This window comes from Convolutriloba macropyga, chromosome 2 (assembly GCF_964194025.1).
Source record: "Convolutriloba macropyga chromosome 2, txConMacr16.3, whole genome shotgun sequence".
NCBI classification, from domain to species: domain Eukaryota; kingdom Metazoa; phylum Xenacoelomorpha; order Acoela; family Convolutidae; genus Convolutriloba; species Convolutriloba macropyga.
Genome location: NC_134469.1, coordinates 5,039,472 through 5,092,103, shown reverse-complemented (window position 1 = coordinate 5,092,103; position 52,632 = coordinate 5,039,472). Strand labels below are relative to the sequence as shown.

General features: G+C 34.3%; 2 protein-coding genes across 2 annotated transcripts; both read right to left on the bottom strand.

Moving 5' to 3' along the window:
- Positions 1-5,772: 5,772 nt before the first annotated feature.
- Positions 5,773-27,893, bottom strand: LOC142335076 (uncharacterized). The gene is made up of 3 exons (XM_075383415.1): positions 27,724-27,893; positions 9,222-9,464; positions 5,773-5,969 (listed from the first exon to the last, which is right to left on the bottom strand). The coding sequence occupies exons 1-3, from the start codon at positions 27,864-27,866 to the stop codon at positions 5,882-5,884; spliced, it is 474 nt and encodes a 157-aa protein (XP_075239530.1). The 5' UTR covers positions 27,867-27,893; the 3' UTR covers positions 5,773-5,881.
- Positions 27,894-28,853: 960 nt separating this feature from the next.
- Positions 28,854-31,994, bottom strand: LOC142355249 (uncharacterized). The gene is made up of 3 exons (XM_075407472.1): positions 31,813-31,994; positions 30,765-30,807; positions 28,854-29,213 (listed from the first exon to the last, which is right to left on the bottom strand). The coding sequence occupies exons 1-3, from the start codon at positions 31,992-31,994 to the stop codon at positions 28,854-28,856; spliced, it is 585 nt and encodes a 194-aa protein (XP_075263587.1).
- Positions 31,995-52,632: the final 20,638 nt, after the last annotated feature.

Below are 52,632 nucleotides of genomic sequence, written 5' to 3'. Positions count from 1 at the left end.
ATATATATATATATGATATATATATATATATATAATATATATATATATATATATATATATTATATATATATATATATATATATATATATATATATATATATATATATATATATATATATATATATATATATTATATATATATATATATATATATATATATATATATATATATATATATATATATATATATATATATATATATATATATATATATATATATATATATATATATATATATATATATTATATATATATATATATAATATATATATATATATATATATATATATATTATATATATATATTATAATATATATATATATATATATATATATATATATATATATATATATATATATATATATATATATATATATATATATATATATATATATATTATATATATATATAATATATTTATATATATACAAGTAAAAATCAGATAAAGCTGCTCATCTGCTTGAATCTTTTTTGTTAGGGCCTGAAGATCGTTGTTTTTGCATTGTTTCGCTTCAACAAAGTTCAAATCTCTCATTACAAAAATTCCTACACCACTACCTCTTTTTCATTCTCCCACAATTGCATAGTTGTTGGTAATCTTTTAGTAAGAATTGTTAGGTTTCGTATTGGTTCCCTTGCCACGTTTCTGTCAAGCAAAGGTCAATAGGTTTAGATTTTAATGTTTCTAAATGAATATTTAGCAGATCAACTTTTTTCAGAAGGGAACGTATGTTCTGTAGAATAATATTTTGCTTATTTAAATATCTGTCTGTATACATTCGTTGAGAAAGTGAAAATGAAACAAATAAATAATTACTGCTGCTGGGCCAGATTTCCCTTTGCTGTAGTTTTTTGTCAAAAGATGTCTTCGGGTTGTGATAGGTCCCACTTTACCTTTTTTAAACTTTTCCCCCTCCCTTTTTTTATTTTTGTAAATAGGTTTCCCGCTGAAAAAAAGGTTTTTCGCGGATATCGCAAATAGACAGTGCAATAGCTGAAATGTTTCCCATATTCTTTGCCTTTGTCAGTCGCGTGTTTCGTGGCTTGGCAGAGATCGCGGAAATCGCAAGCAGAGGATAACTCAGCCATAAAAAAAATTAGGCAGGATAAGAGGAAAGAAACAATGACACGGTTTTTGGCTTATATATGGTTTAGAATAGAAAAAAAAATGGAAAAAAAACACATCCCTGATGGACTCATTGAACATCTTTTCCGTCATTGTGACGATAAGTATTACAAATTAAAACTTAAGCAGCCAAAGCAAACATAAAGAATTCAATCTGGTCTCAAACTTGTTTTTAATTGTTTAGTTTTTCAGTTATTGTTATCGACAAATTGTTTTTCGGGCTGAGACGTGATGCTGTCCTCTGATCGCTTGTCGGGCCTTTGATATTTGCAGTGTTGTTTTCATTTAATTGCCTTCACTTTGTAAAGATCCTCCAACTTGTTAACCCTCATGAAATTTGGTTTGTTTATGCCGTTTTCAACCAGCACTGTCACTACACAATTGTGTATTCACACAATCATGCTGCGTTTCTTCGCTTCTTTAGCTATAATGGTCTCAGTCTTTTGGAGGGGTTGATATAGATGTTTCTTCCATATTAATGGGATTGTTTTTCTTTTGGAGCTGCCATCTTTTGAGTCGACGTTGTTTTTGTCATCAAAATTAAGGAATTTACAGATTAGCGACGGCAATTGCATCGCATTTCCAGTATTAGTTCACATATGGCACGCCTTTGGGTCCTCAAAGGAAATATGAATTTTCAATTGCTGTGAAAAAATTTCATTGCTTCTGAAGTCACATCGTTACATTTTCTCGCATTGGATGGTGGGTTTACTAAACAAATTAGAATTCTTCCTTATTTAACCCTCTTGAGCACGCAATCGGTCGTTCAAGTTTTTTTAACTTCTGAAGGTTATCGATTTTTCTGACAGTTTTTGCGAAAGGTTTTCAACTTTTTTGGCGCGGAAACTTTTGTATTTACCTCGTCTTTTGTGTACTTTCTATTCACAGAGCCTGAATAGCCTGGGTTTGAACTTGCATCATTCAACAAATTAAATTCATCAAATGATGATAAAATGATAATAAATGCTGTACGAAATAACAGAATAACGAGAACAAAGAATTGAATATAATGTTCTTATGCTTTAAAGATGTCAATATTAAGACACAGTTGCATCGCAGAAAAAATCGAACAATTTAGCTGAAGGTCAACGACCGCTTTCAATGCTCGCTTACACGTCGTTTAGCTAAGGACTTGTGTGTTAAATTTGGTTTGATTTCAGAAAAGAGAAAAACTCCGATCATAAGCACACAACAATGAGCAAAAATCTGACATATGTCTACTAAAACTTTAAACTTTTGATCAAAACGGGCAACCGGACCCAAAGGAAACTGTTTTTCGAGGTAATTTCTATCAATTGCCGCTAATAATTGATTTCATTGTGTAAGATAGACCTTTTAGTCGATCATGTGGAAAGGCTACGCTTTTCCTGTACTTTTCTGTTAGTTCGGTTCAAAGTTTAGGTGGGTTGATAAATTTTGTTCAAGTAGTTGTAGTTCGAGTTGAGACTAAAATGAGAGCTATCGGAATGTATTTGCCCGCTACTTTGAGTTAAAAGCAAACAACAATCAAAAATATGATTAGAACGGCATAAGTTTGGGATAAATGCAGCAAGCTGTTTTCACAGAATGAAAAAACAATCGCAAAAATTTTCACAAAATGGAAAAATTATCACAAAAAGAAAAAAAACATCACAAAAAACATCAAATTTTGTTGAATGTAATTAATCATTGTTTTGAATGTGTTGGTTAACCTGAGCATAATTCGATATCTTTATGAATCAGTTTTCACAGTTCAATTCAAAGCTCAATGAAAACAGTGTTTTGTCGTCACTCGCTTTGAGTCAACTCGAAATACATACAAAAGTTAACTTTGAGAACGGTTAGCAGTCAAATTATAATTTAGAGCAGAAAAGTGGTCTGATGTGTATGATGTCATACACTATGGTACGAAAAAGCTACGTACAGCATAAATTCTGTTCTTAAAGCATTATTCGTGCTTCATAGGCATGAATTGAGCTAAGGTGTGAATAAAAGTGTGAAATTTCGACATTTTAAGAGAAGTTTCACTCTTATTTTCTCCGCTTAAGCAGAAAAGATTGTTAAGCAGCTTTCTTTGTTCTTTCGCCAAGTTGTTACGCTATGAGACGTCAAATTTTCATGGTCGATTAAAGAACAAAAACTCAATATAAAGTCAAGATCTAGTGCATAGCATGCATACAAAAGTTATCTGAAAAACAACAGTGTCGAGGCCAAAAAAAATCGAGCAAAAGGTCACCGAAATTGTCAAAAAAATCTACTTAATTAAGCTAACGATGTTTAAAAGATCCCAAAATCTCTCTGGAACGTATCGGAGTTACCCATAATTTTTTTTTTGCACTTTCCAGAGCTACAGTTTGATGAGTTGTCAAAAAATGGAGTTTTTTTCCAAGAAACGTTGCAAGAAACGTCAGTTTGAAGGAAAAAAGCAAATGTTTTCGTTCAAATATGGTGTTTCAATATGCTCAAACGGCCTTCCTCTTACCGGCAAATTGTTGTTTGTACTGATGAAACAAGGATGCACATATCCAGTGACGGAACTCTCCGAGTTTTTCGAAGAAATGGAACGAGATTTCTAAGAAAAACACAAAAACTTTGAGTTCGGACAAACGATCACTTGTGTTTTGGGGTGCAATACAATCAAGCGGAACAAAAATGCTTGTTAAGTATCCAAACAAGCTAAACAATGCCGGTTATTTAGAAAATTTGCAAAATTTAGAAAAAAATATGTTTTCAGGACATCATTTTTCAACAAGATAATGCTCCTTTGCATTAATTGAAGATTATCGGCAATTTTTTCCGAGAGAAGGAGCGGAAGGTGCTGGAATGGGCGGCATATAGTCCAGATCTAAATTCAATCGAAAGTTTTTGGGCGGTTTTCAAGCAGCGATTACGAAAACAGTCAGTTTTTTGGGAACATTTAGAAGAAAAAGTGTCCGAAATTTAGATAGAAATTGACCCAGATGTCATTAGAAACCTGTATGAAAACTGTACAAATTGTCTGCTGGACGTTAAAAAATCTAGAGGTGTAGTGTCGCGTTATTAGAGAACGAATTGGAACTCAAAATGTTGTATTATCTGGTGTTTGTAATGCTTTTTAAAAAATCTTCAGGTGAACGTAGCTTTTTGGTAGGATAGTGTATGTCATCATACACATCAGACCAATTTTCTGCTCTAATTTTAATAATAAAAATGTAGAAAACCGAACATACCAAACATTTCTTGCGTCGTTTTTGTTCGGTCTTCTCAACAATGGATAAAAACTTCACCTGATCAAGTATTAACATCTGCAATGAGAATTCGTTGTTTGAATGCCGGGCATAATTTAGCCTTTGAATAGGCCGTTGCAACATAGTCACGTATTCTATAATATTCTTCAGTGGCATTTTCTTGCCCGTGAAATGAAACATGAGGGTCACCGTATACTTCCAGAATGTCCGATTTTTCCTCATAATCGCAAATTTCGCTTACAAGTATGTACATAAAGGCACCAACTGAAGTTCAGTAGGCAAATTGCAGACCTAAGCCGGGTATGGGAGCTGTAACTAATCAATTTTTTTATTGTGCTAGAGTCATCAACGGAAATGTTACTTTTTCTATCAGGGATGTCTGAAGCAATGGCAAGTCAACAAATTTTTTGATAGCCTGATTCTCATGATTTTTCGCCCTAATGAAGGCTGGCATCCCGGAGCTTGGTGGCAGAGTAAATCAGCGCTGAATCAATGCAGAGACATTCTGTTTTTTTAGGATGGCCAGTACTCTGTTCATATCCCAATTTACGCGGCCAGTCTTGATTTTTGAGTTAAAATTACTGCATGAAAAATAAAATGCTCAGCTTAACTCCTGCCAACAAGGTTTGATTTATATGCGATTCGAACCTCCGCGTGGGTACTTGTAACAATTTATTTGCATATCAAGCCGTAACCACTAAGCTAAATGGGCTTTGTAGTACTTGCCTACAAACTAGCTTATGTATAAATAGTATGTATACTACAATAGTAAATACCAATTATAAGCTACAAAAGTATGACATTATTCTGTTCACTTAATTTTGGGGTATGAGTATTTTTCAGACTATACAGGATAAACTTAGCCTGGGCGAACTCTATGACCTCAATGTAATCATAATGCAGAAAAACTGCACCTAAAATGTTCTGGATATGCAATGTTTTAGAACTGAATTACGTTTTGACTCTTGAATTATGCTGGTTCAGCGCTGAAATGCCCTGAGACTCAAGTCCGGGGCTGGAAGAATGGCGGCCCCTGTAGAGACCTTCGAATGCTGGGTCTGGCGTTATAGACTGGACTGCGATACTGTTAAATAAATCACTTGACGCTGAGTATGTGAACCCATCTACGAAGCTCTATGTTGATCTTGAGATTGTCTGATTTCGAAGCCTGAGCAAAAAACGATTCCTCGTATCTGTTTTTGAATAGTGTTTGAAACAACATTGTTTGACTTTCTCTAAAGCCAACGTCCTATCACGCTTATCACATCACACGAACCCTACAATAAGTTTACTATCAGTGTTGCTTCATCAGGTACAAAAAATGACATATTCTTCAAAAAAAAAATTCAAATTAGAAAAAAAATATCTTTTATATAATTTCTCTGTATTTTTATGAAATCAGCGCCTTTAGTCATTACCCAAAACCAATTCGACACTCAATCACGACAAAAAATGTCACAGTGTTGATCAGAGATGCATTTATCCACTTCTTCTGACCTTTGATGTTTTTCTTCCGATCTTATGAGGTAATTTCCTTGCCAACATTTGTTTATCTTGAGGAGGAACAAAATCGTAGCCGCTTGCAGAATGAATAAGCAGAACTTCTAGATCTTTGCAATGTTTGTACAGTCGGCAGCCTTTTCATGGTTGAGGTGAGTGTCTTAGAATTTTCACTTAATCGATTTAACACCACCCCACCCCACCCCACCACACCCCACCCCCCCCCCCCCAACTTACCTCACCAATTTACTTGCTAGATAACGTGAGAGTAGTGTAATATTGCATTCAACTCCTATCAAAATCGCACACTATGTTTTCTTAATTCCCTTTTCAACTACCTTTGCATTTGAGCTTTGCTCTTAATGTCGGCTGAAATCGTAAATAAATTTGTCGCATATGTATTACAAAAAGTTAGCAGGCATCTATCTAACTATTGATCCAGCGCGTGTGCCGGGGCTCTGTTGGCTATGACATAACACTTGGGTGACAAGAAAAATTTTTAAAAAAATCAATTTACAAACCGCTGAAGTCTCCGACCGAAATTCGATATGTCCAGACCGAAATGAACGCTTGAGAAGGAATATGAGCGCAAGTCTAAACATAGGTAGTTTCTGTCTGGGACGGTCCTGACATGGATAATTTTCTTCTGGGATGGTCTGGACATATCGATTTTTGGTCTAGGACCTCAGCCTGGGTAAGCTGGCAGTAATCGCAGAAAAAAAGCGCCCCTAGCACGATGCCAGCCCAAACATTCATTACGCATTAATTGACCCTCAAGCAATTTTTGTGCTCTACGGGGGTTTTGAAATCTACTTGCTATCTTTCAAAAGAACAATTCGCGCGGGATTTACTTACATTTTGAGCCGGACATTTTAAAATCCAGCTTTGCAATTTTTTAAAAAAAATAGTGTAGTTAAATTTCACAAGGTAAGCAGAGTTCACGAGCATGAAAATTGAACAACTTATATGGACAAAACTTAATCCAAAAACAAACTTTAAGTTATTGTATGACAAGAATAATTTCACAAACTTCCCTCATTAAACGGCTTAAACTGGCTTTTTGTTCACGAAACACAAAAATCACAGTGATTACGTATATCATACTAATTTATATACTAATATTGCTATAATCATTCTAATAACACTACTAAGTTAAACCAGACGGGAAACAAATCAAAAAGAATATGAAGATTTGGATCAAAATTATATAGAAGCAGTGAAGCAAAACAATGATGTAAAAATGAAGCGTATAAAATTAATGGCAAAAAATGAAGCCGAACAAAATACATTGAAGTGAAAATCAAGCAGTTTAAAATTTTATTAAAAAAAAGGAAACAAAATTACTGAATAGTCAGCGTTTTGGTTGTATTTCTTCTTCGGCAAAGATTTTTTTGCTTGGCCGGTTTTCAGAAAGTTTTAATGGAAGCAGCTTTAACTGGCCAAGCAAAACCGGTTTTGCTTGGCCGGTTTTGCTTGGCCAGTTAAAGCTGCTTCCATGCTTTCAGACGCATCACTGGGAATGGAAGAACTCTCTGTGGAATTGGGCAAATTCTGTTTCTGCAACATGTTTGTGTCAATTTCTTTCGAATGATCTCTGTCATTCTTCATTTTTCTTCAAATAAAAATAAATAGCCAAAGACTGAGAAATATTTGTGACAAAATGCTTTCAACCAATCTCAGTTATGGAAAAGTGGAAGTAAGACTGATAGAAATGATTGTTGATGTTTTTTTGCATAAAATTGATCCATAATTTCCGATAATTTTGAACAGCTGCGCCATAAGTTTCAAAAAATGAGTCTGTCAATGTTCCTCAATAGTTGAGGGACAATTGTGAAACAATCACTCGGAGGGATATTCAATGAACTGCTATCGTTAATGAACTGTATTGACTGTTGCATTTTGTTTATTTGCATTGAGAGCAGTTTAATGAGGAGAATATATGAAATGCATAAAAAAAGACAACAAGAAATAGAATTTAAAAATTCAATTGTAGAGTCAAAAGAATTAAACAGCCGCTGAGTGATATTTGTGAAAATAATCAAATTTATGAAGCTCAACAAATTGAAATTCTTTTCCTGTTAATTCTAATAATGTTGTCACATCCAAAATTTTGGAGTGCAGTCAAGATAAAAGTGATGTTGCTTACTTTCCAATGTTGTTCGTACATTTGTTCGATTGATCCAGAAACATTGAAACTGCATTTTTCATAGCTTTTTTCAAATTAATTTTTTTCAAAAGTATTTCAAATTTTGAAAGGTCAACTTCCTCCCAATATTTTTAAATTATTGATTTTTAAAAACTTTACTAGCTGTCAATAGAAAAGAAGAATAGGAATGGAATGTGAGCTACAATTACACTAAGCATGAAATTTAATTACAAAACTTTTGAAATTTTGTTACCAAACATGAATTTTAATGAATTTAATTTTCAAAAATTTGCTGACATGAAAGCTGTAAAAATTAAAGGCATGAACATTAATTACACCAAGCGTGAACTTCAATTACTTTAAGTGTGGATTTCAAATTAAAAGCGGTCGGAATCTAATTATCCTAAGATTTTAAAAGTACTTGCTTTGAGAGTGTGAAATCTACTTGCCACTTTTCGTAAGTGCTTTAAAAATTTTATTTAATGTGAACTCTGCTTACGGTTTCTCAGATATAAGTTTCAAAGTTCAAACAAAGAAATTTAAAGTAGACTTTGTACACAAGTGGCAATCAAGAATACATATACAAGGGTTGTTTGTGAATTCAACTTACAAATGAATGCAAAGTTGCTCACCAATTTTACGGTCATATAAAGCGTAACGTTATTTTAGCGTTTTAATCACAATCAACTATTAATTAGTTTAATTAGAGTTCGTGAGTCCAAAAATATATAATTAAGCTGACAACTATTGTTAGAATTTGTTTTGAAAAATTGACAAGTTTGTAAATATTTGAAAATTTTCTCTTGTCAAAATCGAACTTGCAATAACTTGTAAAAAAAACTTTATCAAAAATGCAAAGAATGCAAATTTGTCCAGTCGAGCTGTTTGGCCATTTTACTAGGCATGACTCACAGATTGTTGGATTTAAGTAAAAAATACATTTGAATGTAAGAGATATCTTTCACCATAAAACACCAATCTCTAACAATACAAGACTAAAGAAATCGGAGTTCTCAGCAAAAACTTTTTTTTCAACGAATTAAGAGAGAAATTTTTGCACAAATACAAAAAAGGAAATTTTTGTAGAATTAAAAAAAAATTAGATGGTTCTTGAGCAGTTTCCGCCTAAACTTCATTTGTTTTAACAACCGTTAGAAGAGCTATCAGTAGAATTTTGAGCTATCTAATAGGAAATGGTTCATAGGAAAAAAACTACAGCTATTGGTCCGAAACAATCAATCACCTCATCCTCCGTGTTGTAGCAAAAACATCTTTGTAATCTTCCAGTTCGGACAACTTCATATCAATGATCTCAAAATAGCGTTTAACATCGGCTTCTTTGTCATTTGGATTTCTGATTATTCTGTCAAAGAAGGAACCGTGACGATATATTGTGGCAGCATGAAGAGCGTAAATTTGGCTTCTGAAGTATGGCAAATGTGACTCACGCGATTCATCAGAACTGCTTTGAATTGCAGTGAGCGGGCTAAAAAATATTATGGATATATTCCGTTTGTGCCAACCCGGTTACTGTGTGCATTGTGCATACTATTGCGCCTGCTGCTAGACGCACGTGCCATAATTTTACATAAAAATTTACGGATCTTTTCCGTTTGTGCCCCCCCCACTACGTTATGCACCCCCCAAGTTACCCAGCACGTGCTGTTACATGTTATATCATTATATAAAAATATGGCAAATAATAAGCACCCACTAAGCGGGGGGGGGGGGGGTAAGAACGGAAAAGGATCCCAATTTACTGTAAAATGACACGTGCTTTGTTACTGAGATTATCATAATCAGGGAACAGGTATCATCGATAAGAAAATGGGTTGAATTTATGTATGAATGGGTTGAATTTATGTATGATCTATTCTTGAGCGTACATCTTACATAATTTTGCGTTGAAATTATTGTTGGTTTTATATAACTTTGCTTTGTATTTAGAGTAAATCTTACAAAATTTTGCATTGCATTTAGCGTAAATCTTAAATAATTTTGTGTCGAATTTAGCGTAAATCTTACATAATTTTGCGTTAAATTTAACGCTGATCTCATATAAGTTAGCGATGAATTTAGCGCAGATCTTACAAAATTTTGCGTTGAATTTGGCTTCAGATCTTTAATGTTTTTGCGTTGAATCATAAACATTTCTGCGCAAAAAAAGGTTTGTTTTCGGAAATGGAGCTTATTGTTCCGACCCCTGTTGTGGGGGGAGGAACTACGTACTCAAATGGGTTTTTTTACGACTCGAAGAGGAGTATTGAGATTCTAGAGGGTTTTTTTAGCAGAAAGCAAGTTTGTTCATGACTTGAATTTTGACTTCTTTCTATTCGAGCTTTTACCTCCGTTTTTGATTGTTGACTTCTGTTTTCGAACATTGGAATTTAACGGTAGCTTGGTTTGTAAAAGAGAGTAATTAGGAACTGCAGGTTATGTTCAAGGTGAAGAGGTCATTTTGAGATTTTTTGTTTCTATATCAGTCACCCCTAATTATCTAAACTACACCTCACAACCCCCCAACCACCTATCTACCCCCCCCCCCACACACACACACCTACCTACTCCAACCCCTCCACCGCCCCCGCACCCCCCCCCCCCCCCAGCACCACCTACCTGCCCCCACCACCACCTACCTGCCCCCACCTACCAATCATCCCCACCACCACCACGAGCAGCACCTACCCACACCCCTCAAATGAAAAAAAATTTAGCTGTTTTTATGTTATATTGGTCTACTATTTTTGTTATTTCTAGTTTTTTTTTCGATATTCTGATTTTGTCCAAGTCAGAGTAGAGATTATTTTGCACGACGATTCGAGTATAATGTAAAATGAATTGGGGTTAAATGGAGAGATGGAAACACTGACGAGAACAACGAACGCCCTCAAAATCCGTAAAGTTGGAGCTGAAATAACTGTTCAAGACCTAAATTAGTCGAGTTTTTTTAATTTAAGAAAGACACAAACGTTAAAAGTCCGACAATTCTAACAACAGTGTCTTTCCTAATTGTAAAAAGATTGAGCCTTTTTTAGTTTGGTGGCAAGAGTAGAATGTCGTTGACAGAATTGAAAAGCATAGTTACGCAGGGTAATAAAGTAATCAGATTTGGCGAAGATCCGATTTCACAGAAAAAAAAGAATATAGAAAAACTTTTCGGCTCGCGGCTATTTTAATGGCTGTGTTTTTCAGCACATTCATTTTCTCTTATCTTGCTTCCTATTCAATCACGCGGCCTCAACTACATTTTTTTCACAATTTTGAGCAACTAATTTTAAGGTTTGATATAGTAATACAATCTTCATTTGAATCTCTATCTAGTTACAACATTGTGAATTTTGACTAAAAATTAAATTTAAATGCTCAAAACTTTGCGAGATCTAACGAAGTCAAATTTTGACGTCAAAAAATACCTAATTGTCTCAAAACGACTAGTGTTTTTTTAAAATCAAATGATAACTAGTATTGTTTTGTTTTTCGTTATAATTTTTATTTCGTAGTGTTGAAAATGGCTCAAAAAATGGGATGATAAACGTATGTGGTCAACTGTTGTAGGGTGAAAACAGATGAAGTTAAAATATGGGGGGGGGGTAAATTAAATTGAGGTGAAACGGTTAGATGAAACCACTGACGATAACAATAAAAGCGCTCATTCTCCGGAATTTTGAAGCCAAAACAATTGCGTCAGGCATAGTTTTGCAAGCTTTTCAAAATTTAGAAAAAACTCAACGTTGAAATGCCCGGCTATTAATATGACTGTGTATTCCCTAACATTTAAATAACAGATTCCTTTTTAGTTTAGTTTAAAGAGCAGATAATTGTTGACAAAATTGAAGAGCTTTGTTGTGCAGGGTATAAAATGACCCTACCTGTCGAACAACCGACTTCTTAGAAAAAAAAGGCTCTTTTTGTAGCTATGCGGTGGTTTGGTTTTTTTACAACTCGAAGAGAAGTATTGAGATTCTATAGGTGTTTTTACGACTCGAAGAGGAGTTTTGATATTCTACAGGATTTTTTAGCAGAAAGCAAGTTTGTTCATGACTTGAAATTTGACATCATTCTGATTGAGCAATTACCTCCGTTTTTGATTGTTGACTTCTGTTTTCGAACATTGGACTTTAACAGTAGCTTCGTTTGTAGTGTAGATTAATTAGGAACTGCTGGTAATGTTCAAGGTGAAGAGGTCATTTCGAGATTTTTTGTTCCTATATAAGTCAGCCCTGTCGTTTCCGGTATTCTACCGGCTATGTTTTTTTTTGTTCAGTAAATTTTGACCGATCGATATATTCATCGTAGAGAAATGTTAGTGGTATCATTAAAAAGCTCACCCAGCTTAGATTTGGAAAATAAAAAGATTTTTTTGAATATCGTAATTTTCGATGAGTTATCGAGGTTTAAAGTTTTGTTTGAACACGAGATCTTTGCATGATTTTGTTCACTTATAGTGTAACTTTAGTGTAAATTTAGATCTTTTCTATTAAAAATATTAATTCAAAATTATATTTCAGGCTACAATATGCAACAATTTTGTCTTACTAATAAACGAAAGACGATAAAAAGGCTAGTTCTGGTCTGATAACAATATTTACTATCAAAAAAATTCGAATTCAATTCAAGTGCTGTTATTTTTAGAAAAATTTTCCTATCTTTTTTGTTTTTTAGTCACTGTGAGACTACTCACTTTTCAGATCGAGGTTCAATTAATAACAAAAAACATGTACAGTCAAATGATGCCCAATGATAAAAAAATTCGTTTTCAAGGAACCACTCATGTTTTTTTTGCTTCGACTCTGAGTTTTCGTAATTTTAATTGAAATTTTGACTTTCATTTTTAGGTTTTAGAAAAATTTTGGAGTCCAATGGCATAAAATCATTGACTAAAAGGGCAATAGGTTTCGTATTGAGCATTAAGTGAACCTATTTAGAGCTTTAAATGGACAACTAATGGCTGTTAAGACATTGAAAACAAATTTTCGGAATTTTTTTCAACCTTAAACAATCATAAACTTATCTTCGTGATTTGTAAGTCAGCCTCAATAATTACAGTACCACCTTCCTTCCTAATGGAACCGAAATTAATCCTGTCAGCAGTATTGTCTTCTAGCTATTGGTCATTTGACTCCAAAGCCATAAGATTTCACGAAATTTTTTACAAATTTTTGGATGTTTTCGTATTATTGGTTCTTTTTGAATTTTTATTACATTATATAAGTATTGATAGCCCCAACTTGCATAAAAAAGTCTTTCTTGGACCATAGATAAAATTTTCAGAGAAAAAAATTATGGTTTAATTGGCTTCGACACTTTCCTCTCTTACTTTTCTACTGATTTTTTGGTCTTTGCCAATATATTTTGTTGTTTTGATTGGGACTTATTGGGATTTCTTATTGATTAGATACGCTTGACAAACATCTTTGTCTTCCCATCGAGGCGTAACTCATCGTATTTATTGACATCTGTTGAAAGCTATTGAGTTTAATGGCTGTCAAGACATTTGAAAATATTTTTTCGAAAATCTTTCTGAACATTAATCAATCGCAAATTTTTCTTCGGGAGCTGTAAATCAGTATCAGTGATGTCGAGTCTCTTTTTTTTCTATTTCAGCCACAATTTGTCTAGTTAGCGAATTTATCTTCTAACTATTGGTTGGTTTTATGACTTCCATGCACGAGTTTTCATAATTTTTTAAATTTTGCATATTTTTTGTAATCCTGGTTCCTTGTTGAATTTTATCACCTTATTTTAATATTGATAGCTCTTGTAGATTTAGAAAAGACGGTCAGTGGAACATAGATAATGTTTTCAGAGAAAAGCCTATGGTTTAAATGACCCCGACATTTTCTTCTTGCTCTTTTCTCTTGATTTTTTGGATTTTGACTGTATTTGTTGTTTTTTTTACAGTCAGTGATTTGCTGGAATGTCTGTTTGATAACTTTTAGATGAAAAATTTTTTTGTCACCCCATCGAGGCATAGTCTAGCGTATTTTTTGGCTTCCGTTGAAATCTATTGAATTTGATGGTGTTGATACTACGGGTTTTCTCAAAAATTTCCTGGTTTTAAGGTATTTGTTCGTATTTGTTGATTTTTTGAAGTCAAATATTTAACAAAAGAAGAATCTCATTGCTGCTAAAAATTCAATTGAAATAGAAAATATTTTCTGAAACTTTTAGTTTATTTATGGCTTTTCACTCGACACTTTTCTCGCTCATTTTTTTTCATTTGCTGTTTTTGCCTGTTTTTTTATTCTTTATGTAGCCGTAAAATGCTGACCTATCTCATAGGCTTGTAAATAAACAATGAATTAATTTTGTTACTTGAAGCAGTCTAAATTTGTTACTAATTTTGTTACTCGATAGCGAATAGTCATGAAGTTCTTGATATTATACTTTTTCGAAATTTTTTCATTTTTTTTTAGTTTTTGTTTTTCTTTTCGTCAACTTGTAATTTATTCTCATCATCAAGATGTTCCATAAAATTCCTTGTATTTCAAAAACTAAAATGTTTACTGATATTATGACGTAACTGATGTTTTGTTTGTTGGACAATATGCGTTTTTAAAAAAAAAGAGTTGTGTGAGTAATGTATTTTTTTCTTTTTCTCTTCCGCGTAATAACAGATCCCAATCGCGTAATACCAGATCCTAATGATTTTCAATTGTGGCCCAATTGAACTTATCTTTTTCAGTATAATTTCAGCTGAATTAGTATAAATAAAAAATGAAAAAAATATTTTATTCAGATAATAGCTAATGATTTTGATGGCTTCGAAAATTTGTGTTTTCGCAAATTGTTTGTAATTTTTTTACATTTCCTGTATCTTTATTCCGCTTCCATGGCTTAGACTAACCAAAGAAAGGTCCAATTGCTTTCATTTTGACTTATTATTTTTACCCAGAATTATTTTGTAATAAGCTAATGATTTTAAAGACTTTTGAAAATATTTTGTTTAAAAACAATGATCGATTTTTGAATTTTGCATCATTATTTCTTCTCTTTGACGACTTGTTACCTAGTCTCAATATAGAAAGTCTTCATCTGCTGTATAGTTAAGAGATAGTAACTTTGTTATGGTTTTATCTGATTGCACTTTGACAGTGTTACTAGGTGCTTTTAAGTTTAGATATTGAGTTTTTAACTTGAAATGTTTGTTTTTGCTTGTTTTGTAGTTTGTTTTTTTTCTCGTAGTCTTTTTAAGGGCAGAACTCGTGAGTGTTGTAATGGGGCATGGCATTAAGTAATCCAATAGATATTTAGGTTTTGTAACAATTTTTTTTATTTCGAACATCTGTTTTTGTTATCTCTTCATTTGGTTGACATTTAAGTCAAAAATGTAGATGAGCTCGGGTCGGAACACCATGTGCTAACTCACATTAACGAGCCTCCTTGTTTGATTTATAATCAAATTCGATAAGTCAAGTTTTCGACTAATTGATGCATTTTGGTATAGGGTAGGTTTTTGTTCTTTTGTTTATTGAAATATGTACTAATTGCGACGCAAAATTCCAGTTGCTCTACTCTAAACAAGTTGGTGTTTGAAATTAATAACATTAGACTTTTTGCGTCGTGCACGTTCCCGGCTATTGTTATTGTTTTTATGATTATTATTATTGTTATTATTTTTATTATTTTTTATTATTTTAAAGACGACACTGCAAACAACAACCAACTGGTAACAAACAAACAACCAATCAACATTGACTCTGACACACCATCCGGAGTTTGCCAACTGGTAGAGCAACCAACAAGAGACTTAAACAAAAACATTAAAACAGATAACCAAGATAAGCACAAAGACATGCCGGAAGAACGCGACAACATCGACGAACCCGTCGAAATAGTACACATGGAAGAAGACAACTGCGACTCCGCGACAGTTAGCTCGATATCGTCTCTGAATACGGAAGAAACGGCCGCCCTCGATAAACTCTTTGACTAAAACCAAAGAATAGCAGAGAGGGGAGTGTGGTGGAGGATTCCACCTAAAGCAACCAAGCATACCAACTACTATTATAAACACTGTTTAGCTATTTACATATTTATTTATATCTTGTTACCTCCAACCGGAGATCATACTTCTTTAGTTTCATATTGCTACTTGATGCCTGTTAACACCTCACCATTTGGAGAGGACTTGTAAATCTTGAGTGTTAGCGTTGTTAGCCGTTAAACACAGTACCAACTGGTACTTAGTCATTGACCGATAGGTGTCAAAACACACAATCGCAGATCTGCCTGAACGCGATAAAAAACAGTTCAAGATTCTCTCTTGCACTTTTTACTTCTAAACTTTCTCTACACAACAATTATTATTATTATTATTATTATTATTATTATTATTATTATTATTATTATTATTATTATTATTATTATTATTATTATTATTATTTTTATTATTATTATTATTATTATTATTATTATTATTATTATTATTATTATTATTATTATTATTATTATTATTATTATTATTATTATTATTATTATTATTATTATTATTAGTATTATTATTATTATTATTATTATTATTATTATTATTATTACTATTATTATTATTATTATTATTATTATTATTATTATTATTATTATTATTATTATTATTATTATTATTAATATTATTATTATTATTATTATTATTATTATTTTTATTATTATTATTATTATTATTATTATTATTATTATTTTTATTATTGTTATTATTATTATTATTATTATTATTATTATTATTATTATTATTATTATTATTATTATTAATATTATTATTATTATTATTATTATTATTATTATTATTATTATTATTATTATTACTATTATTATTATTATTATTATTATTATTATTACTATTATTATTATTATTATTTTTATTATTATTATAATTATTATTATTATTATTATTATTATTATTATCATTATTATTATTATTATTATTATTATTATTTTTATTATTATTATTATTATTATTATTACTAATTATTATTATTATTATTATTATTATTAATATTATTATTATTATTATTATTATTATTATTATTATTATTATTATTATTATTATTATTATTATTATTATTATTATTATTATTATTATTATTATTATTATTATTATTATTATTATTATTATTATTATTATTATTATTATTATTATTATTATTATTACTATTATTATTATTATTGTTATTATTATTATTATTATTATTATTATTATTATTATTATTATTATTATTATTATTATTATTATTATTATTATTATTATTATTATTATTATTATTATTATTATTATTATTATTATTATTATTATTATTATTATTATTATTATTATTATTATTATTATTATTATTATTATTATTTTTATTATTATTATTATTATTACTGTTGTTATTATTGTGGTGAGTAATAAAACGTGATTACGAAATAATCATTAAATTCCCCTTGGAACGAGAGATGCTTTATTTAACACATGAAAAGGCAATACTGCACTTAACCATTGTTGTGCGTTCGCACTTTAGAGCTAGAACAGACAGATATCTGTCACTGCATCGTTAACACTTTCATCACGTACAGGGATGCTTATTCACGAACATAAAGTTTAACCAAAGAAATGTAGCTCCGCTATAATCATGAACTATAGTTTATAGGAAATATATATATGAATGTGTATAGTTTATCAGTGTTTATATATAATAGTTTATTTATCTTGGGTACAAGTTTCTTCTCCATCTGGAGATGGTTGCCACTGTACCAAACTCCCCCAGCCGCCGCGAAGATTTTCATTCATGAAATTCTTCCTCGTAGAAGTCGCCCGGTTTGATATCGGATATGGAATTCTTCCCCGGGGACGCTGTTGCCGAAAGTGTTCCTCGTTTTGTTCATTGTGTGAACTTCTTTTGGTTTGTCCTCTTTAACTTGTACATTCTCTGTTGCTGTCTTGGAACGTGATGTTGGTATTATATTCTTTGATTTCTTAAACGTATTTGTTCCACTTGGTTCCGGCTTTTGGATCCTTAGTTGAGTCCGATATTGTGATGACCTCGACAATTGGTGACTTTAGTATCTCTTCTTCGTTTATTATTATGAAAGATCCATTTAGTTGTTTCTCCATATGGATTCTTGATTGGTTGAGTGCTGCTGCTCTGGATTTAGCTAGGAACGTATCGCTAGGGTTCTGTTTAAGTTTTCGTTTTATGGGTTTTTTCTGTTGTGTGTTTTTTGAAGGCATAATATGTTTACTACGTCTGCGTGGGGATACTTGTTTGTTGCCCTGCGGTTGGCCTGGTTGTTGTTTCTTGACGTTTACTTGGCGTTTTTGTTGGTTCTCCATTTCTGTTGCTCTGCTCGTTGGTTTTTCTTAGCAATGAATACAATTTGCTCATGACTGTACAAATTGTCTTCTCCGTCTGGAGTTCTTGATTCTGAAGTGCTTGGTCCTTGAAGTAATTGTTGTTGCTTTTGTTTTGCTTGTCTCTTTTCCTCTAAACAGAATTGTTTTTATTGTACTCCCTCAGTGACTTACATGCTACCATATGAATTAATATTTTGGTGGTGGTGGTTGTTTTTGTTGTGGGGGAAGTGGTTGAGTGACTATTGCTAGGTCGTTTTTCCTAATGACTGTTTTTTTCTATTGTTAGTGTCGAGTGTGATTGTGTTTGGTGAGTAGTTTGTGATTGTGCCATTTTCTATTTTGTTCCATTGTGGTCTTAGCGTTCCGCGTGGTTCAGGTGCTTTTCGTGCTATTGTTTTTCGTGCTATTTGTTTTCTACCATATATTACTGTTGATGCTTTATCTCCGAATGTGATTTCAAGTTTTGATGATATAATCTTACCCGGAGTGCGCGTGGGGCTAAGCAGCGGCGCATTCTCGGAGTCGTCGCTTCCGGAGGCGATGTTAAGTCCACGTCGTGACTGTTTCTTGGCTGTTTCTCTGTATTGGATGTTCAGCTCTGGTTCTGAGTCCTGATCCATGTCCCAGATGGCCGCCGGTGATAGGACTGGTTGCTTGGGTAATTTTCGATCTGAAGCCAAAATTTTGATTTGTTTTTATGATAGGTTTTGTTTGTTTGGTTTTGATACTATATTTGATAACTTCAAAAGGTGTAATTTTTGTTATTCTCTTTGGAATGAGTCTGATGTTTTGAATTATGTTTGATACGATAGTTGATATATCTTCGGATGACCATAGTGGGTCTATTGACATTACACCTAACTTGCGTTTTATGGTTTGAATTAGTCGTTCAACCAAACCCGTTGCTCTGTGGTCTCCAGCTGGAGCTAAAATTAATTTAATGTTATTGTCTTTACAATGTACATTAAAGTCTCTAGATTTGAAAGCTTGTGCTTGATCGCGTCTTTGTGAGCGGAGAATGCCATGAAATTTACAATATTCTTCTAGATACTCGCTTGCGGTTGATGCGTCGCAGTTTTGTATACTTGTGCCGTGGGGAATCTAGAGTATCTATCCACTGATATTAGTATATAGTAATTTTCAGAGTGATTTCTGAACGGGATCGGACCAGAAAAATCCATTTGGAGTTCTTCGTTTGGTTCTAACAATGGGGGAAGTTTGCCTAAGTTTTGTTTTAGTATTAAAGGTTTTAAATTTTTACCTTGCTTAGTACATTCCTCGCAGGCTTTGGCTTTTGATGTTACACTGCGATGGATGCAGGGGAACCAAATTAAGTTTCCTAAACTCAGCATGCCGGCTTGGCCGGGATGTGTTTGATGGATTGCGTCAATTACGAATTTTTTTAGATTTCGTGGAATTACTAGTTTGTTATCGTAGAGCATGCAGCCGGATTCTGTGATTGCTAGATCCTTGCGGAGTGAGTAGAAGTATTTGTTTGGTTTCTTTAGTGATTCCCAGTCTTTGTCTTTGATCATCTTGATAATGGGTGTAAGTGTGCGATCTTTTCTAGTCGCTTCCGCCAGGAACTCCTCCCCGAAAACTCTTGCTAGTTGCTTGCGATAGTTTGGCATTCTTTCACTGTTGGAACTGAGGGGGAATATTTGTGCATGCAGGTCGGGTTGAATTGGTTCACGTCCTTTTCCGATGTTGTCGTTGTCTTCCGTCTGTGTACTAATAGTTACTAGAGGTGGTCTTGTTGGTTGATTTTCCATTGTTTGTAAATTTGTCTTTTTCTTGTAAGGTCCTCTGTATCGTCTAACTATTGTTCTATTTGAGGTTTATATTTGCGGTTTATTACGAGTAATAACGTTTATGAATTGATTTGGATTAAGTCTATTTGTAGGATTTTTTGTAAAGTTTGATAAAGAGTTGTATATAGAACTTGTAGGATTAATTAGTGATTGAACGGAATTTGATTTATACGTTTTGAAATTAAATGTGTTTAAATGCAGCGACTGATTTCTATGGCGAGAATGGAAAAAAGCGTGTGTGTTTGTTTTCTTGCGTTGAAATTGTTTGGTCTATAATTAGCATTGCTCTGATTACTGCGCAACGTGTTTTTAATTAGTGTGAAATTAAAATCGTTTATTTGGTTCATTACGAAGTGTGTGTCCTCTTCGGATGGGGGATTTGCAATTCCATTTGGATTGCGACTAAAGTAATCTGCAAATCCCATTTGTATTCAAGGAATGTGTTCTATATTAAACTTAAATCGTAATAATCTATCGACCCACCGTGTTAACCTACTTTGGTAGGTTTTGTTTCCTTTATTCTCTTTTAGTGCTGTTAATAACGCTTGATGATCCGTTTGGAGTGTGAACTCCGAACCTTGGAGATAGTGTTTAAAGTGTTCCAAAGACCATACTACCGCTAGTAGTTCCAATTCATTTGTACTATATCGTTGTTCTACAGGGTTTAAGAATCTACTTGCGAATGCAATAGTACGCCAAACGTTTTCTGTTTTTTTTTTGCTCTAAGGTTAGCATCGTAGTGTTTGTTTTCTACGATGTTTGCGATTTTAATTTGATGTTTGAAAATGTTTTTGAGTGTTTATCTTCCCATTTTAGTTTATTGGATGATGTGTCTTTTCCTTTTTTAGTAATGGGCGTAACGGTTCTGATGTTTCGGCCAAGTTTGGGATGAATTTAGTGAGGGGGTGTATGCTTCCCATAAAAGATCTCAATTGTTTTAGTGTCTTAGGTGGTTCGAGTTTTAGTAGTGCTTCGGTTTTTGTGATTTATGGTGTTACTCCATGTGGAGTTATTTTAGTACCGAGCCATTCGATTATTGGTTTGGCAAAATTCGCATTTTTGTAAGCTAATAACTAGACCTTCTTTGTTTAATCTGTCTAGTATTATGTCTAGGCTTTCTTCGTTTTCTTTTAGTTTCCCTTTTAATGCGATTAGAATGACGTCTAGAAATGCAAAGTAGTTTTTTCATCCTTCTAGAGTTTTGTCTATTGTTTTATGGAATGTTGCCGGCATATCGGTTAGTCCGTAAAATCCATTGATGAATCGATATGTTCCGGTTGCTTTACCTCCAAGTTTGTTAAAATTACAGTGTTCTGGTATGCTGTTGTCCAGTGGTATTTGACTATATGCATACTTGAGGTCTATTTTGCTCAACCAGGGTCCTTCATTCTTTTTGTTTGATGCGATTTGCATTGCAAGGGAGTCTGTGAGATGGTCGATGCTTTGCATTTGATATTTGTTTTTGTGGATTGCTTTGTTTAGTTCTTTCGAATCTAGTGCTATTTTTATTGATTTGTCTTTTTTAACCGTTATTACAACCGGGCTAATAAATAAAGCCTCCGGGCATTTCTCCGAGCGGATAATTTTGTTGTCATCAATTAATTTTTGTAATTCGTGTTCTACTTTTTCGATTAGGTGTAAGGGTACTCGTCTTCCTTTGTGTTGAGTTGGTGTTTCTTTTTCATAATTGATTTCGCAATATGGTTTTTGCTTGTGCCTAATCGTGTAAAGAGGTGAGGGTATTTTTTAGAAATCCATTTTGTAATGTTTTTTTCAATGATGTTTTCGTTAATATTAAATACTTTCTTACCTTCTGATTGTTGTTGGGTCATTGTTTGTCCGAGTTTAGTCAGTACGTCTCTGCCCATGAGATTTTGTGATCTGTGTTTTACCACCAGAATATTGCAGTTCCTAATATAGGAATGTCTTGATTGTTAAAACATTTGAATTTCATCTGTCCTTTGTATGGTTCTAGTATCATGTGTTTGTTGTTTTGTAATAATTCACTTGCTGTAGTGATGTCTACGAAGCTACGTGTTGATCCGGTGTCTTTGTTATTATTCTTGTGTTTGTTGTTTTGTTGTTTTGTAATAATTCATTTGCTGTAGTGATGTCTACGAAGCTACGTGTTGATCCGGTGTCTTTGTTATTATTCTTGATAGTTGTTTGTATGATGATTTCTCCCTGTTGAGTTGTGTTGTTGAGATCGTGGTTTTTTTATTTCCTTGAATTCTTTTTCTATGTAGTTTATGTTGTTCCAATCTTCCATAAGTTCTGTAATGTACTTGGTAGGTTCTAGGTCAATTGTTTCGTTTTCTTCTTACTCTTCCAGTGGTGGTGCTTTTATTTTTTCTTCTTCTTCGTTGATGTTCTTAACGTTTCTTGTTTTTTGGGTTTGTCTTTGAAACTGTCCTCTATTTTTTGGAAGTGGTGGAATTTGTGATCTACACATTCTGGCAAAATGTCTTGGTTTTTTGCATATGTTGCATTGTGACCTTTTTGCTGGGCAGTTGTTGTTATGATTGGGTGTGAATGATCCTCCGCATCTCCAGCATTGTGGATATTGCTTTGCGTTAGGTGTGGGTAGTATTGCTCCTGTTGTTTTGCGAGCTGACATGTGTGCTACCGTTGTGTTCCACTTGGAGTTGTTTCATCTAAGTATTTCTTTTTGGTTTTGTTGTCCAAGTTCTCTTGCTAATGCGTAATTTAGTGCTTGTGCAGTTTTTCTCATCTCCGAAAGGAGTTCCATTTGTATTGCTGTGTTGTTCATTTTGCCTATAAAGAAGTCTTTTACTAGATCTTGTTCGACTGCTCCAAATGCTGCCTTAGCTCCTAGTTCTCTTAGTCTGCTGTAGAATGTTTCTAATGATTCATGAGGTTCTTGTCTTGCGTTTATGATCTGGAATCTGTCGTATTTCGTGTTTCTGGGTTTAGTGAATGTGATTGATAGTTCGTGTGCGAATTCGTATGTGCTGCATGTATCGAATTTCGTGTGGGGATTGTTTTGATGGTACTGTCGGGTTCCTTCCTGTCCAATTGATAAGTAAAAAAGACTTTTGATTTTTGTATCGACTTCGTCCACAGGATATCTGTCAACGTACGGTCCTCTGAATTCTATTGTTTTACATTCATTCTCCCAGTCGATCTTTCTTCTTTGGTTCCTAATTCCTCGTTTTCTTGCTTCTTCTTCTGTTTTGTTTGCTCTTGGGTCTTCTAGGCTTGGGGTAGTAGGATAGAACAAGTCAGCTGGGGTTGGTTTTGTCCTCAACAATTTTTCTACCTTTAGATTCTCCTTTGCCATTACTGCTAGTTTAAATGTTGAGAACCATTGTGCCCATTCCTGGTTTGGGTTCGCTCCTGCCTCCCAAAAAAAGGGAACTCCTATTGGAGATTTTAATGCTGACTGCGCCATGTAGTGAGTAATAAAACGTGATTACGAAATAATCGTTACATTCCACTTGGAACGAGAGATGCTTTATTTAACACATGAAAAGGCAATACTGCACTTAACCATTGTTGTGCGTTCGCACTTTAGAGCTAGAACAGACAGATACTTGTCACTGCATCGTTAACACTTTCATCACGTACAGCGATGTTTATTCACGAACATAAAGTTTAATCAAAGTAATGTAGCTCTGCAATAATCATGAGCTATAGTTTATAGGAAAAATATATATGAATTTGTATAGTTTATCAGTGTTTATAAATAATACTTTATATATCTTGGTTACAAGTTTCTTCTCCATCTGGAGACGGGTGCCACGGTTCCACAATTATTATTATTATTATTATTATTATTATTATTATTATTATTATTATTATTATTATTATTATTATTATTATTATTATTATTATTATTATTATTATTATTATTATTATTATTATTATTATTATTATTATTATTATTATTATTATTATTATTATTATTATTATTATTATTATTATTATTATTATTATTATTATTATTATTATTATTATTATTATTATTATTATTATTATTATTATTATTATTATTATTATTATTATTATTATTATTATTATTATTATTATTATTATTATTATTATTATTATTATTAATACTATTATTATTATTATTAATATTATTATTATTATTATTATTATTATTATTATTATTATCATTATTATTATTATTATTATTATTATTATTATTATTATTATTATTTTTATTATTATTATTATTATTATTATTATTATTATTATTATTATTATTATTTTTATTATTTTTGTTATTATTATTATTATTATTATTATTTTTATCATTATTATTTCTATTATTATTTTTATTATTATTATTATTATTATTATTATTATTATTAATATTAATTTAAGATCTGAAGCCAAATTCAACACAAAATTATGTAAGATCTGCGCTAAATTCATCGCTAACTTATATGAGATCAGCGTTAAATTGAACGTGTAATTATGTTTAAAGATTTACGCTAAATGCAAAGCAAAGTTATATAAGACCAACATTAATTTCCACGCAAAATTAATTCCAACTGGTTCAGAGTAGAACAACTGCGTCGCAAATAGTACATATTATAATAAACAAAAGAACAAAATCCTTCCCAATACCAAAATGTATCAATTAGTCGAAAGTTTATTTATCGAATATGATTATAAATCAAATAAGCTCCATTTCCGGAAACATTTTTTGCTATTTTTCGAGACAAAATTCCGAGACAAAATATCTTCATAATCCGCAACTTGTTGTCTATGAAGTATATAAAGTATATAAATTATGTTATCTATATTATTTCTTTTTTTCGTATTATGTTACACCTGCTGGTTTGTTTGATCGGAACCAAGCCTGAAAAGACATTCTTGAGATAGATGTATCCCCGAAGTTTCTGTAACTACCCGACGGCAAAGTGGCAAATTTTAATAGGAAAAACCGAGAATGGTGAATTTCCCAAGTTTCCCCTGAGGACTTAGTGGTAAACATACTGCACTGGGCCTGCATTTTTAAAAAAGGCTTCCTTTCATTTCAATCCAATTGACTGATTGATTGTTAACGGTTCCACCTCCCCCCCCCCCCCCCCCCCAGTTCCTTAACCAGTTATATTTTAACGTCGTATCATTTCCCCACTCTATCATGCTACAGCGAAAATAAGGGAAGGGGAACTAGCATGTTTCGTTATATTTTAGCTGATGACTCAATCCCATGCTTCGGTGCGATAGTTTTTAATCATATCCCGCTGGCTGTTGGGTCATAGTCACAAACCGAGAGGCATGGTCAAATAGTTGTGTTGCCGATGTTATCAGTACCAATTACATACAAGGCTAAATTTGGTGTGATATCATAGGGGGCTGAATAAATAGGCAAAAAAACGGGACACATTTGTGAACGAAAATCCAATTTTTTCTGTTAATGTCACAACTTAGCTACGCTATTTATATCAGTCAGTTTACACATCCCATAATGCTTAAATTTAATTGTCACGACAATTTGCTTTCTGTTTGATAATAAGTATGGTTTACTCTTTATAAGTTGAAGCGTCTTTAGCACAAAGTGCTGACATATTTGAGGAAAATGCACATTTTAAAAAGCTAAAATCCCGGAAAAAAATTAAAACTTTTAAAATTTAGTTCGAAATTTTTGCTATTCTGCAGTTCTCACATGGTAAAAAGCATTGACACCTAATGTTCCGCACAATTTATCCACATTTTTAGCTCAATTGTCTAACGACTGACGAAGAGAACAGTAAGTTTAAAAAAATTCGAAAAAGAAATTGAGCAAAAAGTACGATAAAAAAGAGCGATCTATCTTTTGAACATATAATGCTGCATGAGAGGACCCATAAGAATTAGCACTATTGAGCCTACGAGACATCACACACAGCGAAACAAAATAAATATAGCAAAAAAATCATTGAAAATTTTCTTTCTGAAATCATTCAGTTACAAAAGCAAAATATCATTCAGTGAAACGTTTACCTATGAATTAACTAGTTGGTTGCTAGAAAACAATTGGAACCCGTCCGTAATTAAACTAGGTAAAAAATCGACGAAAACATGTATCAAAAGTAAAATATCAAAAAAATCAATTGAAACCTTTGAAATCAAACAAACAATAAAGAACAATGTAATTCTTGAGAAAAAATTATTCATTTTCATCGAATCCATGAGCTATCAACTGAAAGCAATAAAAAATTAATTTTATTTCCATAAGAGGCAATAGTTTATTTGTATTATGTCAAATCACAGCAAAATAAGTCGAATGGCTGCAAAAGTTTTTTTTAAAATTTGAGAAAAAACGGTGTAGCAGCCATCGAAACCATAAACTATTCACCGGAAACTTATACATGTTTACAAAAATGATGGTACGTTTTCCAACAAGAAAAAGAAATTGCTGTTGATGCAATGATGTGATAAAACTAAGTATAAGTCAAGTTTTAATTCAAATTTTAGCACATATATTCAAAAAATAATGTTTTTTATGAATATTCGTTTTGTCACATCATTGCATCAACAGCAATTTTTTTAAATGGAAAACGTCATTCTGGTCTGCATGTTTAAGCATAAATATAAAGACAAATGCAGGCAAAACTCAAAGCTTCAGTAAGCGTTTGAAAAACTTTAAACTTAAAGTTTGAAAATTGTACGCCCTAAAAATCATTCTCTGTAAACATAATACGTTTTCATTAGGCTTAATAATTGCAGAAGTTTGATAAGGAAATTGACTTGTCCGTAATTGGCATAAGAAAAACAAAAATTTATGAAAAGTTTCTTGAAAGAATTGCGCTATAGTAGAATCTGATCTCATTTGCTGGTAAAATTTCGCAATCAGGCCAGTTTAGTTTTTGTTGTTGTTTGAAGTTCAAAACACAAAAAATTATTCCAAATCACAGCAGCGAAAATTTTTGTAGAGAAAATCTGAATACACCAAAAAATATATACTTAAATTATTTATTGTACTATTTCATATCTTGGACAAAAGGGGCTTCTTTAAATTTAAAAGGGTTGTACTGGTTTCTTTTTCTACCCGTCTACGCTTAAATATAAAGACCAGTCTGGAATGGAAAAGGAGGAAAACGACTAAAAAAAATCCATTTTCAACGCTACTTGAGAAAAAGTTTCTTTATCAATGAACTGAGCTGTTATATTTATTTAATATAATTATCACAATATGCTTACATTGGTTAAACCAAATTAATTTTTTCCAAAGACCTAAATAGTTTCTTCCCGGTGATATGTTTATCTTTTGATCAGAACAATTATTTTCATGATTATTTCAATTATGAGTTTCAACTATTGCTATTTTTAAACTCAAAACACCTTTGTCGATTAATTTTGAGAGCTCGCACATAGTCTGCAGTCTAACATGACATCTTTCGTACTAATTGATTTAAAAATAAACACAAACAAATTTTAAAGACAAGTAGCAGAAAAACCTAGCTAAGCCAAGGAAAACCTTAGAAAAACAAGTAGCTAAGACTGGTTATTGACAATAGACGATGAAGTCCGGATAACAGACAGTGAAGTCTGTCATAAGGGTCACAAACTTTTCAGAAAACTTTTTCCCTCAGGACCAGTTGCATGTTTTTAATAAGAAATTGTACGAGTTTTTGAAAACAACTTACGAGTTATGTGCAAAAGTTACTACTCCTAAAAAGTGAATGTTTTCAATCCCAGGTCCTGTTTTGACAATTACGGGGGATCCCTTCGCTTCTTCAAGTTCCCCACAAATAGCCACTTGATCTGTAGAGCAGGGTCTCAGCTCCATGTAAGCCTTTTTTCTGTACTTCACTGGATATTTCTCAAAATTTGCCTTGTCATGTCCTGATTCCGGATCAGTTTCAAAAAATTCCTTAATTTTCTCCTTCTTAATTTTTGTTGTTTTTGCACTTCCTGGCTGTTACTATTGCTCAGATTGAAACCCAGATCAAAATTCAGCTGATGTCTTTCAGCCGCTTTTCTTTAATCGACAAATCTATGAGAAATTAGGTGTTGAAATTGTGAAAAGTTCGGAGAAAAATCTCAAGAATAATTAATTAGTTACAAAAGGTAAGTTTTTTTCATGCACTGAATTTCTAACATAACCTGTCGGAGATCTTTTTTAAGCAGCCAAAATACGCAAGAACCTTATTTACAACAATTATATCAAATTTTTAATTCATATAATTTTACAGCCTACAACTCGAGACTGGAATTTTATACTTTACTCTCGGCAAAAGAGAAAACGCTTTTACGCTTTTGTAAAGATATGGATATTATCAAACTAAGCACAAACCAACCTCTATCAAACAGCCCACGCAAAAATTGTTCAATATTAAATCTCATCAACTTTCTCAATCTCTGAACGTGAAATAATTTTTTCAAAGGAATTAGTTTTGTTTTTCCCTATTTACATTCTATTGAACTATGGCTAAGTGTGCTAGGAAAATTGGTCGACAGGGCGTTTAGCCGACAAGGAAAAATGAGAAATTTAGCCGACAGTTTTATCATAATTGGTGATAAAAGTCCATAACTGGTCCATAAATCAGTAGTTCGGTTGTGATAGATTCATATCAAGTCCCACGGGCCGCTGAGGCATGGCCATGACCCGCGAGGCATGGCCAAATGCGGTAAAATACGATCCGACCATGGATAGACCTTCGTTACTCTAGTTGATAAAAAAAACTGCGATATATTTGTCCGCTTACGAAATAGTGTTTTAAATTAGCCAATCACAGCTTTAGAATAAGTTTTATTGCTCATTTTACTTAAATTGTCAGTTAAATTTCTTATTTTTTGGTTGTAGGCTGAACGCCCTGTCGGCCAATGCGGCGGCCACCATGGCTAAGACTATATCACAAAAAAATCCAATTTTTCCTCTTTTTTCAAAGAAAATGATCCCTGAATGACGCTGTGTCGAGGTTGAACCGGGTATCGGTATGACCTCACAAAACGTCTCACTCGTGATCTGCTGATGATAAACAATTCTATCTTCCTTAATATCATCATCATCATTATCAACTTCTGCACACAGACTTGATCGAATGACTTTGCGTTCTACAGTTGCTGTTTGCCCCGTTCCAAAAAGATAATGCCGATAGTCGGTTTCCGGTATAGTCAGAACATGACCTCCATCCTAGTTGACATCGCAAATATTATTTGTTGTTCCGACCCCACTTGTGGGGGGGGAGGAATTATAAACTAAATTGAGTTTTTTTATTCAGACAATTTTGACCGATCGATATATTTATCGTAGAGAGTTGTGGGTGATATCATTAGAAAGCACATATCTCCTAGAATATGGAATAATAGAGATTTTTTCGAATTTCATTTTTTACAGGGAGTTATCGAGGTTTAAACATTTGTTTGAACACGTGATGTTTGGCATAATTTTGTTCACTTTTTTGTTCAAATTAATATTTTTTCTGTAAAACTATCAATTCAAAATTACAAATTACGCTACAAATGAAACAATCTTGTGTTTCTAACAGACGAAAGGCCATAAAACGGGTAGTTTTTGTCTCATAGGGAAGTTTATTATAAAAAAAAAGATTACTATTTGAGAGGTGATACTTAAAAAGAAGACTTTCATATTTTTTTTCAAGTCACCTAGAGACTAGTCACTTTTTAAATCCAGGTTCTGTTCATGAACAGCCTCATTTGCAATCAAATGATGCTCAATGAACAAATATTTCGTTTTCAAGGAATCGCTCATTTTTTTATGGCTCCGACTCTAAGTTTTCGTAATTTTTATTAAAATTTTGATATTTTTTTGAGAATTAAATAAAAATTTTGTAGTTCTATGACAAAAAACCGTTGATTAAAAGTGCTATAGGCTTCCTAAGAAGCAGTATTCAAACCTATTTATTAATTTGAGCGGTCAGATTATGGTTGTTAAGACTTTAAATATAATTTTGCGAAAAAAAATTATTTGAACATTAACCGATTTGAAACTTGTTTTCAAAATTTTAGATCAATTTGAAATCTTATCACATTATCTTATGATTGCCAGTTCCCATTGGCATAGAGAAGACTTTCAATACATCATAGATAAAGTTTGCAGAGAAAAACGCATGGTTTTAATGGCTTCGACACTGTCTTCTCGCACTTTTCTTCTGATTTTTTGGTTTTTTCAGTTTGCTGTTTTCGCCTGTTTATTCATTCTTTATGTAGTCGTTAAGAGCTAAGAGGTCTAGTGAGCCTCTAACTGAGTGTTTACTCAATGCAGTAGGTTTATGGCAAATAACTATAAAGTTTACGATTTTATTTTGTTTTCAAACATTTTTAAACTTTTTAGTTTTGTTGTTATAGTTGTCAATCTTTGTTTTTTCTCAAAAAGAACCTGAGTCGGGCACGGTCTTTTTTTATGGGTCGATTAAGAGATGCATGGTTTAACAACTTGAGTTTAGCTTGGTCTTTTCATGGATATTGTAAGATTATTTTCATCAAATAACTTGAGTCGGTGACGGTCTTTTCATGGGCCGGGCAAGAACGTTTTCATAAACTGACTTGAGTCGAGCATGGACCGTTCATGATTCGGGACTGAGCCTGGAAAACTGTTCATAAATCGAGTCTTAAACCTGATTAACAAAACGAAACAGTTCCACGTCTTTTCTTACCACCTTGGTTGACCAATCTATAATCGGTGCAACATTTCTTTTTTAAGGTACAAGATTGAGATGTCAACCATAGGATGGTCCAGTCTCAGCAACATAATTCCCAAAGCGTATCTGAAACAAAAATACGACAATTAAACTGAATATGTCGGACTGACTTTCAGGCCGCTACTTTTTGTTCACCAATTTCATAAATTTTAGTCAAATAATATCATTAAATTCTCGATTTTAATTAAACAAAAACCTAATGTCCGCAAAAGTTACAGATTCGGGTCATAAAAAATCGTACGCTCTGATTTTAAACAATGGCTGGAACTTGTCTCAACAACACACGAACATCAGAAAACTCAATTTCTATTTCTGACGTAAAAGGTACTGGTACATTGACTTAAGTAGTTGGTTTTTCATTAAATAAAAAAAAATCAAAACACCGGGAAAATATATGAGTTAATAAACTGAATCCCCATCAAATTCCCATCAATCGCAATCAACAAAAAAGTTACACGTATAAATTTGAAATTAAGCAAAAAAATTAATATTTGCTCACATTTGTCAACGAATCAGAAGAAAATTTTCAATAAAATTAAACATTTATCACGAAATCTCTACAAGAAAGACGTTTCAGGATCCTGTCAATAGAATTGTATCATAACTTTTGACTGAATTAAACAACAAAAGCTCAAAAATTTGTAAGGAAAATGACGAATGAAAAGGCGAATTCTTAAGTTTCTATCCAAACATACCGACAATTTTTCACGACTAGAATTCAAACACATTAATGATAACCTTCGTTTAAAACAGAACATGTCACTTATATAGTTTCGATGCGGTGAAAATTGCGGTGAAACTCAATGGTTGATGTGCAAAAAAATACGATAAAAAATGCACTTATTTCAGGAATTCACTGCAATTTCTACAACGGATAAACACCTGCATACACTATCTGAAATTTTTGCAAGAATTTTGTGTGAATAGCGAGGGAAAAATTCAAAACAATTCTGAAGTTTGTCCGGGCGAAACCTCAAACTGGAATGCTTATAAAATTTCGAAGCATATCTCTCTAGCAGAGGCATTTTTTTTCTAAGCAAATTAATAATCTTAGAAAAAAGAGCAACTTACTTTGCACGAAAGGACGTTTCCTTCTGCAGAAATTTCTTATACACAGACTGCACCACAGGCATTGCTCGTCTTGTTTCTGAGGCAGCTAGCCGGTCTCTTACAAACTTGGCCACAATGTGTACGTTCAAACAAGCATCACGCAATAGATTTTCCATAACTGCTCCTGATGAGAAAAGAATCATAGTCATAGATATGGAATTAGTTAAATAATTGAACAAATAAATAAATAAATAAATGTGTGTATATAAGTGAAACCCGAAATAAGAACTGGAAGACAAATTTGTACTTGTACTCAACTTTTTTTTAATTGACAGGTTATGAGAGCCTCCGATTTGGCGAACCTCCGATTTCTCAGGAAAAAAAAAGATTTTAGAAAAACTTTTTGGCTCGCGGCTATTTTAACGGCTGTGTTTTTTAACACATACATTTTCTATAATCTTACTTCCTATTCAATCACACGGCCTCACCTTCATTTTTTCACAATTTTGAGCAACTAATTTTAATGTTTGATATATTAATACAATCTTCATTTGAATCTCTATCTAGTTATAACATTATGAATCTTGACTAAAACTGAAATTTCAATGCTCAAAACTTTGCGAGACCTAACGAGGCAAAATTTTGACGTCAAAAAATACCTAATTGTCTCAAAACGACGAGTGTTTTATAAAATCAAACGATAACTAGTATTGTTTTGTTTTTCGTTAAAAATATATTAAATTGATTCGTATTAAGGTTTCAATTTTATTTTGTAGTGTTGAAAATTGTAACCAAAATGGCTCAAAATGATGGGATGAAAAACTTATTTGGTCAACTATTGTAGGGTGAAAACAGATGAAGTTAAAATGTGGGGGGGGGGGGTAAAATGATTTGAGGTGAAATGGTTAGAGGAAACCACTGACGACAACAATAAAAGTGCTCATTCTTCGGAATTTTGAAGCCAAAATAATTGCGTCAGACATAATTTTGAAAGCTTTCTAAAATTTAGAAAAAACACAACGTTGAAATGGCCGGCTATTATAATGACTGTGTATTCCCTAAAATTAGAAAAAAAATCCCTTTTTAGTTTAATTTAAAGAGCAGATAATTGTTGACGAAATTGAGGAGCATTGTTGTGCATGGTATAAAGTGACCCTACCTGCTGAACAACCGACTTCTTAGAGAAAAAAGGATGTTACTTACCCTTAATTTTGCGCGTTTTATTTTAATTTAAGAATGACACATTCGTTAAAAGAGCCTTTCATTCTAACGACAATGTCTTTCCATTTTTAAAAAGTTATATCCCTTTTCAGCTTGGTTTAAAGTGTAGAAGGAAGTTGTTGATAGAATTAGAGAGAATAGTTGAGCAGGGTAATAAAGTGATCAGACTTGCTCAATATCCGATTTTTTAGAACAAGAAAAATTTTGTTAAGCGGCCATTGGATAGCGGCCACTGGATATCGGCCAGTGAATAGCGGCCATTTTAACGGCTTTTTTCCTCAGTTTGAAAAACTCGCCATATTAGGTTTGACACAGGTATTTTGATTTCAATCTTACGTATATTCTGGGGCAATCGTTGTTCTCGCAATTGGCTCCAAGACACTTTTTCACCTCAATCGTTTAACCCCTATTAACACCACGATTTTTGAACCTTACTTTTTTGAGGGCATAAATTTTCCATCCCAATTTGTTCAACCTTCACACTAAGTAATTTTAATTCTGAAAAATAACGGAAAAACGTTGAAACTAATCCAAGCAGGTATCAACACTGTAAGAAAAAATTGAATCCTTTTAAAAGATCAATTTGATATAATTTAGAAAAAACACATAACTACAATGATAATCGTTTACTAACAATTAGTTTCTTTCTGACTACTAAATACTATTTGGCGTCACAATTTTGAGTTGTGAGACGTTGCAAAGTGCCAAGAGCAAAAAAATTAGTTATTCCTGAGATTTTCAACGTTATGACTACAAATACATTCAAATGAAGAAATAAATAAGATGTAAAGTCTAGCAAACAATTGAACAACGTGTATTTATAATTTTCGCTAGGAAAATAATTTTGAGGACACACGGGGTGAGATGTTGGAAGCACAATCAAATTTGGTCATCTGTGATTGTGTATCCTCCCAGATGTCATTTACTTTTTCTGGGAATACTTTTTGATGCCCTATATCGGTTCATAACCACGCTACTTTCAATCACGAGACCACATAACTGAATCATTGTCCAGATACGTCTAATTAAATCTCACTGTTTTCAAATTTAGCTAGCTTGAGTCATCAGCTCGTTATTTTAAATCATTAGTCCACGGAAAGTCGATTCCACGGAATATACGATTCATAGTCCCACTGTATTAAAAAAATTATACATTTTTTTTCAAACCTGAAGTCTGGGCTAACTGAGGAAGATAACTCAGATAACTTATAGGCGCATATAGATTATCAGCTTCCAAGCAACACTACAAAAAGTTCAATCTTCTTGAATAGATCGATAAAATCAGTCTTAAGGTTTTGTGATTATGTATTCAGTTTGGTTTTTTTTCAGTATTCAAACTTTTTTGACAGATTATAAAAAAATTTAAAAAAAAATAGTTAACAGTTCTTTTTTATTTGAAGTTCAATCCGTTATCATTGAAAATGTGTATCCCAGCTTCGTCAGACACCAAAAACATTTTCAGCAAGTGTTATCTTTGTCTGATCAGTTTCCCGCATTCGGGATTGTCCAATAATAGTCGCTCATTCGTCCAATTTCTGCACCGTTGGATCATCATTTTCTTAGAAAGAACATTTTTGAATACTTTTGAGCTATTTTGCACATACGCTCAAAATTTTGAATTATGTCTTCTTCTTGTCTGAGCACTTGATCGTTGGACATAGCTCGCAGTTTGGATTAGTCGCTCTTTTGTTCCATAGTCACGTAATTTCGAATGGTCCGGCAGGGTTGAAACATACACGCGTTTTGTCGGGTTATGTTGTTGAATTTTGCATTAATTCGAGATAACTCAAGTAATGACCAAAATTTTGACGGAAGCGTTTGGCCAGAGCAAATTGATTTCCGGATCAGTTGGTTCAATTTCTACCCCCTCATTACGGGCATGCAATTGAATTGGAGGTAGGAATATAGAAAAAAGATAACAAAACAAATAAAGATTTACGTAGAAGAAAAATGAGTTGACACAGAAATGTAGAAAACATAGAACAAACTACAATAATATCAATTACAAAAAAAATGAATTTTCATCTTGTACCATCTTTTGTTCATTATAGTTTCCTTTCAGGAAGAACTTCATTCCGGTGGATAATTTCTACGCTTTCTAAACAAAGAAGAAATGTTTTCTCCTATAGTAGATTCTTAGAAAATTGTTGAAATAAATTAAGTGCCTTACTCAACAACTTCGTCAAAAACAATTACTTCAATAAGACGCAAACAAACTTGACCAATGATGGAAAAACAGTCGTAGTTCAGTTCAGCAAAAACAGCTTTAGAAAAGCATCTGCAAAACATCTGCAAAACATCCGCAAAATCATCTGCAGCCAACTAAAATGTGACTTGAAAGACAAAAAAGAATGACCAACTCTTTCCCAGTTTATGTGAAAAACAAGTGCTGGTGAATCACAGTGGTCACTTCGAGAAAAAGATAATAACTATTATGTGATTGTGGTACAATAGTACATTTTTAGTTTGAGTTTATTATTTGGTGTAACTAACTTGGTTCATTTTCTGTTTAACTTAATTTAGTTCATTTTATCTACTTTTAATTTGTTCATCCATTTAGTTTAATTTTGAAGATCAAATCTTATGATTTCAAACTTGTAAATTTGTTTACATCCTGTGCATGATGTTTTGTCTGTTCACCTTGTCTCGTGATTTAAGTTGCCGCATTTAGTAATGTTATCTTATGAACAAATTGTTAAGCAGTTTTGTTAATTTTGTCTAATTTCATTCTTCTCAATTTCGTAATTCAAAATAGTTGACTCTCTCTCTCTCTTAACTAGAATCTGATTCGCCAAAGTCTAAATTCAGACGCATCAAAAATTTGGTATCTTTCGCTGAGCGAAATACTCTACAAATAATTGAACGCGAATTCGCTCCGCCAATTCAACATAAATACTGTAACTCAAATAGTCAATTCTAAATAACAAAATAAAGCATTAAACCGCTCCGCCAATTCACCCTTAAATTGGCCAAAGTAACGAAAGCTAATTGGCACCACGAAACAACTCAAACCTACAGATTGTAAATCTGTACGACATGGCGCAGCCAGCTCGAGAATCGAGAAAAACACCGTTGTCGATAGAGCCATTTTGGGAACAACCAACTTCAGACCCACCAATCAGATGGGAGAAATGGAGAATTCAACTAAAACTAGCGATGCTCGCTCGCGAGAATATCACTATAGACACATTGCTACAACCCAAACCATCGACAGTTCGTCTGCCAGTGGAACCGAAGTACGAGATGCCGATTGACGACACAACCGAGGAAGCAGAGAGAGAGAGCGTAGAATAAGAAACAACCAGCTGAAGTTGCAATGGGAACTAAAATGTCAAAAGATAACAGAAGCGGGAATACTATGCGGGGAGCGTCCATGGAATTTGTGTGATCAGAAATGCGTATCTCTATTGTACCTAAGTATTGGTACTGAAGGAAGACGACTACTAACACAAAAATTCCCGCACGACAATATTTACGATTTGACTACCCTCAAACTCTGGGAAATGATGGAGATTGCCTTTATCCGCCCAAGAAACATCACATTTGATCGATTTGTGTTTTTCTCTCGGAAGCAAAAGAAGGGCGAAACTGTAGAGCAATTCTACAGCATCTTGAAAGAACTGGCTGAAAATTGCGACTTTGAAAACCGCGAAGAACTCATCATCAGGGACATTTTCATCACTAACATGCTGGATGATGACATTCAGCGAGAGCTTCTACGGGACACAGTTGAACCAGAGAGGGCACTCAGCATTGCAGTCAACATGGAAATGGGTAATCAGAATCAGCAAAGAATTTCATCTAATAACGGAGCAACTGGCAGTACGGTGAACGCAATACAACAATTCGATCGATTTCGCGGCGCGGGAGTACGAGGAACTCAGTCAAGCAGAACAGTCACAAACCGTGCATCCGTTGGACAATGCCGTGGTTGTGGTCAAGTCTGAACACCTACACATCGTCAGGTTTGCCCCGCAATGGGTAAGAAATGTAACCACTGTGGTTTGCAAAACCATTTCGCTAAGGTATGTCGTCGAAGACTTAATACTACAAGAAACACTCAACAAACCAATCGCATTAACACTGTAGATACGGCAGAAACATCTAATCAGAACTCTAGTCAGGAAAGTCTGAACGTCAATTATATCAATTATAATGAGCAAATCAACTCAGACTATGATTCTTCGGATGATAATTACGTTGCCACAGTTGAAAATATGAGTTCACCAAATGTGACACTGAAAAATTTATCATTAACAATCGGAAACACAAACTGTGATTTACTTCTAGACTCCGGTAGTGGTTGTACCATTATTAATATGTCGCTTGCAAGAGAAATAATGTTCAATTGTGCTCAATCACAATGGTCGGAGAAAAGACCATTGGAATTGAAGTCTTTTTCTAACGATATCGTTCAACCCCTTGGCACATTGAAAACGCCGGTAAAATGTAATGATTGGAGCATTCAGAAAGCAAAAATAACAGTTGTAGCCGATGGATTTCGACCAATATTAGGACCAGACCTTTTTGATCAGTTAGGCATCACAATTTCTCAGAAGCCTTGTCCGCAATTAGAAGTTAATAATATAGATCCACCTTGGGCAATCAAGAAATCAATAGCAAAGGAATTTCCTGATTTGATATCCCGAATTGGAAAATCAAAAAGTCACACGGTCAATTCGAAATTTCACAAAAATTATCGAGTAATACATCAAAAAGGACGAAAAGTACCCATACACCTCCACCCGAAAGTGAAAATTGAATTAGAAAAACTGTTAAGTGAAGGACATATCGAAAAGTTAAACAACTGTTCTGATCAATTTTTCATATCTCCGATTGTCATTACGGTAAAAAAGGACAAGTCAATCAAAATAGCACTCGATTCAAAAATTCTAAACAAAGCTATTCATAAAAACAAGTATCAAATGCCCAATAGAGATTCGCTAATTCTAACAATTTCGCAAACACTGTCAACGGCGCCGCAGGAGACTGCTTATTTCACAACTCTTGATTTGCAATACGATTATAGTCAACTAAAGCTACACAGCGATACGGCCCGCCATTGTAACTTTAATATTGTTAGTGGAGATATGACTGGCACATATCGATTTAAAACTGGATTTTGCGGCTTAACGGACATGCCAGCTGAGTTCCAAAAAGCTATTGATTGTAGTCTGGCCGGTTTGGAAAATACTTTCTGTTTCTTAGATGATATTTTGATCGTTAGTAGAGGTGGGATCGAAAAACATCTCGACTTAGTACGAAAATGTCTAATAAAACTGGATCAGGAAAACTTACGCATAAATCTTGCAAAATGTCACTTCGCGAAAGAGACGATTGAATGGCTCGGTCATAATTTTACACAATCTGGTGTAACCCCACTTTCAAGTAAAACAGATGCCATTGGAAAATTATAGGCACCTACTAATCTTAAAAAACTTCGCACTTTTATGGGTTCTGTACACCATCTAGGAAAATTTATCCAGAATTTGTCACAATTATGTTACCCCCTACGACCATTGCTTAAGAAAAATTCGAAATTTCTTTGGACGGAAGAGCACGATAAACAGTTTTCTTTAATAAAAGAACAAATTACGGAAATCACTGAAAATAAACATTTCAATCCGGAATTAGAAACACGAATTAAATGTGACGCCTCGCGTAAAGGATTGGGATGTGCATTGGAACAACGAACACCTAATTGGTGGCATACAGTAGCATTCGCGTTGCGATTTTTGAACTCTGTTGAAGACAGATATAGTATAAACGAACTAGAACTTCTGGGTGTTGTTTGGTCCGTGGAACATTTTAAGTATTATTTATACGGCAAACCTTTTACTGTGATAACTGATCATAGAGCACTTCTCTCAATTATGAGAGAAAATCGATCTAACAAATCATATAATAGTAGACTGACACGTTGGGTAGATCGTTTATTACCATTTGACTTCTCGATTGATCACCTTCCGGGCACAAAAATGGGATTAGTGGATTATATATCTCGCGACCCGCACCAACAAGCTGCTAATATAACCACATAAGACGAGCAATTTATTGTAGCTAAATTGGATGTAATTAAACGTAGTGCGAAACGCTTCTTATTAAATGCCGAAAATTACGTCGATTTCGTAGCGCGAAATCAATCTACAAAATGCGTCGTAAATAATCCAAATTCCACTAATAACTTATGTAGTGATTTCGCACCGCGAAATCCAGAACATTCAACAAGCACGCAAATTGACAACTCAATTAGCGAATTAACGATAAATAATTTAAGTTCCATCCCCAAAATCGAGACAACTAACATTCCTCACTCGCTTTTTGCCTTAAACTGACCCACCGAACAGTCACTCTCTAATTTAAATCACTTTCAACGAATTGCAACGAAATTCAAGAACGTTTACATGATGTCTCAATCACCTTCTGATGATTAAACGCTGATGACAGTTAAACAATCGACCCCATCGAGAGTACGATTTGCAGAGGAGGGACCTTCTACAGTCCAAGCGGCACCCGCGACCCCCATAACACCAACTACTGATACAACAGCCACTTCGCCGTCAGTTGACGATTTGTACCTGGACTCATTCAACTTCCCGCTCTCCAAAATCTTCTAGAGCTCTCTAATGTCCAGCCTGACAACCAAGGACGCGATCTTGAAAGCATTTTGACGGACAATGAAGATAGATGTAGACAAATATCACCCTACATTCATTCCTTCTGGAAGGACTTGCATGTGAAGAATGGGTGTGTCTGCATAGACGACAGAATTGCTCTTCCCCATGCGATCAAGGATGCTTATGTAGACGCAATCCACGCAACTCATCCTGGCACATGGGGAATGACTGATATGGCAACACACGCGTGGTGGCCATATATGCACAGGGACATAGCAACCAAAACAGCAAAGTGCAACCCCTGTGTCAAGATTGGTAAAAATTTAAAACCTATTATACCAGCAAATAAATGGGCACCATTAAAGTTATGTAAAGTTCCTAATGAAGAAATTCAAATTGATTTTGGAGGACCCATCTATAATGACAAAAAATCAAGAGATTTATTTTCTTGCATGTATTGATTGATTTTCGAAATTCCCAACAGCAGAAGTATTTGATAGAGCTAATGGAGATAATATTTTAAAGTTTCTTCAAGAATATGTTTTGCTACACGGTATACCCCGCGCAATTAGATTGGATCAAGCTAGATGTCAAACGGGGCATCAAATTAAAACATTTTGTAATCAAAATAACATATAGCTAATCGAGGCGCCAATACACGACCACAGAGCTATTGGTTTGGTTGAAAGACTCATTCAAACAATCAAGAATCGCTTAGCTCGTATTAAAACGGCGGCGCAAAATCAATTTAATATGAAAGCATCAATAAAATCAATAATTTATCAGTTACGAATATGTCGTCAAAGGACTATTGGGATATCACCATTTGAGGCACATTTTGGCAGAAAAGCGAATACACCATTAAGCAATATAACAACTAAACCTGATTCAAAAAGTTTAACTTACAAAAACATTCTTAACAAATATTTAGATTTGGAGACTGTCAGATGGGACCAGCTTATCACAGACGACAATTGGGACAAGGATGAGCGAAGTGACATTGAAATGGAGGTGAACAAGGACAAACTGGGCAAAGAGGCGATGAAAAGACAAAAGGAGGACCCGAACAAGGAATCGAGATTAATTTCTCATGCAGATGTCGGCCAATCGATACCCAGAACAGAAACATCACTGGAGGTAAAATTGTCTAAAAAGAGACCACGAACAAAAAGATCAAAGAAAAGTCTCTACGGCTTATATGACCTTCTAGCACCAGGATCGTCAGTAATTGAAACAAATGAAAACACTTCAGTAATTAAAGAACCGGGCAAGAGAGAGGTAACAATCAGTAAATCCGATCTCGCAAAGTTTGGGACGAAGGCGGAACGAAACACAGATCTGCAGGTTTACGCAGACAGACGCCCAAAGCTTCCCAGGGGCAAAACAACTGAGGACATAAACCATCTCACAACAACTCATAAACCATCATGCAAAGGAATCCAGGAAAAAGCTAGAAGGTGGAAAAAGAATGAAACATCGAAAAGTGGCAGATTACGTCAGTACAGTTTCGTCAATTCACTCCAATGTTACACGTGCCCTTCGAGTAAGAATGCCAACTAAGCCTAAGAAACAACAGTCAACGGCGCCGCCAATTCAAACTACAGAATCAAATAACGATCTCGCGGTGCCAATGGGATTACCAACTTCAAGTATTGTTATCGTGGAGCCACCAAGCAGACCAAAAAGAAAAGCAGCTACAAAAGCATCAGTAGCGCTACTTCCCTCAAAAAGAAAACGCTCCGCAATATCGACCACAGAATCGGACGAATCTGTGACTCCAATTCAATCTTGCCCTCCCACAACCCCAAGTACTGCAGCAATTGGAAAACAGAGAAGACGACAAAACATTAAGAAACAACAAATTGAAAATAAGTCTATAATCTCGGCCATACAAACTGCTGCAGCACAGTCTAATCAAGAGGAGTCAACCTTTACAGTCGGCCCATGCTCTCCAACAACCTCATATCCAACGCAATTCTACGTCTCTCCCAATTACGAGGAACCAGAGTTGTCTATGACAGTTGGCGAAGCGGAGAGATATTACGAAAGTGAAAGTGATTAATGTGTAAAACTGTTCATTCAAAACTCTGATTAAAACATTACAGTACTAATTATTTTAACAAGTAAATAAGACTTTTAATTTTCTGATAAATAACATGTTATTTATTTTCGCCAAGGGGGAAAAGTGGTACAATAGTACATTTTTAGTTTGAGTTTATTATTTGGTGTAACTAATTTGGTTCATTTTCTGTTTAACTTAATTTAGTTCATTTTATCTACTTTTAATTTGTTCATCCGTTTAGTTTAATTTTGAAGATCAGATCTTATGATTTCATACTTGTAAATTTGTTTACCTCCTGTGCATGATCTTTTGTCTGTTCACCTTGTCTCGTGATTGTAAGTTGCCGCATTTAGTAATGTTACCTTATGAACAAATTGTTAAGCAGTTTTTGTTAATTTTGTCTAATTTCATTCTTCTCAATTTCGTAATTCAAAATAGTTGACTCTCTCTCTTAACTAGAATCTGATTCGCCAAAGTCTAAATTCAGACGCATCAAAAATTTGGTATCTTTCGCTGAGCGAAATACTCTACAAATAATTGAACGCGAATTCGCTCGGCCAATTCAACATAAATACTGTAACTCAAATAGTCACTTCTAAATAACAAAATAAAGCATTAAACCGCTCCGCCAATTCCCCCTTAAATTGGCCAAAGTAAAGAAAGCTAATTGGCACCACGAAACAACTCAAACCTACAGATTGTAAATCTGTACGACAGTGATACAACTAATTTTTGTCTGTTATGACTCCTGCGTTTTGTATGGTCCTCACTTGCAAAATGTATGTGCTACCATATGACACGTTATAATGGAAAATCTGAAACGCGGGCTTGGGGGCGCAAAAATAATTTGCGCATTAAGATGCGGGGGCTCGAAGCAGATGGAGTCCCAATTTTTATCCTTGTTGAGCTGTGTTGGTAATTCCAATTTTCCAGGTCATTTCGGTAACAAGGTGATTTTTTTCTGAACCTTTGGGGGGATTTTTGAACATTCATTTCAGAGAATTTGGAATTTGCCTTCTTTTAGTTGTCCAAAAAGCCGTAGCTGAGCAGAACTATAATTGACTGAATTTTTATTTTACAACCACTTGGCAATCGAATTTTTGATGCGTCTGAATTTAGACTTTGGCGGATCGAAATCTAGTTAAGAGAGAGAGTCAACTATTTTTAATTACGAAATTGTGAAGAATGAAATTAGGCAAGATTAACAAACTGCTTCACAAATTGTTCACAAGATAACATTACTAAATGGCGGCAACTGACAATCACGAGACAAGGTGAACAGACAAAAGATCATGCTTAGGATATAAACAAATTAACAAGTATGAAATCATCGTATTTGATCTTCAAAATTAAACTGAATAAATGAACAAATTAAAATAAGGAAATTGAACTAAATTAAGTCAAACAGAAATTGAACTAAATTGGTTGCACCGAATTAAGGAACTCAAACTAAAAATGTACTATTGTACCACATTTCCCCCTTGGCGGAAATAAATAACATGTTATTTATCAGAAAATTAGTAAGAAATATGTACTTGTTAAATAATTAATACTGTAATGTTTGAGACAGAGTTTTGAATGGACAGTTTTACTCATTAATCGCTTTCGCTTTCATAATACCTTTCCGCCTCGCCAACTGTCATAGATAACTCGGGTTCCTCATAATTCGGAGAGACGTAGAATTGCGTGGGGTAGGAAGTTGTTGGGGAGCATGAGCCAACTGTGAAGTTTGACTCCTCTTGATTGGATTGCGCTGCAGCCGTTTGTATTGCAGAAATTATGGACTTGTTTTCGATTTGTTGTTTTTTAATGTTTTGCCGTCTCTTCTGTTTTCCAATTGCTGAAGTACTTGGTGTTGTGGGAGGGCATGATTGAATTGGAATCACAGACTCATCCGATTCTGTTGTTGAAGTGGCAGAGCGTTTTCTCTTTGAAGGAATTAGCGCTGCGGATGCTTTCGTGGCTGCTTTTCTTTTCGGTCTGCTTGGTGGCTCCGCGATAATGATGCTTGATATCGGTAGTTGCATTGGCATTGCGGGATCGTTATTTGACTCCGTGGTTTGATTTCGCGGCGCCGTAGTCTGTTGTATCTTTGGCTTGGTCGGCATTCTTACTCTGAGGGCGTGTTACATTAGAGTGAATGGACGACACTGTGCTGACGTCATCTGCCACTTTTCTGTGTTTCATTTTCTTTCCACTTTCCAACTTTTTTCTTAGTTCTTTAGCATGGTGATGAATTATTTCCTCCGTTGTTTTTCCCGTGGGGATTTTCGGGCGTCTATTTGCATATATTTGCAAATCTGTTTCTCGTTCCGCCTTTGTGCCGAACTTTGCGAGGTCAGAATTTCGTATAGTAACCTCTCTCTTGCCCGGTTCTTTGATTACTAATGTGTTTTCGGTTGTTTTAATAACTGACGATCCTGGTGCAAGTACGTCGTATAGACCGTCGAGACTTTTCTTTGATCGTTTTATTTGTGGTTTTTTCTTTGCCAATTTGAGCTCCAGTGACGATTCTGTCCTTGGTATCGGTTGACCAACATCGGGATGAGAAAGTAATCTCGATTCTTTATTTGGGTCGTCTCTCTGTCTTTTCATTGCCTCTTTGCCCAGTTTGTCCTTGTTTATTTCCATTTCTATGTCGCTTCGCTCATCATTGTCCCATTTGTCGTCTGTGATGAGTTGGTCCCTTTTGACAGTCTCCAAATCTAAATATTTGTTAAGAATATTTTTGTAAGTTAAACTTTTTGAATCTGGATTAGTCGTTATATTGCTTAATGGTGTATTCGCTTTTCTGCCAAAATGTGCCTCAAAAGGTGATATTCCAATAGTCTTTTGACGACATATTCGTAACTGATAAATTATTGAATTTATGGATGCTTTCATGTTAAATTGATTTTGCGCCGCCGTTTTAATACAGGCTAAGCGATTCTTGATTGTTTGAATGAGTCTTTCAACCAAACCAATAGCTCTGTGGTCGTGTATTGGCGCCTCGATTAGCTGTATATTATTTTGATTACAGAATGTTTTAATTCGATGCCCCGTTTGACATCTAGCTTGATCCAATCTAATCGCGCGGGGTATACCGTGTAGCAAAACATATTCTTGAAGAAACTTTAAAATATTATCTGCATTGGCTCTATCAAATACCTTTGCTGTTGGAAATTTCGAAAATCGATCAATACATGCAAGAAAATAAATCTCTTGATTTTTCTCATTATAAATGGGTCCTCCAAAATCAATTTGAATCTCCTCATTAGGAACTTTACATAGCTTTAATGGTGCCCATTTTTTTGCTGGTATAATAGGTTTTAAATTTTTACCAATTTTGACACATGGGTTGCACTTTGCTGTTTTGGTGGCAATATCCCTGTGCATGTATGGCCACCACGCGTGTGTCGCCATATCCGTCATTCCCCATGTGCCAGGGTGAGTTGCGTGGATTGCATCTACATACGCATCCTTGATAGCATATGGGAGTGCAATTCTGTCGTCTATGCAAACACACCCATTCTTCACGTGTAAGTCCTTCCAGAAGAAATGAATGTAGGGTGAGATTTGTCTGCATCTGTCTTCATTGGACGTCAAAATGCAGTCGCGAATCTCTTTCAAGATCGCGTCCTTTGTTGTCAGGCTGGCCATGAGAGAGCTTGAGAAGATTTTTGAAAGCGCGAAATTGAAGGAATCCATGTACAAGTCGTCTACCGAAGGCGAAGTGGCTGTTGTATCTGTAGTAGGTGTAATGGGGGTCACAGGTGCCGCTTGAACAGTAGAAGGCCCCGCCTCTGCAAATCGGACTCTCGAAGGGGTCGATTGTTTTACAGTCATCAGTGTGTCGTCGTCAGAAGGTGATTGAGACATCATATATACGTTCTTGAATTTTGTTGCGATGCGTTGAAATTGATTTAGATTAGAGTGTGACTGTTCGGTGGGTCGGTTTAAGGCAAAAAGCGAGTGAGGAATGTTAGTTGTTTCGATTTTGGGGATGGAATTTAAATTATTTATCTTTAATTTGCTAATTGAGTCGTCAATTTGCGTGCTTGTAGAATGTTCTGGATTTCGCGGGCGAAATCACCACATAAGTTATTAGTGGAATTTGGATTATTTACGACGCAATTTGTAGATTGATTTCGCGCTGCGAAATCGACGTAATTTTCAGCATTTAATAAGAAGCGTTTCGCGCTACGCTTAGTTATATCCAATTTAGCTACAATAAATTGTTCGTCGTATGTGGATATATTAGCAGCTTGTTGATGCGGGTCGCGAGATATATAATCCTTTAATCCCATTTTTGTGCCCGGAAGGTGATCAATCGAAAATTCAAATGGTATTAAACGATCTACCCATCGCGTCAGTCTACTATTATATGATTTATTGGATCTGTTTTCTCTCATAATAGAGAGAAGGGCTCTATGATCAATTATCACAGTAAAGGGTTTGCCGTATAAGTAATACTTAAAGTGTTCCACTGACCAAACAACACCCAGAAGTTCTAGTTCGTTTATGCTATATCTGTCTTCAACAGAGTTCAAAATCGCGACGCGAATGCTACAGTATGCCACCCATTAGGTGTTCGTTGCTCCAATGCACATCCCAATCCCTTACGCGAGGCGTCACATTTAATTCGCGTTTCCAAATCCGGGTTGAAATGTTTATTTTCAGTTGTTTCCGTAATTTGTTCTTTTATTAAAGAAAACTGTTTATCGTGCTCTTCCGTCCAGAGAAATTTCGAATTTTTCTTAGGCAATGGTCGGAGGGGGTAACATAATTGTGACAAATTCGGAATAAATTTTCCAAGATGGTGTACAGATCCCATAAAAGATCAAAGTTTTTTAAGATTAGTAGGTGCCGATAATTTTCCGATTGCATCTGTTTTACCTGAAAGTGGGGTTACACCAGACTGCGTAATATTATGACCGAGCCATTCAATCGTCTCTTTTGCGAAATGGCATTTTGCCAGATTTATGCGTAAATTTTCCTGATCCAGTTTTATTAGACATTTTCGTACTAAATGAAGAATTTTTTCGATTCCACCTCTACTAACGATCAAAATGTCATCTAGGAAACAGAAAGTATTTTCTAAACCGGCTAGGGTACAATCAATAGCTTTTTGGAACTCCGCCGGCATGTCTGTCAGCCCGTAAAATCCAGTTTTAAATCGATATGTGCCAGTCATATCACCACTGACTATATTGAAGTTACAATGGCGGGCCGTATCCTGTGTAGCTTTAATTGACTATAAGCGTATTGCAAATCAAGAGTTGTGAAATAAGCAGTCTCCTGCGGCGCCGTTGACAGTGTTTGCGAAATCGTTTGAATTAGCGAATCTATATTAGGCATTTGATACTTGTTTTTATGAATAGCTTTGTTTAGGATTTTTGAATCAAGGGCTATTTTTATTGACTTATCCTTTTTTACCGTAATGACAATCGGAGATATGAAAAATTGATCTGAACAGTTGTTTAACTTTTCAATATGTCCTTCGTTTAACAGTTTTTCTAATTCAATTTTCACTTTCAGTTGGAGGTGAATGGGTACTTTTCGTCCTTTTTGATGTATTACTCGATAATTTTTATGAAATTTTGAATTGACCGTGTGGTTTTTTGATTTCCCAATTCGAGATATCAAATCAGGAAATTCCTTTGCCATTGATTTCTTGATTGCACAAGGTGGATCTATATTATTAACTTCAGATTGCGGGCAAGGCGTCTGAGAAATTGTAATACCTAACTGGTCAAAAAGATCCCGTCCTAATATTGGTCTAAATCCATCGGATACAACTGTTATTTTTGCGTTCTGTATACTCCAATCATTGCATTTTACCGGCGTTTTCAAAGTGCCAAGAGGTTGGACGATATCATTCGAAAATGACTTCAATTCCAATGGTCTTTTCTCCGACCATTGTGATTGGGCGCAATTGAGCATTATTTCTCTTGCGAGTGACATATTAATAATGGTACAACCACTACCAGAGTCTAGAAGTAAATCGCAGTTTGTGTTTCCAATTGTTAGGGTTAAATTTTTCAGTGTCAAATTTGGGGAACTTGTATTTTCAATAGTGGCAACGTAATTATCATCCGAAGAATCATAGTCTGAATTGATTTGCGCATTATAATTGATATAATTGACGTTTAGACTTTCCTGGCTAGAATTTTGATTAGATGTTTCTGCCGTATCTATATTGTTAATGTGATTAGTTTGTTGAGTGTTTCTTGAAGAATTAAGTCTTCGACGACAAACTTTAGTGAAGTGGTTTTGCAAACCACAGTGATTACATTTCTTACCCATTGCGGGGCAAACCTGACGATGTGTAGGTGTCCAGACTTGACCACAACCACGGCATTGACCAATGGATGCACGGTTTGTGACTGTTCTGCTTGATTGAGGTCCTCGTGCTCCCGCGCCGCGAAATCGATTGAATTGTTGTACTGTGTTTACCGTACTGCCAGTTGCGCCGTTATTAGATGAAATTCTTTGCTGATTCTGATTACCCATTTCCATGTTTACTGCAATGCTGAGTGCCCTCTCTGGTTCAACTGTGTCCCTTAGAAGTTCTCGCTGAATGTCATCGTCTAGCATGTTAGTGATGAAAATGTCCCTGATGATGGCTTCTTCACGGTTTTCAAAGTTGCAATTTTCAGCTAGTTCTTTTAAGATGCTGTAAAATTGCTCTACAGTCTCGCCCTTCTTTTGCTTCCGAGAGAAGAACACAAATCGATCGAATGTGATGTTCCTTGGGCGGATAAAGGCAATCTCCATCATTTACCAGAGTTTTAGAGTAGTCAAATCATAAATGTTATCGTGCGGGAATTTTTGTGTTAGTAGTCGTCTTCCTTCAGTACCAATACTGAGGTACAACAGGGACACGCATTTCTGATCGCACAGACTCCAAGGACGCTCCCCACATAGTATTCCCGCTTTGGTTATTTTTTGACACTTTAGTTCCCATTGTAGCTTCAGCTGGTTGTTTCTTACTCTACGTTCTTTTTCTGCTTCCTCGGTTGTGTCGTCAATCGGCATTTCGTATTTCGGTTCCACTGATAGGCGAACTGTCGATGGTTTGGGTTGAAGCAATGTGTCTATAGTTATGTTCTCGCGAGCGAGAATCGCTAGTTTTAATTGAATTCTCCATTTCTCCCATCTGATCGGTGGGTCTGAGGTTGGTCGTTCCCAAAATGGCTCTATCGATAGCGGTGTTTTTCTCGATTCTCGAGCTGACTGCGCCATGTCGTACAGATGTACAATTTGTAGATTTGAATTGTTTCGTAGTGCCAATTAGCGTTCTTTATTCGGCCAATTTAAGAGTGAATTGGCGGAGCGAATTCAAGCTTTATTTTGTTATTCAAATATTGATTATTTGAGTTTCAAAGTTTAGGTTGATTTGGCGGAGCGAAATCACGTTCAACTATCTATCGGGTATTTCGCTTAGCGAAAGATACCAAATTTTTGATGCGTCTGAATTTAGACTTTGGCGGATCGAAATCTAGTTAAGAGAGAGAGTCAACTATTTTTAATTACGAAATTGTGAAGAATGAAATTAGGCAAGATTAACAAACTGCTTCACAAAATGTTCACAAGATAACATTACTAAATGGCGGCAACTGACAATCACGAGACAAGGTGAACAGACAAAAGATCATGCTTAGGATATAAACAAATTAACAAGTATGAAATCATCGGATTTGATCTTCAAAATTAAACTGAATAAATGAACAAATTAAAATAAGGAAATTGAACTAAATTAAGTTAAACAGAAATTGAACTAAATTGGTTGCACCGAATTAAGGAACTCAAACTAAAAATGTACTATTGTACCACAAGAACCCTATAGACATTTTTACCCACTCAATAACTCCATTCTTTAATCAAGTTGTGAGTGCGACCTATTTTTTTGCTTTGGCAGTCCATTCTGTTTGCTCGGGACTTCTCATTGGGTCAATCACGGAAGTGATTGAGCCAATTGAGAATGTTTGAAATTACTTTTTTAAGCTAACGGATGAAAACTATTCGAATGTCGTTAAGACATCACTGCAATTTGAAAATAACTTTCCACATAGCTTCTAGTCGTCTTGATTTTTTTTTTAAAAAAAAATTGCTTAGACTACACAAACAGTCGCAGTTTTTCTAATTGCAAGATTGCGAGTGAAATTCTTGATAAAGAAACTTTATGAAGTTATATACACGGTTAAGACGCTTGGTTTGTCAGCAGAAAGCATATGGGGACTGTTTTAAAATAATTTTTTTGTCAACAGACTTATTCTCAACGGTGTTTTTTAACAGACAACGTGAAGTTTTGGCATCAATATTTATGAAACTTAATCACGCCTTCTACTTGTCTCGCAATTAGGTAATGGTGTCATGTGATACTGTTATCGATATATGTTGCCAGGATAAATTTATTCAAATCCATTTTGCCCAATGCCTTTTTTAATGAATGCCGGTTTTGTTTTACCCTGTTGTCAAAATTACCTGAACGACTATATAGCATTGAAAAGTCTAAGGGACTCTCAGAAGTTGGCAGGAGAGCAAATCCTCACTGAATCAGTCTAGAGACGTTCCGGTTTTTATGATGGCCAATACTGTGTTCATTTTTTGAGTAAAATTTAGTGCATGAAAAATAATATGTTCAGCTTAATAATTTGGGCAGTAAGTCGTAACCACTAACCAAAATGGGCTTTGTGTTAATTGCCTAGAAACTAGCTCATGTATAAATAATATGTATACTACTATAGCAATTGCCAGTTATAAGCCAAAATGGTTTGAAATTATTCTGCTCAGACCTAATTTTGGAGTATGAGTAATTTTCAGACTTTACAGGATAAATTTTACCTGGGCGAACTCTATGGCCTCAATATAATCATAATGAAGAAGAACTGCACATAATGAAGCTTAAAAAAATCTGGAGATGCAATGTTCAGAAAAGAATTAAACATTTACTTTTGAAATGTGCTGGTTAAGCACTGAATTGCTCTCCGAGAGTCAAGTCCAGGAATGGCCATGCCTCAGTGGCCCGTGGGACTTTGTATGAAACTGTCACAAACGAACTTGGGATTACAATTATCCAGCTACGTATAAAAATCTTTGAAATTGCGAGTGTTTTTTTGTATTCGAATTATTGAACGAAGAGATCAAAGCGCCGAGGTAAATTGGCTATTGATAAAATGGTAATGGATATAATGGTATTTGGTATAATGGCATTAGGTATAATGACATTGGGTGTAGTGGTATTGGGCAAATGTCACGTAATTCAGATGTATATTTGTATATATATATATATATATATATATATATTTATATATATATATATATATATATATATATATATATAACAGATTGAAATAACTCACTACTTGACAAAGAGCTGCTTTTAGCGATTAAATATGCTCGCACTTGTCACTGTTTCCCACTAAAATTGCGTTAACAAAATTTTGAATGGGGAGAATTCAGTGAAAACTCAATTGGTAGACAATAAGTCCATCAACTGAAGATGCGGTCTAAAAACGCCACATTGCAGATAAGCATTTACGAACCAATGTGCATAATATGATGATGTCTTTTAAAATTTTGTAATAAAAATTAGATCTCAAGTTATTGATCACAAAAATCGCCCAATCAAGATTTCGTCTACTTGAAACACTTTTCTTCGGAAAATAATAACAACCCGGGGTCGAGAAATTTTCCGATAAGATCGGTTTGCTAAAACAACTATTTGTCAAGTAATGCTTGTCTTACCTTTCTCTTCAGCTATTAACATGTCTATAACATCCTCATGTCTCAATACACAATCGGTTGCAGTGACCAGATATTGAGGATGAATCAGTGTTGCCCCACACAAATAATTCTTTTCAGGCATCTCATGACGATTGAAGTTCAGGTCTGTTATTCTCAGCTCAGCGAAGAAAGGATATTCTTCCGAGTTTTCTTGCTCGGTAGGATGCTCGAGAACTCTCTTAGACACAAGAGTACTAAAAACAAATTTTTCCCAGGTTGAGGTCCCACACCGAATTAGGATGTGTCCAGATCGAAATTAACGCACAAAGGGGGCGTCGTGCGTTCAAAATTACAAAATTACAAAATTTCCAAATTACAAAATTTTGCGCGCAAATAAACGCACGAAAGTCTGGACATGAACGCACGAAATTGTAGTGAACTCACGAAAGTCTGGAATTTTAGTGTTGTAAGGTAGAAATTTTTGAAGCGCACGATGGTCTAGACAAGAACGCGAGAAACTCTTGACATATACTCTTTTGGTCTGGGATGGTTTGGACATATTTGACTTTGAACGCACTATGAACGCACCAAAATTTTTGAACGCACGATGGTCTGGACATATGCGCTTTCTGTCTGGGACGGTCATGCACAGAGCTTTTAAACAATAGTTTCACTGCTGGATTATAACCAGAACGGGCAGCTGAGACGTTTGTAGTCTGCAATATTACTGAGACACAAACCACTAAGAAGCAGTTGAAACTTTCAAACTACCACCCACCACATATGTTGCCAATTAGGTAGCTAAGTTCCACAGGTAGCTAAGCAGGATAAGAAATCTGATATTTTGTTGGCAGAACAATATACAGATAATTAAAAATTTTCTAGTTTTTGCACCAATCATCTCGGGAGCATTCACAGTAATATGTTTTCTAGTTTAAAATATTGCAATAATCTCAGCAGGTAATTCATAAACACCAAGTTTTTTTCGACAATCATTGTTGCATTTCTCAAAATTAAAATACATTTATTTCAGAACCTTATAAAAATTTCTTTTAAAATAACTTTTTAAATTATTTTTGAACCGGAATACGACGGTGCAGTTTAACTAATATTTGTGCAGTGCGCAATAAAATAAACAATAGTTATCAGAACAAAATAGTGTGAAATCGAATGATAAAATACAGAATTATTGATACAAATTCCCGAAATTGTAGTTTAATTAATTCTGTTCCG

Excerpts from the sequence above, each read along its gene's own strand:
- LOC142335076 (XM_075383415.1), bottom strand. The coding sequence starts at position 27,866 with ATGGAGCTGAGACCCTGCTCTACAGATCAAGTGGCTATTTGTGGGGAA. Across the intron at positions 9,465-27,723 it reads GTAACTTTTGCACATAACTC|CCCGCTCACTGCAATTCAAA; the intron begins GTAAGTTGTTTT and ends AATATTTTTTAG. Across the intron at positions 5,970-9,221 it reads GCTACAACACGGAGGATGAG|GCTGCCGACTGTACAAACAT; the intron begins GTGATTGATTGT and ends AACCATGAAAAG.
- LOC142355249 (XM_075407472.1), bottom strand. The coding sequence starts at position 31,994 with ATGATTCTTTTCTCATCAGGAGCAGTTATGGAAAATCTATTGCGTGAT. Across the intron at positions 30,808-31,812 it reads GAAACGTCCTTTCGTGCAAA|ATACGCTTTGGGAATTATGT; the intron begins GTAAGTTGCTCT and ends TTTTTGTTTCAG. Across the intron at positions 29,214-30,764 it reads TGAGACTGGACCATCCTATG|GATGGAGGTCATGTTCTGAC; the intron begins GTTGACATCTCA and ends GATGTCAACTAG.